This window comes from Gossypium hirsutum, chromosome A10 (assembly GCF_007990345.1).
Source record: "Gossypium hirsutum isolate 1008001.06 chromosome A10, Gossypium_hirsutum_v2.1, whole genome shotgun sequence".
Classification (NCBI taxonomy): Eukaryota; Viridiplantae; Streptophyta; class Magnoliopsida; order Malvales; family Malvaceae; genus Gossypium; species Gossypium hirsutum.
Genome location: NC_053433.1, coordinates 106,528,300 through 106,600,388, shown reverse-complemented (window position 1 = coordinate 106,600,388; position 72,089 = coordinate 106,528,300). Strand labels below are relative to the sequence as shown.

Below are 72,089 nucleotides of genomic sequence, written 5' to 3'. Positions count from 1 at the left end.
ATATCAGTAATATCAAAAGGCAAAAAACAATCAAAACAGAGAGTCAAAAATCCAACAGTCGAAAGGTGATTATCATCGTAAAATTTCTTATTATCATCGTAAAATTTCTTTCTTTTTTATTTACCTATATATACATACAGATTATAACTACATTTTAAAATAATAAAAAAACAAAATTTTTACCCCTTTTTTTCGATTTTCGACCACCGTGTACGGTGGCCGGCGCGGCGGCACCTACGGCGGGCGATGATCAATCCTTTGACCGGAGCCCTCGCCGGCATACAGACCTTCTGCAGAGAGAGGAGAGCTCTCTCTTCCCTTTTTTTTTAAGCACCTGATGCAAATGAGGTTTTTTTGGAAATTTTTAGGCTTTTATAGCCTATCAAAACAACACCGTTTTTGTGCCCAGACCAAGACCAAAAACGACGCCGTTTAGCTACCCTGACCCGAGACCCGACTCCGACCCGCTCAGGATCCGCGTGTTTTTGCTCTTAGGGGTTAATTTCGCTCGCGGTCCTTCCGTTTTTTTATGTGTTTTGCAATCAAGTTTTCGTTGCTTTTAAATTGGCCCTAGAATCTATCGCATTTTGTGATTCGATCCTCCCTTCAGTGACGCCGTTTTAAGGACATGGGAAAATTGCTATTTTGGCCCTCTGTAGTCGCACGCGTATTCGAATAGGCCCCCTTTTTATATTTCCTTTCGAATTGGCCCCAAAACTTTTTTTTTGTTTCAGATTTGGTCCCTTTTTTTTAGATTTAATTTGATTTTTTATATTATTTTTACCCTATTTTTATTTGTAGCAGTATTTGTTATTATATTAACTGTTATTATTATATTCATTAACATATTATTATTATTTTTACTATACTATTATTATTATTATATATATACATATCTTTTTATTATTATTGTTTATATACACATATTTTAAAAAGTTATTACTGTTATCATTATCACTTATATGGTTATTACTATTACTATTAATATACGCTTTATTGCATATGTACGTATATACATTTTTTATAGTTGTAGTATTATTTTAATTACTTCATTTTAATATTACTGTTATATTTACCCTTTTTGCATTTTAATTATCACTATTATCATTGTATATTAGTGTATATCTTCATGTACATATATACATATATATTTTTATATATAGTATTGTTTTTCATTACTTTAATTTAATATTTTTTTTATTATTATACTTGCTTTTTTTTTTGTATTTCTATTATTATTATGTAGTAGTATGTATCTTCACTATATACGTATATATTTATATATTATTATAATTAGTTTTTGACATTATTTTGTTAATACATTCGTAAACCATATATACATCCTTTTAATATATAATACTCCATATTATGCACGTGCATATTAATATTATATCATGTGTATCATTTTTTATCATGTTTTAGTGTATATATATTGTAAATATCATATTATTCATATATTCTATTATGTATATCTTTATAACTATTATGAACTTATTTCACATATGTATCCCGAATATATGTCTTTAATGTTATGTATACTTTTATTTCTATTATTACGTATATATTTTAATACCTTACGTATTATTATCGTTATACTACTATTATTATTATTATTATTATTATTATTATTACTTTCGTCATCATTGTCATTTTTATTTTGCCATACTTCATTTATTTTATTTTTATCTGTTTATTTATTTATTTATTTATTCATGTATTCGATCATCTCATTTACCTTATGCTTGTGTTTTATATCCTCATATTACTAGCTTTGCTCGCATCTTGTTATAATTGTTTATATCATTGTCATTAATCCTGTCGTGCTTATTATTGCGTATCAGCGCCATGATTCTGTTTTATGGTTTACAATAAGTAATATGATATTTTTTCATTCGATACCTTAAAATAATTCCTTCATAAAAATAATATTTCATATTTGGTAATTTGAGATAATCGTGCCCTAACTTACTGGGTTTCGACTTTTCTCATTTAACCTAAATAACGGAATATATTCTTTTTAAATCACAATACGAGTCTTTAAAAAATGCTTATTTTCAGAGATACGAAGTGTGGTGTCCTGACTTATCGGGTATAACATTTTGACACCTCGAAATAAGAGCTTTTGCAAATAAAGGCAATGTTCGGTGTTCGAAAATTCGAGGAAACATGCCCTAACTTACTGGGTTTCGATTTACCTCGTTCACCCGGGCTAACCGAATATCCTTCTAAAAAGAAATCAAAATGCATTAATAGGAGGCGAGCTCACTCTTAAAGTTCGAGATGTCATGTCCTAACTTACTGGGCATGATGTTTTATGAGAAAGCCTTTAACCTTCGAGTTTTTTAGAGAGGGACCGTATTTCAAAGTATTTTAAGTTTTCAATTTTCGAAACTAAGACACTAATTAATCAATTAGGTACCAATTTTTGGGCGTATCGAGGGTGCTAATCCTTCCTCGTGCGTAACCGACTCCCGAACTCATTTTCTGATTTTCGTAGACCAAAACTTATCGTTTTAGTAAATCTTAACTTTTATTAAAATGATTAATTTAAGGTGATCCGATCACACCTCATCAAAAAAGATTGGTGGCGACTCCCGTTTTAATTATCATTTTCAAACCAAAGTCGATTCCCGTTTTACCAAAAAATGGTTACGACACTACTAATTTCCTATGATATACAAAAAGGATTAATAATTTTAAGCTGTTAAACTAATTTCTATCAAATTCTTACATAATTTCTCAAGTTAAAGAATGAAACTTTAATTTAAATCACTGATTGAGAATATGCAAGAGCAGAACTTGGAGTCAAATTGTGTGCTTACATTTATTTGTTTAATAAAAAAATAAATTCTTTTTTTATGTTCTAAATTTAAATTTGAATTTGAATTGAATTTTTTTATTATTATTAAAAATGGGGTAAATTATCCTCATAGCCACTTTAAAATTAGGCCGTTCATATTTTGATCATCCAATTTTTTTTTGGTTAATGTGATCACCGTCATTAAAGAAATTCATCACTCAAAGATTAAATCCATTTTTTCCTTATTCTCTATCTCTTTTCTTATTTTTTTATCTCTTCTCCTTTTCTTCATCTTCTCCCTTCTAATCCAGAAATCCTAATCGCCGCCTCCGTTAAAGATGTCATTGTTGTTTTCACCGAACTACTATCAGCGAGCTCAAAAGTAGAAAGACATCTGAAAATCAATCCATATCACCAACAAGATTAGGAGATCGAAGCACAAAAATTTTAAAGTTTTGAGAGTGACCTTACAACTTTTGAGATTCTTTAGAAATTTAATCCTATAGATCTAAAAAGGAGGCTTTGGATCGACGGTCTAATGTCAAAGAGGACGTCGAACGACGACGGTGAGAAGTGATGTTTGTGGGTAAGAATAATAAATACTTAAATAATAATAGAACAATTCTTTTTATTTTTATATTTTTAAAAATTATATGCATTTTTTAATGGGTAAATTGCACCAACAGTCACTCAACTTTGATGCAGCTGACAAACCAATCACTCTTATTTTAATTCCATCACTCAACTTTCAAAAAATAACAAATTAGTCACTAATGTTATCAAAAAGTAACAATCAGTCACTAACGTTATCAAAAAGTAACAAATCAGTCACCCATTAATATTTTCGGTTACAGGCCTAATGGGACAGGTGACGTGGCCAATTAACTAGCTGACATGGCCAGTTAACTTGCCACGTTAGACGATGCAAAGTTTTAATTCAGCCATTCAACTTTCAAAAAATAACAAAACAGTCACTAACATTATCGAAAAGTGACAAATCAGTCACCCATTAACATCGTTATCAAAAACTTACAAATCAGTCACTCATTAACATTTTTTTGTTATAGGCCTAACAGGACAAGTGACATGGCTAGTAAACTAGCTGGTGTGGCAAGTTAACTTGTCACGTTAGACGAGGTAAGGTTGAGTGACTGTTGTTTTTCGTCCTTCATTTTCCATTTTTTAATAAATTACCCAATATTTTTACTTTTTGCGTAAATGACCCAATATGTTTATACTTCTTCTCCATCCCAACAATCTCGCCATTACCGCCTCCGCCACAACCGTCTTTAGCGTCACCATTGTTGACCTCCAAACCACCACCCTATCCTTTTTTTTTCTTTTTCAACCCCCCAATAGAGGAGCCACCATGGTTGGGATCCGACTATCTTTTTCTGCTGCCCAAAGCCATTAACTCTGAAAAAACCATATCAAAATGGGATTGAAGACAATTTTGGGTCAAACTATCAGTACCCACAACCAAACCAGTGAGGAAAAAATCCTCCAAAGCAACATTCAAGCAATTCAAGAACCAAAACAACCCAGATTTGTCGAGATCTTCATAGGATATGATGATATAAACAAAAGGGGTCATCATTTAAGCTAAACAACACTATCTCCATTGCCAACATTATCAAGTTGCATAAACAAAATTAGAAGCAAAACAAGGGGAACATCCAGACAAACTAAACAATCAATTAAACCTATGATTTTCGTGAAAAAAGGAAGCGGTTCCTCTAAAAGGACAACCAAATGTCGACAAGTGAAAATTTGGGTCGGGTCAGTAATTAGCAAGATGCAAAAGTCGAAATCACACTGGGTATTGTAGCAAAGGAGGATGAAAGATGGATCAGAAGAAGAGCGACGGAGATGGTCGACAACGAAAGTTGTGGTCAAGATGAGGTATACCTAGTCCTTGGAAAGGGATTTGAATCGGGTCACTGACCTAAATGGTAATCTAGAAAGAATATCGAAAAGGGTATTTTGGGGTAATGACAATGAAGAAGCCATAATTCTCAGCTTTTTTCCTGAACAAGAAGAATTCATTCTAGGGTTTTATTTGTTCTTCTTTTTGGGTGTTGGTTTTTTGAAAGTTAGTAGATCTGATTTGTTATTTTTTGAAAGTTGAGTGACTGAATTGAAATCAGAATGATTGTTTTGTCAGCTGCATCAAAGTTGAGCGACTGTTGGTGTAATTTACCCTTTTTTAAATTATGTATATATATTTTACCCTTTTTTTAAATTATGTATATATATTTTTTCTTTACTTTTTATATATTTTTTATATTTTTACAAATTTTAAAGTTTATATTTGAAACAAAATCTAAAAGCTACACAAAAGAAACGCCAGGTGGCATTTTCCATTGGCTAAACAACCATCAGATTTTTTTTAATGACCGTTAAAAAATTAGACCAAAAACTATAATAAAACAACTCTTTAGGTATCAAGTTGGGACAAAAATAAATTTAAATACCAACGTAAGATAATGAGTATACTTCAATAATCAAATTGTGAATTAAACTTTTTTTTAAGAATTTTATATCTTTTTATAGTTTCAAAAAATAATAATTTCAAAATAAATTATTAAATTTTAAAAAAAATCCTCTAAAGCATCAAAATCAACCTTACTAAGATTAAGATAAATAATCCAAAACATGCTTCATAAAACAAAAAATACAAAAATCCAAGTGATTATGAATTTCTTTTGATAATGCCATTAATCCCTCGCATTTAATCTCTAATAATTAACTCTTTTTTTTCAAATGAATATGATAAGCAGAGAATTAGGGGAAGTTTTAGATTCATCAAGTACATTGAGTCTGTTATAAATAGATCATAAATTGGCATCATAAAACTCAGTGAGCATGATTTCAGTTAACCAAACCATTGAGTGATTGACCTTATGTGGAATAAGGCATTCACATAGCATTTCATCTAAACCAATCCTTTGTAAAAGTAAATTCTTGTAATAGAATATAAATAGATTTATCACAGTAAGTAGAAAAAAATTCGTCACAAATCTTTAAAATTTGAATCTATCCTCAAGTATTACAATTATTGATCACCAGAGGTGGTATGGGAGATAGTGCAATTGTCAATTATTAACTCTAGGTTGATTAATTGAAATTTCTTTTTAATTAAAACATCTATTATTGCATTAATTCGATTTATAGATTCCTCTGTTAGGTTTGACTCCAATCTGATAGATTTATGTCGTCCTATTTCTAAGATTGCATGCAGCTCTACTCAATTAGGCAAGATTTACTCTTAAATAGGGTCTATTCCTTCTCTGATTTAAGCACATCAAATATGGATCAATAATTTAGAAATATCAAACCAAGAATTAAGCACACATAATTGAGAACAAGATCCAAGTATTTATTGCGTAAAATAAAAATCAAATGATAGAATCCATCATAGGGTTTATCTCACTAGGTATTTAGAAAATTAGTTCATGCTTGAAAATAAAAACATCTAAAACACAGTATAACCAAAAGAAACAAGGAAACTCATGATAATCTCCTAAGAAATCAACTGGAATCTTCAATTTTGACAGAAATCTGCTTTAGATCAATTTCAATGGTGTTTTTGTTTTCTTGAATATTCTACCACAACTCCCCCTATCTTCTTATTTTTGTCATATATACGTCTTAGAATGCCCAAAAAACCTAAAAATCATGTTTTTGTGTAGTTTAGGGTGCAATCACATGTAAATGGCACGGCCTACCACATGGTCGTGTGGCAACTCATATGGCTCACACGGCTGTGTGTTCAGGCCGTGTGGAAATGGTCAACCTGTATGGCTCTTGTAAGTCGCTCTGATTTTTTTATTTTTGCTTGTTTTTCGCTCCTTTTTCTCCCAAATGCTCTCCTAAGCTCTCCTAAGTATAAAAACATGAATTTAAAGGATTATGAGCATAAAGTTCACTATGTACATCAAATAATCACCCAAAAATGCATTAAGAATGAGACTAAAATATGTTACTTTTAGCACTTTTCAATTCTATTATCATTATATTGATCGGTAGCTATTTCCAACTCTTTAGAACTGAAGAGTTTAGCTTTATCTAGACCACCTTCATTTAAAGGCATCTTTTTTTGAAACAATACAGTAAAAATTCAAGTTGCTCGCTTTAGAACTGAATGCTCGCTTCGAGGTTGTTCTTGCTCAAATTCAAGTTGAAAAACTTGAAGCAATTTCGAAGATCATGAGGGATACACCCACTAAAATTGTTTGATTCCAAGTCAAGTTGTTCTAGTTTTGAAAGAATATATACTTCTTAGAACGCCCGAAAAAATTAAAAGGTCATGTTTTTCGCAGTTTAGGGTGCAATCCCGTGTAAATGACACGGCCTGCCACATGGTCGTGTGGCAGTCCATGTGGCTCCTGTAGGTCACTCCGATTTTCTAGTTTTCGCTCATTTTTCACTCATTTTGCTCCCAAATACTCTCCTAAGTATAAAAACATGAATTTAAAAGATTGTGAGCATAAAATTCACCATTTGCATTGAATAGTCACCCAAAAATGAATTAAAAATTAGGCTAAAACATGTTACTTTTAGCACTTATCAATGTTATTTTTCTCATTATATTTATCTGTAATTATTTCCAACTCTTTGGAACTGAAGAGTTTAGCTTTATCCAGACCACCTTCATTTAAAGACATGCTTTTTGAAACAATAACACCATTTCTTTCAAAGATTTTGTGTTTGAGTTTAATATACTTTCTTCTCTGCAGTATGTTATACAGCTACCATACCCGACAATTAGAAACAAAAGCCCTATACTTAAGCCAATACCCGCATGAGATCCAAATAAATATATGACTTAAATGAGTAGCTCCTAAAATAGTTAATGTTACCATTTAAACTACTATTTGAAATAAAAATTAATTGGACATGTCTCTTGCTATATGATGTTGTGTATCTTATAAAAAAATATTGTTTTTAAAGATGTTGTAATGCTCTGTTTGAGAACTTAGATTTGAAAAGTTGGACTTAAATTTTAAGTATTATGTAAATGCAGACAAAGTAATTCAGATCTAATCTAATTTATATTAGAAAAGATATAAACAAAAAATTATCAAATTCAAAAATATTTTAAAGATTTTGATGAATTATACGATTGCGTAAATAATTATCATCCAGGGAGATGTTGAGAACTTCTAAAAGCGTGCTGCTTAAGAATGCTTTGGGGGTGTTAAAAGTGGTATTACAACGAATGAAAAAGTGGCTGCTAATGTACCAAAAGGGTATGGGATGCTTATGTTTCCGCAGTTGCTTTGACATCCAGGTTTTGCTCGGGCTGCTACTGAAATTGTTTTAAGTGTCACCATAAATGCAACCACAGCAAGCTCCTTAAACATGCAACCAAACCCCGTCACCCCTCTCTCGGCTTATGTAAATATAGAATAACTTACAGGAATAGCATGCATGTACCAAGATTCAATGCCATTTTAATAGACAAGTTGTAGAATACTATAGCCGGCACATGATTCTTTATCGCTGTGTTGACTCATTCATTACCCTTTAAAAACTTTTCATATTTTATTTTTTTCGATTTAAAAACTTTTCTTCGATTTTCATAAAAAAAAGGCTTAAATGAAGCTTACATCAATTTAAATTCACCCTTCGATGGATAAACAACGCATAAATAATTGATTTTATTTCATTTAAAAAGCTACAATTCACTCCGATAACTTGTTTTGCATCGTAGATTTAAGTGGTGTACTTGAATAGGAATAGTCAACTCAGCTCCAAGTCTTCGTCGTTTTACTCTGAAATTTATTATTTCGTTCCTTCATAGGGATAATGTTTGATGGGTAGTGAGAGTATTAAGTCTCGCCATCAATCAATTATTATTATTATTTCAATAAATTATATTAAATATTGATAAGTTTATTTAAATTTTATATGTTAAAAAACTTTTTAAAAATGCGAAAAAAATAAACAAAATACTGTATTAAATTCGCATTCAATTGAACCCTTGCCGTTACTTAAAATAATAAGTTAAACCTATCCATTACAGAATCTATAGTTGTTGACGGATCAATCAAAAGGTAACACACGACAACTTCTAGTCTAATCTATTAATTTTCATAAACAATGATTTAAAATCATAAAATATAAAAAAACATTAAATATTTAAAATTATTAAAATTGACACAAATTAAAATTATAAAAACTTATAAATATTATAAAAATAAAAAAATAACAAATCATAAAAAATTTATAAAATTAATAAAAAAATATTTAAAATTTTATGAAAATCATAAAATATAAAAAATTTATAAATTTATAAAAAAATGATAAAAACCTATAAATACTATAAAAATAATAAAATAATTAAAATTTTGTAAAAACAATAAAAATTCATAAGAACTTATAAATAATATAAAAATTATAAAAAGTCATTTAATTCTCTAAAACCATAATTATACATGACATCACACCAAACTAACTGTTGGACAATAGGAATAGTCATTAGATCGTTGGGGGTTATTTTCATGTTGAAAAAAATATTCTCAAGATTCCATAAATAAAATGATAATTGTTAGACCCTCTTCTTTTTATTGGTAAATTTATTATTATTTTTAAAATTTTTATCTCCAATATTTTTTAAGTACAATACAATAGTTTAAACATTGAAAAGTTGAAAATTATTTGCTAATTATTGTATGATAAAAAGTATTTTTAGTACAGTTAGATACTATCAAATCAATATTTCATTATCCAACTATTAACATATGTTGGTATGAAAATATTATGACCAAAGTTTTTAGAACTGGACTAGTAGTCGAACCGGTCAAGCCATCAGTTCATCAGTTCGACCAGTTTAATTAAAGAAAATATTAAAAAATAATTAAATAAATTAGTTCAACCGCCCAATTCCCTGGCCAACCAGTCTAATAGCTTTCTCCGAACCAATATCTTTGCCAATTTTGATCTAACCAATCTGATCGACTAATCTGGTCCAGTTTAATTTTTTAATAATTTTTTAATAATTTTATATGTTTATATTAATTTTAATATTTTTGAATCATTTTTATGTTTTTATAAGTTTTTAAGAATTTTATATGTTTTTATAAAATTTTAAATATTTTAAATATGTTTTAGTTATTTTATATTTTTTACAATTTATTTCGAGTTTATTAAGTTTTTATTTTATAATATTTATAATTTTTTTATCTTATATAAATTTCTATATTTTTATATTTAGTAATTTTTATAATTTAAATAGTCATTTCTGATTATTTTATTTTTTCAATATTTTTATGAGAAAATATTAAATTAAACCAAAAGTTATTACGTATCACTATCTGATTGGCATGCCAATTTATTTTAACTATCAACAAGGTCAATCATGGGTTCCGTTAATGGCGGGGTTTAATTAATTATTTTAATTAATGGTAAAAATTCAATTGGGTGTGAATTTAATACAAGGATTAATTAATTTTTTTTACATTTTCTTAAGGGTTTTTTTGCATATAAACTTTTATTTGATTATAATTAAAATTAATTAGTTTTTTTATTCTCTCAATTTCTTCCTTTATATCAATATAACAAAAATATTCTAAACTAGGTTTTAAAATTATTATTTTCCAAATTTATTAATTCTCAGTCATCAGATATTATCCCATAAATAATCACTTTATACCTCGAATGTTTAAATATTACATATAATTGCTGAGGAAATAAAAAAAGTAGTAGTTTCATGATTAGTTATTAATCTATAATTTTCAACTTCACTATGAGATGATTTTTTTCCTTACAAATTCCAAATTAAAGTATAAGAAAACATATATTGAAACTTTGAAGTCTTTATTCCCACTTCCATTTTGGCAACCTCTCAACATACATGGAAAAATATGAGTTTGAATTGTATTAAGGGAGAAGCCATCTTTTGTTGTCTTATATACAAAATAAGCCATGGTTTTGATTGTCATAAAACAACCTTGAATAATTGAAGTGATTATGAATTAAGTTACTCTGAAGCTTCCAGGTCATGTGGAATAAAATGCAACTCGTGCCATTATGAATCCACCATTCTTCACGGCATGAGGGTTATTAGAGTGTAAAGGGTAGTTTGGCCCAACACCTTATGTCTTCTTTCCCCAACAAACACTCATTTCATTCTACTACCAATTTTTATTACTTATGTTTTAGTAAAAGTATTATAGAGACCCTTTATAAGGAGATAAATTGTATTTTATGTTATCTACTTAAAAAAATGAGTAATTTAATTCTTATATATTAGATTAAAGAGCAAATTGAGCATTTCTGTTGAAAATTCCATTCACTTGTACTGTTAAAAGTTGACGCGGTTGACGAAATAACTAGACAATGGCATGTGACATGCCATGTGTATATCATGTTGACATACATAGACCAATTTTTAATAGCAAAAATGGATGAAATTTTCAACAAAAACACTAATTTACTCTTTGATATATTTTATAGGGACTAATTTCTCCATTGTTTGAATAAAAAAAATTAAAATGTAATCTAACTCTTAATATAGGGGTCTCTATAATACTTTTACCATCATTTTCTAATGGACTATATGAATAATTATTAAATTCTATTATTTTTTTTAAGAAATACTAATCAGCCACTAAAAGAAACAACCAAAAAAAACACTCAAAATTAAAATTACTAATACTACTGGTCCTTTCAGATAAAACAGAGTGAACTATTGTGACTACCACCGCTATTGGATAACTCCAAATAGAATTTATTTATAGACATATTTTCCCCAATAACACCTAGTAGAACTTATTTGCCAAAAAATCATTACAGACGCAAGTTAAAAAACCAAAATAAGATGGCACAATGAAAATCGGCAGAAAGATAGTGATTATTAACTTTTATATCTAATGAATAGTAATTTATAAATTTATACATGTGATGTCATGTAATTCATTGCACGCCATTATTTATATGCAATTATGCAAGAATGCATATAATTATCATATTATAATGTGCATTCTGGTATACAATTATATAACAATGTATATTATAATTATTTATAATTGATCATCAGGGGTGGTGTGAGAGATAGTGCAGTTGTCAGTGACGGTGGCTTTTATTGAACATTCAATTTCATGAATAAATTAAGGTCAGAGTCATCAGTAGGACAGAAACAAAATAGAAACTTAGAGTGCAACACCCCCTACCCGTATCCATTGCTAGAATAGGGTACGAAGCATTACCGGAGTTTACTGAACATTTTCAGATAATTCTGAGTCATTTATTATTCAGATTTTGAAAATAATCATAACGTCTCTCTATTGGGCCCTCGAAGCCCCAAACATACACTAGAAACTAAATGGAATTAAATCGAGATTATAAAAAAAAATCGCAAAATCTTAAATTTTATTTTCATCTAAGTACTTACCATTTCAATGCTTCTTGTAATTAAACATATTACCATTCAATCAATAGCTTGTCCTTTGTCTAAGTGTCAAGCCACATCATTGTTAGTATACTTGCATATATTTCATATAAATTCAACATTGATATACTTATTTTATCGACATGTCACATTTGAGTTTAATAATTGTCTTTACTTACATAATTTCATTGTATCAACATATCAAAGATAATCATATATGTACATGTCATGAAACATATTAATTCTATTACTGTTTCTTTATAAGTATATATCAATCGTTTCATTATATCAATATTTCATGTTTCATCATTTCCATATATTTTAAGTATATTTATTCCGGTAAAGTTTATATCAAACTTAACATAAATTATATTCCATGTACTTATTCTTATTTTGTTTATCTATCTTCATAATTATTTCATACAACTATTTTGTACATATATTTCCATATGACCAGTTCTTGTAAACATTTCACACAACCATTTCATGTAACCATTCGTCATCTAATACGTATTACCTGAATATCAATTGTTCAATAGATATCATAGCGTCTCCCATCCACGGTCTTATTTATCTTTGACATGATGCCATAGTGTCTTTCAACTATGGTCTTACTCATTTTCTGTCATGTTGCCATGGTATCTTTCAACCATGGTCTTATTCTTTTCATGTCACGTTGCCATGGTATCTTTCAACCATGGTCTTATTCATTTCCCGTCATGTTGCCATGGTATCTTTCAACCATGGTCTTATTCGTTTCATATCACGTTGCCATGGTATCTTTCAACCATGGTCTTACACATTTCATATCAGAGAGCACACTCCCGCGAACCTCATCCTTACAGTGGGATTACCAGTCCAGGCTAAATCCCCTGTAATATAAACTCATAGAGTATTGTCGGGATTACCAGTCCAGGCTAAATTCAGACCCTAATTCGGATTACCCGTTCGGGCTAAATCCATTTTCCACATATTCTTCGGGAGGGCTATATCAGGATAGGATCACCCGTTCGGGCTAGATCCTTTTTATCGTCAATTCCTTTTCAGAGATCCATCGAATTTTCCTTTCATTCAACCGGGATTTCTTCCCATCAAATATGTCAATGTTTCATAAATTTCATATAATGAACATTCAAATCATATTCATATCAAAAACATGCATTTCAAGCATTTAAGAATATAATTCAAGTTACACGAACTTACCTCATTGTTTGTTTGTGTTTATAATTTCATTAATCCGATATCTTTTCTTTTCCACGATCAAGTCTTATATTTGAGTCATCTGGATCTTTATAAATAAATTTGATCATCATTTTCATTCATTTCATATTCTAATGCATGTAATTAATGCTCTAGGAAAAGTTACCATTTTGCCCCTAAACTTTTAATTAATGACGATTTCATCCTTAGGGACATGAAAATAAAATTCTTGCAATTTAATCCTTATTTCCAGCTATTATTCTCATACATATTGATAACAATCCATGAATTCTATAAAATATCAGAATTTTTCCATAATTTCAACACTTTTCAATTTAATCCCTAAAACATGTTTTCCCCCTATCTTGAACTAAATTAATAATTTCATTCAATTTTGTAATTTAAATAATAAAATTAATCCATTTCATGCAATTTGGTCATTTTTTGACATTTTTACAAAATTACCCATAAAATTTTACTTTTATTCAATTTAGTCCTTAAGCCTAAAACATGCAAATTAGTCATGCTTGCTGAATATTCATATATATTTTCCTCCTCCTCCTCTCCATTCCACATCCTTAAATTTATATAATAGGCTTATAAGTAACATTATCAATAATTTCACTATTTACTTATATGTATATTCAAAGCTGTCCATTTGAGTCTTAGTCACTAAATTATTTATTTCTTGAGTTACAGAAGTCCAAATTAAGATCTGTAAATTTTATCTGAAACTGGACTCAGATATATTCTTACCATAAAATTTTCAGAATTTTTGGTTTATCCAATTAGTACAGTTTATTCATTAAAGTCACCCCTTTTCTGCTGTCTGACAGTTCTGACCCTTCTTCACTAAAAATTAATTATCTCCTTATACAGAATTCAAATGATGTTCTAGTTTGTTTCTAATAAAACTAGACTCATTCAGGATTCTATACATATAAATTTAAGCCTCTAATTATTTTTATTCATTTTTTTATGATTTTTCAAAGTCTGAACAGGGGAACCCGAATTCATTCTGACCTTGTCTCACAAAATTCATTATATCTCAAAATTTACAAATCCATTGCTTACAATGTTTCTTCTATGAGAACCTAGACTCAATAAGATTTAATTCCATATTTTGTTAATCTTCTAATTCAATTTCTACAATTTATGGTGATTTTTCAAAGTTAGAATACTGCTGTTGTCTAGAACTGTTTTAGTGCAAGATATTAATTACCATGTTAATAACACCCTTATTTTCTTTCTCTACACTATTTCTCTTCACTTTCTCTTATTTTCTCTTCATTAACATATCAAGAACATAGGACCATATGTAAGGAAACTCTACATTAACATCAATCCCAAGCTTTTTCAATAATATCAAACTTAAAAATATATTGAAATTATGATGTTCTTACCTTGTTCTATTAATTCCAACCTTCATCTTGATTTTCTCTCTCCATCAGCCTCCATTTCTTGAATCCAACTTGATATTTTAACTTCCCATAGCCTCCTTAACATTTTTCTCTCTTGGTAGCTAAGGAAATTTTTTTGATTTTTGGGTGAAAATGGTGAATTTTTGGTAGAAGGACCAAATTGTAAAGAAAAGAAAGTTTCTTTCTTCCTTTTCTCTTCATACGTTGGGTGCATGGGAAAAAGATGATGATTCTTCATCTTTCTTTCCTTATATATACTAAATAAAATAATAATAAAATAATAAAATATCATTTAAAAATTAAATTAAAATATTAATAAACTATTATTTATTTATTTAATCTAAAATATCTCCAACATCATCATTGCTTTCTAGATTTCTCTCTCTTCCAATTGACCATTTTGCCCTTTATTATCTTTTAAAATTCCATCCTTGAGTCATCATTTAATTTGGTAAAATTGCAATTTAGTCCCTCATAGTTCTTCACCTATTCAATTTGGTCCTAATTCATCTATTTTCCTTAGTTTCTAGATCATTCCACTCTTAAAATATTTACACTATTGGTCCTTCAACTTTTTCATATTTACACTTTAACCCCTCAAATTTTAAGTATTCTTGTGCAACAAAACTTTTCTCACTTATACAATTTAGTCCTTTCTTGAATTAATATATCATAATATACTTCTCAATTTTGACATAACTCAAAATTTCCCTTTTTGTCACTTTATTTCCTTATTTTACTATATCAAGGATAATATCTTACTGTAAAAGTTTTCGGGGTATTACATAGAGATCTTGTACTAGGACAGAAACAGAATAGGAACTTAGAGATCTTGTACTAAATTGGATTACAACATAAGTGGATGAACATCTGATTCTGATGTAGAGGTTATGCTGCAATTCGGATAATGTTCTGTTGAGAATGAAGTGAAATCCCAACTCTCAATCGATTTTCTTGCAATGACCTCAGCTTGTTTAAGCTGATGAGTGTGGATGCAGTCACCTTGTCGAGTTCTAAGTCTCTCGATTTCCATGGCCACTTCTTTCATTGTTGGTCTATATCTCCCATCTAAGTTCAAGCATCTTTTCGCAAGCTGAGAAACTGCTACTACTTCATCCTTTTGACTGTCCTTCCCAATTTCAACATCAACAATATCCAGCAAATGGTTTTCTTCCATCGACAACATAAAATACGAGACTAAGCCTCTCTTTTCTTGAGATCCGAATGTCGAGATTGCCTTTTTTCCCGTTAAGAGCTCGACAATAACCACTCCAAAACTATAAACATCACTCTTTTCAGTAAATTGACTTGATTGGAAGTATTCAGGATCTAAATACCCAAAAGTCCCAAGCACTTGAGTCGTCAAGTGAGTTTGATCAATGCTGATTGATCTAGATGTTCCGAAGTCTGATACTTTTGCTCGGAACTTTTCATCTAGTAGTATGTTACTAGACTTGATATCTCGGTGATAAATGGGGATGGATGCAGATGAGTGCAAGTAAGAAATCGCACTCGCAACTTCCGCTGCAATGCGCAATCGTATATCCCACGACCTTGGGTACTCTTCATTTTCGTCATGAATGAGATGGGAAAGGGTTCCATTAGGGATGAACTCATAAACAAGGAGGGGCACTTCGGTCTCCAAGCAACAGCCTAATAACTTGACAATATTTCTGTGATCAATTTGAGAAAGAATGAAGATCTCATTGATAAATTGTTCAAGATACCCTTCGTTTACAGTCTTTGACTTCTTTACTGCAACAATTCTCCCATCAGACAACATTCCTTTATAAACCATGCCTTGACCACCACAACCCAATATTCTGTTCTCATTGTATTGATCAGTAGCTATTTCCAACTCTTTGGAACTGAAGAGTTCAGCTTTATCCAGACGACCTTCATTTGAAGACGTCTTTTTTTGAAACAATAACCCACCATTTCTTTCAAAAAGTTTTTGTTTAATTTTTATGTATTTTCTTTTCTGCAGTATCCTATAAAGCCACCCTACTCCGAAAATTAGAAACAAGAGCCCTATACTTAAGCCGATCCCTGCATGAGATCCAAATAAATATGTCAATGCCACTTATTTGATTAACTCCTAGCATCGTTAATGTTACGATTTAAGCTACCGTTTGAATAAAATTTAGATGGGCATATCTTTTGCCACATGAATCATGATGTTGTATATATTGCATTAATTTCTCAATTTTTGAAAAATGGATGAATAAAATTCTGACTTACACGAAAAACTATCTACAAGTCAGTATTTGATTCTTAGCAAATGATAGAAATGTTCTTCAATCCGAAATGGAAATTACAAACTAAAATATTAATATTAAAATGTATTTAAACATAATATAAAAAAATAAACTACTTTTAATATTTTCAATATTTATTTATATAAATTATATTTTTTAACATATATAAAACTTAAAATAGCTTTCAAGAATATCTAAGATATTATTTTTTATGGTAAAATCATAAAACTAAAATTATTTTTTTTAGTGTGGCTTTTTTCTTCAAAAAAAAATCATCTAATAGTACAACTTTTTGAATTCATGTAATATAAAAACGAATATGCATCATCCTATATTATTTTACTTCAATTAATGCAATTTATGATTTATATAAAAATAATTTCTTTTGAAATTATTTTAGGTAAATTACACCGTTAGTCACTCTAAATAGAGGTCGTTCCAATTTTAATCACTCAATTTTTTTTCTTAAATTGATAACACAAGATAAAAATTGATCAATTGGTCACTCCACCGTTAAATTATAACAGAAGACTAATGGTGCATTTGTATGAAAAAAAATTTGGATGACCAAAATAAGAACAACTCCTATTTAGAGTGACTGGCAAATAGTTTACCCTAATTTTACAGTAATTAATGTGACAATGCACCGTTAGTCTTCCATTACCATTTAATGGTGGAGTGATCTATTTGATCAATTTTTATTTTGAGTTACCAAATTAACAAAAAAAATCTAGGTGACCAAAATAGAAGCAATTCATATTTAGAGTATAATAGGATAGTTTACCCATATAAAAAGATATAGGTTGAAAGTTAAAGAAAATAAAAAATAAATATAACTTGGATAAAGATTACAAGTTTTTTTTACGTAATGAAAATTTTAGCTTATGATATTTACTTATTTTGTCACATTGACCCTAATTTTTCTTTTCACCTCTTTGACCTTTAATCTTTAACCTTATAAATTTAGACGAATTGTTGTACTTTAATATTTAACCTTACAAATTTGGTCAAATTGTTGTTTATTGTGTAAAATAATTGAGTTAAAAATTTAACCATATTGACTTGACAATTCCTACTACAATTCATGTGTATTTCATAAAAATATTTAAAAAATGCCTAAGGTTATTTAACCAAAATTGTTATTTTTTAAAAAAAATCATATTAGTATTGAAATATATAAAAAATGCATAAAGGTTATTTAAAAAAGAAAAAAAATCATTTTCTTTTAAAAACTGTTAAAATTTTAATTATATAATTAATTTTTTATAAGATAATAATTTGACTAAATTTAGAAGGTTAATAACCAAAATGGTGGAAAGAAAAATCAAAACTAAAGTGACAAAAAAGATAGTAAAAAATAGTAATAATTAAATATTAAAAGTGTATACGAATTATACAATATTGTGAGTACATTATTATTTAATTATAATGTGGCTATTATTAATGAAGTAAATAAAAATGTTAAATAAGGTAAATAAAATTTATTTATATCAGCTCTTGATTGAACCCAAAAACAATAACTCTTATCTGACATATAATGAAAGTAACATTTAATTAAGTGTACCAACCTAGAGCAACAACAAGAATGGGAAAATTATCACGGCGCGGCTTGGGACTGCAACCTGTTCCATTTTTCTGACCATCACCCTCAAATCCTTCAGGGCATGAGCAATTATAGCTTCCAAGTGTATTATGACATGTACCACTTTCATTGCAAGGCTTCAGTGTTTCACATTCATTAATATCTACAGTTTTTAAACATTTTAAATAAACAAAGAAAAAAAGAGTACAGTTAGGTAATTTCATCAAAATGAATCTGCAATGGAGAAGAACTTGAAATCTTTACCTTGGCAGCCGATGGAGAGATAAGGGTTACCCTGAAAACCATGATTACACTTGCACAAATATCCAGGGCCACTTTCTGGATCTATACAAGCACTATTTTGCTTGCAAGCATAATTTTTTGGGTCCATTTTAGCTTCTTCACAAGTTTGATTCCCGATTGTCCAATCAAGAATAAGTGGGTATTCCCTTTTGTTGAAATCTAGGTTGGAAAGATCTGATGTAGAGAAGGTGTAGGCTCCATCTTCCACAATAAATACATAGCTGCAAGGATTGAACGTCAACACGCTGGAATGATTCCGAGAGCTACTAAAATCGAAGAAATAAGCCTGCAATCCTCTAGGGATAGCCGTCTGGCAGCAGCCAATGCCAGAGCAAGACCCATTTATCACATCGCTCACATTATTACAAACTGTTAAACATCCGGATGAATAGTTTGAAAGCATGTAAAAACCCCAGAAGTAGGCGATAGTGTCACAACCAATGGCAGTGAACTTGTTTCTGGAGTAAGATATGGAGAATTTTCTATGACCGAAAAAGGGACTCCCCTGTGAAGTGGGCCCTGATGAGTCATAACAGTCATAACCTATGGACTTGTCATATTGAACGCGCAAATGACCATCATCCAGGGAGATGTTGAGAACTTCAATTTCAGTGTCGCTTAAGAATGCTTTTGGGGGGTTAAAAGAGGTGTTACAATTAATGAAGAAGTCGCTGCCGATGTTGCAACCCTTGCGTGTACCAAAAGGGTATGGGATTCCTATGTTTCCGCAGTGGCTTTGGCATCCTGGTTTCGGTTGAGCTGCTACTGAAGTTGCCATAATTGTTACCATAACTGCAAACACAGTAAGCTTCTTAAACATACCACCAAACCCCATCACCCTCTCTTGTTTGTTTTTCCCACTATCTGGGCTATGTAAATATAGAATATCTTACAGGTAGGAATAGGATGAATGTTTGAAGATTCAACGCCATTTTAATAGACAAGTTGTAGCGGGCACATGATTCATTATTACCGTGTTGACTCGCTCCATTGCCTTCAAAAACTTTCCACGTTCTTTTTCGATATAAACACTTTTCTTCGTTGTGCACAAGAATTTATTTTTATTACTATTAGTAGTAATAGTAGTAGTTTTTTAAAAAAATAAAATCTTCACTCAACACAATGTTGCGGATTAAAATTATGCTTTTAGATATTTGTTTGATTGGATTTTATTTTTAAAGAGGACGATTAATTAGGCACTAAAGTTAAATTATGCATTGTCTTTAAAAACTTTCCACATCCTTTTTCAATTTAAAAACTTTTCTTCATTGTTCGTAAAAAGAAAAAGGCTTAAATAAACCTTCCCTCAAGCTAAATTTATGGCTATACTCTCGAAATCATTTTTTTTGAAAAATGGGAATCAACTTTATATTTTGAAAAGAAAATGAAAATTGGGAGTCGCCACCAATCTTTTTTGTTTAGGTGTGAATGGATCACCTAATATTTTGATCGTTTTAATAAAATGTTTTGCTTTACTAAAACAGCGATTTTGGTCTACGAAATTCGAGAAAACATGTTCGAGAGTCGGTTACGTACAAGAAAAGATTAGCACTCTCGTAATGCCCAAAATTGGTACCTAATTGATTAAGTAATGTCTTAATGTCGAAATTTGAAAACTCAAAAAGAATTTAGAATACGATCTCTTTTTATTAATGTTAATTTTGCAAAGATGTTTAGATAAATCGAAGCAGATGTTAAAGACCTTCTCGTCCCGAAGTAATAAAATGTAACATCCAACACATTAGGACACGACGCTTTAAACCCTCGAGAGTAAGCCGATCTTTGGCTTTTCAAAACTCAAGCACTTTAATTTTAAAAGGTTATTCGGTTATTTGAATCAAACGAAAAAATCGAAACCCAGCACATTAGGGCACGATCTCTCGAATTTCCAAATACAGAACATTGCTTTACTTTGAAAGTTTCTTTTTTTTTAAAAAAAATTTTATCAAACGTAAGTTTAAAACGACATGGGCTATTTTGAAGCATAATACAAAGATAACCAATTATATTCAAACATAGTTCATGGAGAATAATACTGCAATAATATATAAAACAACTATACAAGTCAAGAATATATGATAAATAAATGATATGATAATACTAATGTACTATTATAGTCATAGTAATATTAACAAACAAATTAAAATAATAATAATATGAATAGGTAAAGATGAAATAAATAAATAATATTGAGGACAATAATAATAAAGTAATGAATAAATAAATATAAGGGAAAAGGTTTAAAAATATTGGAAGTAAAGAACCAAATTAAAATAAATAATACTTAAAGCACAACTTGTAATAAAACATATATGAAAATAATAGTGATAATAATAATATATTAGATAAAATAATAACAAAAGTAGTAATAAGAATGGTAAAAGAAAATAATAATAATAATAATGAAGGTAATAATAATAATGATAATAAATAATAGTAAAAAGAAAAAAAATTGCCAAATAGCTAATAGAGGACTAAATTGAATTTAAAACAAGTATTCGGGGAAAATCCAAAATAAAGAAAGAAAGAAATGGACCACATCGAATGTGCGAATAACAAGGAGGGATTAAAGGAGAAAATATCCCCACCCTCCCAAACTTATCGTTTTACGCAGGACCAAAAGGAAATCAAAACAAAATTTTAGGGCAAAATTAGAAATAACGAAAGATTTAATTGCAATGTTGTAAAAAAGCGGAAGGGCTGGGATCACAAATATCCCATTAAATAAAAACACGAGGATCCTGCTGGCGGGTCGGGTCAACATGCGGATCTTAGGTGAAACGACGTCGTTTTGGCACTGGTGCTTAAGTCCAAAACGGCGTCGTTTTGGACCCTATATAAATAGGAAAATTCTAAAAAAAACATTTCCCTTTCACTCTTCTCAAAAAGAAAAACTGAGCCCTCTCATTTTTCTCTCTGCAGGGTCCTTGGTCCGGCAAGGATCCGGCCGATCGCCGCTGTGGCCCACCACCAGCGCCGCCATATACAGATAAAATTTTTAATTTTTATATATATATGTATCTATATATATACTGTTTTTTAAAAAAATAAAAAAATAAAGAAAATATGTATGTATATATATTCGAAAGAGGAAAATAAAGAAAGAAATAAACTAAAAAGATGAAAATAAAGACCTTAGCACGATTTTGAACTTTTTTTCTTTCAATCTAATTTGTTGTTTGCTATTTGTGTTTGAATCTGTTTTTGTGATTGTATTCAATGTTTTTTATCTCCCCCAAACAATACATTGTTCATGGCTTTTTATAGCTGATTTTACATTGCTTTGGCTACTGTTTCGCCACTGTTGTTGGTGTGTTTGTCTTTCCTTTGCAGGTAACGGAGTCAACGGTGGCAGAGTTGGTGGTGGCAAACAATTGGTGGAGCAGGTGGCGGCAGAAGCTAGGGTGGCTAGGGTTTTTTTTTTAAAGTATAAGTTGTTAGGCTTGTTTGGGTTAGGGTTTTTTTGTGTTTTGGGCTATTTGGGTTGTTTGGGATTGGGTTAGATTTTAGGGTCTTAGTAGACTTAGGTTGGGTTGAATTTTAGGTTTTGAGGCCCAGGCAGAATTGGGCTTGTACAGCTGCCCCTCTTTGCTCGTTGTCGTGTAATGAGAACAGAACAAAGACTTTTAAGAAAGACCAATTTTGCCGGGTCTTGCCGAGTCTCGACTTGTTTTGGTGCCTCTCTCTTCAAGTAGCCTCATTCTAGTCTACTGCGTCTTGTTGCTTTGATCCACTCAGAGAGATAAGACTTGTAGTTTCAATCTGCTCCAGCAACTTCAGGGAAATAAGGTTTGTTATCTTCGATCTACTCCACTGCAACTTCAGGGAGTTGAGATTCGTAACTTCAACCTGCTCCAATGCAACTTCAGGAAGATAAGGTTTGTAACTTCAACCTACTCCACTGTATCTTCAGGGGGATAAGGTTTATAGCTTTAACTCTGCTCTACTGCAACTTCAGAGAGATAAGATTTGCTATCTTCGATTCGCTCTACTGCAACTTCAGGGAGATAGGATTCATAACTTCAACCTGCTCCACTGTAACTTCAGGGGGATAAGGTTTATAGCTTTAACTCTACTCTACTGCAACTTCAGAGAGATAAGATTTGCTATCTTCGATTCACTCCACTGCAACTTCAAGAAGATAGGACTCGTAACTTCAACCTGCCCCACTGCAACTTCAAGGGGATAAGGTTTGTGATTTGTAGCTTAAATCTGCCCCACTGCAACTTCAGGGAGATAAGATTTGCTATCTTCAGTCTGCTCCACTGCAACTTCAGGGAGATAAGACTTGTAATTTCAACCTGCTCCACTGCAACTTCAGAGAGATAAGATCAGTTATCTTCAGTCTGCTCCTCTACAACTTCAGGGAGATAAGATTCGCTATCTTCAGTCTACTCCACTACAACTTCAGAGAGATAAGACTTGTAATTTCAACCTGCTCCACTGCAACTTCAGGGAGATAAGGTTTGTTTTGATCTGCTCTACTGCAACTTCAGAGAGATAAGATCAGATGTCTTCAGTCTGCTCCTCTACAACTTCAGGGAGATAAGACTCGCTATCTTCAGTCTACTCCACTGCAACTTCAGGGAGATAAGGTTTATGGCTTTAATCTACTCCACTGTAACTTCAGGGAGATAAGATTTGCCGTGGTAGATTTGATCCGACCTACTGCAACTTCAAAGGTATAGGACTCGTCGTTTTAATCTGCTCCACTGCAACTTCAGGAGATAGGATTAGTAGCTTCAATCTATTCCGCTGTAACTTCAAGCAGATAAGATTGGTATCTTCAGTCTACTCCACTGCAACTTTAGGGAGATAAGACTTGTAATTTGTAGCTTCAATCGATCTTGCTACACCGTCCTCTGAGGGACATGACCTGTAGAATCGATTTCTTAAACCTATGCTTATGCCAAATGATTAGGATGTCATGATGAATCAAATGCTCCTAACTAGATGTGTATGAGTGATGTTTGTATAAATGTAAAATGTCATTTTTTAATGCTTAATTTGATATTACTCATTGTTCATTGAGGTTTTATCAATGACGTATTATTCGGTCTTTTTCTTCAGTTGGTAACTCTTGCAGAAAACCCAAAAAATAAACACAATTTGGGGCTATTCTTTCTGACATTTCCAACCTTTGAATTTGGGTTAGTTTTAACTAATTGGTCCCGTTTCAGGTCCTTGTATCATTTAGAAGCATTTCAGAGTAATATGCAGAACTCCTTTTTTGAATATCATTAGTCTATTAATCATCATTTCAATGAAAAACACTTGAAAAAGATTATCGCGATGAACAAGATGGAACTTAAATGAATAAGGTAATCAAGATAGAAAATTTTGCTAAGATACAAAATGAATAAAATGAAAATAAGTGCCCCAGATATCGTAGCATGAGCTTCTCTACACTGAACTTCTTGAGGACCCTTTGAACTTGATATGTGTTTGTTAATGCCCCAAGATGTAGCATCCCTCCTTCTTGTTAATTTAGAGAACACAAGACTACCACATGCCCATCTTCGATCAGAATTTGAATTGCCCATTCCTGGGTTTTCAACTCAAAACCCATTTGGTTTTAAAGCCCCTTTTCGCGGGTTTTCACCTTAACCTCTCTTGTTTTTTAGGTAAAGTGCCTCTTGACCGAATCCAAATTCACGGGATTAGGCAAGCTTTTGCCATCCATCTCAGTCAAGATCAGAGCTCCTCTAGAGAAAGCTTTCTTTACCATATAAGATCCGTCCCAATTTGACATCCATTTTCCTCTAAAGTCCTTTTGTATGGGGAGGATCTTTTTCAAAGCAAGGTCTCCTTAATAGAATTCTCTAGGGCGAACCTTCTTGTTATAAGCCCGCATCATTTGCTTTTGGTACATTTGACCATGGCGAATAACTTTTAGCCTCTTTTCTTCAATTAAGTTCAGCTGATCGTACCGTGGCTGGATCCATTTTGCTTCATCTAACTTTAGTTCTGACAACAGTCGTAGAGAAGGAATTTTAACCTCAATGAGTAGGACCGCCTCCATTCCGTAAATCAAAGAGAAAGGTGTTGCCCTGGTAGAGGTTCTGACTGACGTTCGGTAGGCGTAGAGGGCGAATGGTAATTTCTCATGCCAATCTTTATAAGTCTCAGTCATTTTTCCCACGATCTTCTTGATGTTCTTATTGGCCGCTTCCACCGCACCATTCTTTTTTGGGTGATATGGTGACAAGTTATGGTGTTTGATCTTGAATTGGCTACAGACCTCTGCTATCATGCTATTGTTCAAGTTCAGTGCATTGTTTGATATTATCCTTTCAGGCATCCCATACCGACATATGATCTCTTTCTTTAAGAACTTACTAACTGCCAATTTCGTGACGTTGGTGTAAGAAGTGATCTCTACCAACTTGGTGAAGTAATCGATGACCACAAAGATGAATCGGTGCCCGTTAGATGCTTTCGGCGAGATCGGCCTAATGACATCCATGCCTCACACAGAAAAAGGCCATGGAGAAGTCATGACATGAAGAGGTGAAGGCGGTACATGAATCTTATCCCCATAAATTTGGCATTTATGGCACTTCTTGGCATAGTTGATACAATCCCCCTCTATAGTGGACCAATAATATCCGAATCTCATGATTTGTTTGGCCATTGTAAAACCATTAGCGTGTGTTCCGCAGACACCCTCATGGACCTCTTCCAAGATTTGCTTAGCCTCGACAGTGTCCACACATCGTAAGAACACCTGATCCTTCCTTCTTTTATATAGGATCTCTCCATCTAAGACATAGTCACTGGCTAGCCTTCTCAATGTCCTTTTATCATTCTCCATCACTTGGTCTGGGTATTCACGATTCCTCACATATCGCAATATATCTTGATACCAAGGGTGATCGTCCTCTTCTTCTTCTTCTTCGATGTTGTAACAATGAGCCAGAGTCTCTTAGATACTCATCTGGATAGGCTTCACATCCTCTTGCTTGTTTACTTTGATCATAGAAGCTAAAGTTACCAAGGCGTCAGCCATCTGGTTTTCATCTCGTGGGAGGTAGCAGAAAGTGATTGATAAACCGTAATTTATACATATTTTTATCCCATACTTAACACATTTATGAATGATTTCTCCTTAGATTTGGTGAATTTGATGCTCCTAATCCTTTAATTTCATGTTTCATACTTAGGTAAGCATAGGAGAGTGAAAAGAACAAGAAACAGGTAAAAAACGGAGAAAATGGGTTGATGTGGGAAAACAACACGGCCTGGACTTCCTCACACGAGTAAAACACACGCCCGTGCCACTTTAACAGGCTCGACCACGACCTAAAACAACCTCAGCACGGACGTGTTGATTTTTCAGCCTTGACTACAGCCTGAAGTAATCGCACACGGGCGTGTCCCTGCCGAGCCCTAGCTAATTTCTATTCGAAAAAGGGCAAGTTTGAGGGCTTGGAGGCATTAAAAAGCCTATTTAAACACCCTAGAGGAGGACTAAAGAGGAGACAGAGAGTAGGGAGTAAGAAATTACTCCAAGAAAGTCGATTGATCTATCTCAAAAGCCGGATTCATCATCAAGATTGAAGATCTCTCCTCAATTTCCCTTCAGAAGTTTTGGGTTTTCTTTATGTTTTGTATTCATTATTTTTCTGAGATGTTTTCCTTTTTAGTTATGAACTAAATCCCCTAAATACCTAAGGGGAATTAAACCTAAGATGAATCTTGTTATTATTTTCTGAATTGTATGATAAATATTTAACTTGTTCTTAATTATGTGTTCTTAATTCTTGTTTCGGTATTTCAGGATATTGATTCAAGTTAATGCTCTTATTTGGAGGATGAGTAGTCCCTGTCTATGAGTAACTTTGTCATAATTAAGCGGAGTTGATTGCGCGCCTAGAGATAGGGTGACAAGATTTTGCTGGATTAGGGTGAAACCTAATAAGGGGATCCATAAATCGAGTTAATGCAACCCTAGGGTGTTAATTAGAAAGAGATTTCAATTATTCAATCTAGGGTTAGACGTTATTAGTCTTGAATAGAGATAATAACATAACTTAGGGATTTTTACGGAACAAGTTGAATGAATAAATCGTCCGATTTGGAGCCAAATAACAAGTGAAGTCTAGGTGGATTTTTCCTTAAGTGTTGTCTTAAATCAATCGTTTTTCCAAAAGTAATTCCCTAATTCTATTTTCTGTGATCTCTTAGTTTAGTTAATTAGTTAATTAAAACAAACCCCATTATTCTTAGGCTAGATAATAAAAAGACAGTCATTACTAGTACTTTTAGTTCCTTTGGGTTCGACAATTCGGTCTTCCTAAAGCTATATTGCTGTTCGATAGGTACACTTGCCTACATCGTGATAATAGTTAGTTTCAAGAATGACTAATTATAAATTTATATAACTTATCACTAAAAATCACGATCAGTGATATCGTCAAACTCCTCAATTAACTCCAGAACCAGCCTTTGGTAATTGATCAACTTAGGGTCTCTTGTCTCCCATTCACCTTTAAGCTGATAGATCACTAATGCAGAATCCCCATATACTTCTAGCACCTTGATTTTATGTTCAATGGTCGCACGGATACCCATAATGCATGCTTCGTACTCCACCATGTTATTTGTGCAATCAAAATCAAATTTACTAGTAAAGGGATAATGATATCCATTTGGGGATACCAGAACTGCCCCGATTTTGTTACCCGTAGCATTTGAGGCTCCGTCAAAATTCAGTCTCCAAGGATGATCTTCTTGAGAGTCTTCTTCAATGGTTGCAACATACATTAGATCTTCATTTGGAAAATCAAAGCTCAAAGGCTCATAATCTTCTAGAGCCCTACTGGCCAAAAAATCTGCTATTGTACTTCCTTTTATAGCCTTCTGGTTCACGTAGACTATGTCAAACTCAGAAAGAAAAATTTGCCAACGAGCCATTCTTTCGTTTAAAGCATTTGACTCCATCATGTACTTCAGAGGGTCTAGTTTTGAGATGAGCCAAGTTGTGTGGTACAACATATACTGTCACAGTCTTCGGGTTGTCTAAATCAAATCATAACATAATTTCTCGATCGGTGAATATCTTGTCTCACCTTCAGTGAATTTCTTAGTGAGATAGTGTATCACTTTTTCTTTTCTTCCTGACTCATCATGTTGGCCTAACGCGCATCCAATGGAGTTTTCGAACACTGTTAAATACAGTGTCAGTGGCTTATCTGGGCAAGGTGGCATCAGCACTAGGGCATTAGATAGGTAATGCTTGACCTTATCAAAAGTTCTCTGGCACTCCTTATCCCATACAACCTGGGTTATGTTTCCTAAAGAGACGGAATATCGGGTCACATTTCTTCGTTAGTTGCGAAATGAACCGGGCGATGTAATTTAGTCTTCCTAGGAAACCTCGAACTTCTTTTTGAGTGCGTGGCGAAGGTAATTCTTGTATGGCCTTGACTTTGTCTAGGTCAATCTCAATCCCCTTTTCACTGACTACGAATTCCAACAACTTTCCTGACCTGGCTCCGAAGGCACATTTTGCGGGATTGAGCTTTAGCTAGAACTTTCTTAATCTTAAGAACAATTTCCTCAATACTTGTACATGCTCATTTTCTATTCTGGATTTCGCAATCATATCGTCGACGAAAACTTTAATCTCCTTGTGCATCATATCATGGAACAGAGTTACCATGGCTCTCTAATATGTTGCTCATGTGTTTTTCAGTCCGAATGGCATCACCTTATAACAAAACGTTCCCCACATGGTCACGAATGTAGTCTTTTCCATATCTTCAAGATGCATCTTTATCTGGTTGTATCCAGAGAAGCCATCCATGAAGGAGAAAAGTGAGTAACCTGCCGTGTTATCCACTACTGTATCAATGTGAGGCAACAGGAAATTGTCTTTTGGACTAGCTTTGTTCAAATCCAGATAGTCCACACATATTCGTACTTTCCCATCTTTCTTAGGAGCGGGGACTATATTGGCTACCCATTTTGAGTATTTAACCACTTATAAGAAGCGGGCATCGAATTGCTTCTTGACCTCTTCTTTTATCTTTAACAGAACATCGGGTCTCATCCTTCGGAGTTTCTGTTGAACTGGCTTACACTCTTCCTTTATGAGGAGTCACTGTACCATGATAGCAGTATTCAACCCTGGCATGTCTTGATATGACCATGCAAAAACATCCTTGAATTCTTGTAGTAATTCAATGAGGTCTCGTTTTGTCTCTGCGGCGATACAAGCTCCAATCTTTACCTCTTTTCCCTCTTCTAAGCTCACAATTTCCACTGACTCCTTGTGAGGTAGGATTTGTTTCTCATCTTGTTCTAGCATCCTTAACAAATCGGGAGGTAGGTTACAATTTCGGTCATCTTCAAAGTCCTGAGAATCTTCCGTACACATATCTTGCTCAAAAGGATACTTTGAGTCAGTAGCAGCGTTACTCATATCATTGATATCTGGAGACCTGTTATAAGGATAAAGAAAAGTCCAAAGAAAAAAAGAATCTACGAATATTTATTGGTGGTATGATTATGAATGAAATGGAAAGAGTAAAAGAATATTTGCTCAAGATGATACACAAAGATGCATTTTTATTGAAATAACGATATTGGACAAGAGTTTATTTCATAAAAGAATTCTTATTGCTCCTAGGCCTAGAGTAATAAACATGTTTTGGACATTACTCTGAATTAATTTTAAAAGTTACAAGGATTTCCTCTGCGGTCTAATTGTTCAAAACGCTCCCAAGCACATATAGGCAAATGCCTATTTGATCCTCTTCTCTCGTGTCTTCCTCGGATATGGCGTTAATGCTTAAACTTTCCAATATTTTTTGGCAGACTCTTTCCCTATGAATCTTCCTTCGGACTAAATAGTCCCTCCCGACACGAATGTTCTGGATATGTGAGGAAATGTCATTAGCTCCCATTTAACCTCTTCCCCACTTAAACGCGCTCTTCTCCTTTCTTGTTTCTTCTCTTGCTCCTTTTTCTTTTACTTTGCATTTGGCTTGAATCCTAAGCCAAAGTAGTCTCGTTTGTCCATGAGCATGGGTGTCTTGATCCTTCTTTGTAGGCTTCTTCCAAGCCCCCTCTCAGGCAAAACTCCTTTCCCAACCGTTAGTTGTAAGCCCATCCTCGTAGTCTTGGAGATTTTAGACGTCGGGACCTTATTTCCTTCGATAGCGAAGGTCAAATTTACAAATTCTAATGATCGAAAGGAACATTCTATTGCTTCATCATTTGTCCCCACATATGGCGCATCACTGGTAACGGATGCGATGATATCTTCTTCCGCGTTTATGGTCACCAATCAGCCTTCCGTTATAAATTTGAGCTTTTGATGTAACAATGACAACACTGCCTTCATTGAGTGAATCCATTGCCTCCCCAATAAGCAATTGTAAGAGGGCTTGATATCCATCACTAAGAAATCCACCTCGTACGTGCTTGGACCGATTAAAAGGGGTATTTCAATTCCCCCCATTACTTTCCTTTCGGTGCCGTCAAATGCCCTCACTACATTTTGACATGTCTTCATATGAGAACTATCCACTGGCAACCTATTCAGTGTGGATAGGGGCAGGACGTTTAGTGCCGATCCATTATCAATCAATACCCCCGGCAATGTGTATCCTTTGCAATGGAAGGTGATGTGCAGAGCCTTTGTGGATCCCATACCTCCCGGTGGTATTTCGTCATCATTAAAGAAAATAAAATTATCGGCACTGATGTTGTTGACCAGATGGTCCAGCTTGTTGACAGAGATGTCATCCGCGACATAGGTTTCGTTTAGCACTTTCATTAACGCGCTCTGATGCGTCTTCGAGCTCAAAAGTAAGGCTAGCACTGAGATATGAGCCGGCTGCTTATGTAGCTGTTCTACAACGCTGTATTCGCTGTGCTTTAAGAATTTCAAGAATTCTCTAGCCTCTTTTTCAGTCATTGGCTCGTTAATTGGTGATTCGAGCGTGACCGTCTTCTCTTTCCTTTGCTCAACTATTGGGGCCTTTTCTTTGACAATTTCAGTTCTTGTACTCGCAGGATCATAACGTCTCCCACTGCATGTATAGAAACCTACATCTTGGCTCTCCCTTAAAGTACTAGCCGGATTCTCCTCCCTCAGGATTGTCACGTTGCAGTCATAGTTCTAGGGAACCCTTTTGCTATCCTTGTAGGAAAAGGATATGGATTTTTGAATTATGACTCTCGGCACCATTTGTATTCCTGCTTCATTGTTCCTTGGTCGCGAAATGATCACCACAGGGTGATTAACTCTTTGGACCCCTTCTGTTGCTCCCTCTTTTGAGGTGTAAACCTCTCCTTCTTCTGATCCTTTGATTTCTTCATAAAATTCCATCTCTTTATTATCCATCAGATTTTGCACTATAGACCTGAACTCACTGCACTCTTGGATGTCATGGCCCTCATAGGCTTGAAACTCGTAGTATTTTCTCGCCTCTTTGGGTCTTTCCCCTGAATGTTGTGTGATTAGACCTCCATTGATCATTTGTTTCCAAACCCAACTCAATGGGGTTTTTACTTCTGCCACGTCGGCCTTGATTCTTTTACTCTCACTCTTGACTATCGCGTTTACCCCTTTATTAGCATGATCGGGCAATGAATTTCCTACTACGTTGGGTCCTGATGGGTTGTCAAACTTCACGATACCCATTTTGATAAATTTTTCTACCAACTTTTTAAACACAGTGTCGAGTGCCCCGTTAACCCTGTATGGTACTCACATTGGGCGTTTGTGTCATACCATTTTGGGAACGGGGGTTGCATAAGCTTCAAGTAGAAAGGTGACACCACATGGCCATCGAATAAGCTCTGATACAACTCCCTATATGACATCGGGATAGGCGTGAACTGGACTCTCTCTGTTTTAGGCCTTGGGTTGGAATCTTGTCTTGGAGAGCTTTGATGGCTAGTAGCCACTGCCCTTGGCTGGCTCACAGTGACTGGCTTGGAATAATTCTTATTGTAGACACTCGCGTTGTTTACCTCATTTTCTTTCCTTCTCGGGGCTGATTTCTTGGCACTTTCCCCTATTTCAATCTTTTCACATCTTATCACGTTTTCTATCATTTCTCCAGACATTACTATGTCTGAGAAACTCTTAGTAGTGCTTCCCAGCATGTGGTTGATGAATGAAGCCTTCAGAGTATTGGTAAAGAGCATGGTCGTTTCTTTCTCGAGAAGAGGTGGTTAGACTTGCGCCCCCATCTCTCTCCATCTTTGGGCGTATGCCTGAAGCTCTCATTTTGTTTCTTCTTCATATTTTGTAACGTGATTCGGTCGGGTGCTATGTCTGTCACGTGTTCGTATTACTTCATGAAAGCTTGTGCCAAGTCTTTCCATGAATGGTTTTGAGCACGGCTTAGTTGGTTGTACCATTTGGCCGCAGACCCAACCAAACTATCTTGGAAGCAATGGATCAACAGTTGATCATTGTAAACGTACGCTGCCATCCTTCGACAGAACATGGTAATGTGAGCTTCTGGACAACTAGTTCTATTGTATTTTTCAAAATCTGGGGTCTTGAACTTAGGAGGGAGTACTAAGTCCGGGACCAAACTTAGGTCTTTGGCGTCTATTCCGCAATGGTAATCAGGATTCTCCATTGCTCTGAGTTTTTCTTCCAGCTATCTGTATCGATCCTCCAGTTGTTTTGACAATTTCACTTTTGTTTTCTCCATCTCTGCTACATTATCGAGATCAGGAACAACGGGATTGGTTGGGTTATCCCCAGGATTAGAGCCCGAGCCTGTTTGATAGTTCATAGGTGTTGAGGTATCGATTTGATGTTGTTGATGCCTGATAGTAACGGGTACCCCTCGTGGGTACACTTCTGGTGGTGCCTAGACGTTGATTGGAGTGAAGCCCAGGGGGTAAATAGGATCCTCGTTTTCGTTCGCAGTACTCTTCCCTTTTTCACATTCTCTGACCAGCAATTGCGCCAATTGACTTATCATATTATTTTAGGACTCTTGCATTTGTTCCCTCATATCTTGTTGTATCTTAGCTAATTGCTTTTGCATCTGTGCTTGCAATTGCTCTTGCATGTCCTTTTGCATTTGTTCTAATCTTTCTAACCTCTGATCCATTACTTTAGTTTTGCGACGGGTATTGTAGTGGTATTCGGTTGGTTGACTCTTGTTAGTTTCCAGATTAACTAAAATAATTTGGTTTAATTAGGGTCTTTTCGTGAAATTTAATGCATATGATGAAATGTAATGCAAATGAATGAAATGAATACAAAAAGAGGCGTTGATTCTGATTCAATTTCATTAGAACAACTTTAATATTAGAAAAAATTCTTTACATAAAGTGGATAATTACATATACGACTTTGCCCTAATGCCCAAAGCCTTAACCCCTTAAGAAGCCAAGCTAAGTTTCGACCTCGATCTGATTCTGACTCGTATTTTAAGCTTAATACATCAGCCTGAACTACCAAGGTTTGCAAATGATCGGCTACCTCTCAAACTTGAGCCACAGCTTCGCCCATGACATAATCTTTATCTCTGATCTGATCTTGAAAGCGGTGAAGTTGTTCTTTGCAATATTCATTGTTTGCCTCAAGGAATTCCACTCGAATTTTGCTACCTTGTAGTGCAGTCTCAAGTTCCTCTATTTTCCCTTTCAACTCCTCGATCTTGCTTAGACTGGTCTTCAACTCAATTACGGAGTTACAGCTACGATGCCGATGCAGTGATTTTTCCAATTCGGCCACCCGAGCTCGTAGCCTCTCTTTTTCGCTTTGGCTTTCCAACAAACTATTTTTCAAAGCGTCCTCTCGTACTCGAGCATCTTGAAACTTCTTCTCCCAATGATCGGCTCTAGTCTTTTCTTCTTTAATTTCTTGCCGCCACTGCTATGACGTTTTACCCAAATCGATAGTTCTTATCGACATACGCAGCTTTTTGTAATAAGTTTTCGGACTATCCAAATCTTCCTCGACCTTGTTCTTTCCCTTCCACAATTTCTCGACCTCTAGCTTGTGGATATTGACGTCTAATCGTAACTTCATCTTCTCCTCTTCTAACTGTACTACCGTCTTTCCCAATTCTGAGCTCCTTTTCTCAAAGTCTTACTTGATAATCTCTAACTCGGACGAGACTGCTTGTAAGTACTCCTCTATCGACCGAGCATTTTCTTGCATTGGGATGTTGTCGTTAATTCTTTTAGCCTACAACTAGTCGTACTCGGGGGTCGTCATTGGGCCTGCAGCGAATCCTTTCATCCTATGAGTTTGTTTCCAAGCATTCAATATCTCACGAATTCTCTTCTTATAATTATCTCCCTTGTATGAGAACTCGCACTAAGCTAACCCTTGCGTTTCTGGTATGAACTGCCTTGATCGATACTGTCTCAACACGAGTAGTGGAGCGTATCCAACGGCTTCCCATAAACCAAGTAGAGGGACCCATTCAACATCTTCAGCTTGTAGGCTCTGGAGAATCACTATCCATTTCTCTTCGGAAAGGTCACCCTCCTTGGTGTAGCCACTAATTCCTTCAATGGAGAATAGTTCTCGAAAAAAACTTGATATGAGACCTTTGATCGTGATTTTCTGTAATAAGTTTTATAAATTTATAATTAATCGTTCTTGAAACTAACTATTATCACGATGTAGGTAAGTGTACCTATCGAACAGTAGTATAGCTTTAGCAAGACCGAATTGTCGAACCCAAAGGAACTAAAAGTACTAGTAATGACTGCCTTTTTATTATCTAGCCTAAGAATAAAGGAGTTTGTTTTAATTAACTAATTAACTAAACTAAGAATTCACAGAAAATAAAATTGGGGAATTACTTTTGGGAAAACGATTGAATTAAGACAATACCTAAGGAAAAATCCACCTAGACTTAACTTGTTATTTTGGCTCTGAATCAGACGATTTATTTATTTAACTCGTTCCATAGAGATCCCTAAGTTATGTTATTATCCCTATTCAAGACTAATAACGTCTAACCCTAGATTGAATAATTGAAATTTCTTTCTAATTAACACCCTAGGGTTGCATTAACTCGATCTATGGATCCCTTTATTAGGTTTCACCCTGATCCGGAAAAATCTTGTCACCATATCTCTTGGCGCGCAATCAACTCCGCTTAATTATGACAAAGTCACTATTAGACAGGGACTATTCATCCTGCAACTAAGAGCATTAACTTGAATCAATATCCTGAAATACCGAAACAAGAATTAAGAACACATAATTAAGAACAAGTCAAATATTTATCATACAATTCAGAAAATAATAACAAGATTCGTCTTAGGTTTCATCCCCCTTAGGTATTTAGGGGATTTAGTTCATAACTAAATAGGAAAACATCTCAGAAGAATAAAGAATACAAAACATAAAGAAAACCCAAAACTCCTGAAGGGAAATTGAGGAGAGATATTCAGTCTTGATGATGAATCCGGCTTCTGAAATGGATCAATCGGCTTCCTTGGAGTAATTCCTTGCTCCCTATTCTCTGCCCCCCTTTTAGTCCTCCTCTAGGGTGTTTAAATAGGCTTTATAATGCTTAAGAGCCCTCAAACTTTCCCTTTTCCGAATAGAACTTAACTAAGACTTGGCAGGGACACATCCGTGTGCGATTTACTTTAGGCTGTGGTCGAGGCTGAGAGATCAACACGCCCGTGCTGAGGTTGTTTTAGGCAGTGGTCGAACCTGTTAGAATGGCACGGGCGACTATTCTGCCCGTGTGAGGAAGTCTAGGCTGTGTTGTTTTCCCACATCGGCCCATTTTCTCCATTTTTTGGCCCGTTTCTTGTTCTTTTCGCTCGCCTATGCTCACTTAAGTATAAAACATGAAATTAAAAGATTAGGAGCATCAAATTCACCAAATCTAAGAAGAAATCATTCATAAACGTGTTAAGCATGGGATAAAAATATGTATAAATTACGGTTTATCAAATACCCACACACTTAAGCATTTGCTTGTCCTCAAGCAAAATCCTCAATTCACAATTAAGAATTCCTTTTTCTCAACTTATAATTCCTATCAATAATATCTCAAACTAATTCATAAGTAATCATACATTGAGGATTCAACTAAAAGAACATTAAATTTTCAAACATTCCTAGTTGAGCATTTAATCATAAAAAATATAGGCATCTCTCCTTATCTAAGTAGTTACCATCGATTCGAAATCTCACAGAGTTTAACATCCTCACTAAAGATTCACTCAAATCACTCAAAGTTTTTAAGGATAATGAAATTAGCACTCATCAGTCAATATGAAAAGTTATTAGCATAGGCTTGCATGAAAATCAAATCTCCACCACTATAAATTGAGATGATACTTCAATCAAAAGGTCTTTAGAGGGTTGCAACAAGGCTTGGCTAGAGGGTGTGGTCACAAGCTGAAAGAAAAGGTTAGAATCGAGATTGACTTGAAAAATTACTTAACTAGAAAAATATTTAATCATCACTTGCATACAACAGAGCTTCTTTTCAAAAGATCACTACTATTAATGTGTATACATGTTTTTTTTAAGAACAAGTCAAATAACATAGACTAACTATATAGAATAAGACATAGCTAAGCAATTTATTCAAATCAAATCTTGACAAAAATAGGGATCAAATTAATTGATAGGATTTCAACAATAATGGGCTAAGGGTTAATATTAAGGGTAATACAAGGAATGACTTGTTAGGCTCAAAGGGTTTTACTAGGGATTAGTTGTGAAGGTAGGCTTTTCATGGCATGAGTGGGTTAATCCTAAGTGCCTCTATCATCTTGACATATCAAATGAAATGGTGTGATCTTGACATGCATAATCAAGCAAGTTCTAGAATAACAATTCGACATTGACACACTCAAAGCAATAATAAAAAGTGAGCATGGAAGAACTAATAGATGCTCTTGAAGGCTCAAGATCTCATAAAAATTATGGTTTTTTGATGTTTACACTTGCGGATTTCATTTCAAGATAATACCTAAACTTGGGGAAACAACCTAAAATTTTAAATTTTCAAAAATTAACTTATCATGCTCAATTCTCTAATGTCTTAAATTTTAAATAATCAATGCATGAATGCCTATGTTTTAATCCAAGATATATCAATACAAATCATATATCAATCAAAATTCATCCTAAACATGATATGAGAGATTTACAAGAGAACAAGGTAATATTCAGGGATTTTTCTGATAATGAAATGAATACCCCCCACACTTAAGATGTACATTGCCCTTAATGTACAAGATAAAGTTAGTGGCAAATAATATCATAAGATAGGGAAAGAAATGAAACTTCTTGAGTGTTAAATGAATAAACTCCCTAGTTTGCAGTTATGTAGAGTGGAGGAGGATACTCCAGTGGTGTTAGAGGTTGGGTTCCACAAGTGTTGCGCCAAAAGAATATTATATGTCATGATTGAGCAGGGCATGGCAGTCGTGGAGAACCTTTTCCAATAGAGTTTGGAGTTCCTAAGTAATGGTGAGCTTTGTAGCTCTTTATAACTGTGATAAAACCAGGAACTTTTTAGGGGATATAAGGAAGAATAATTACTCATAAAGAATTAACCGAGATTAAAATTTGTTTATAAAACCTAAATATAAAGTAGTAGCGAAAATAAAATAATATTAAAAGATAAAAATAAAATTAATAAAAACATAAAATAAAAATAAAAATAGATAAAATTAAGTATCATCATCGCCGGATGGTTTGCGAGGTGGTAGTGGCAATGAGATGTGGAAGTGCTAACAAATCTGCTGTAGAGTAGCATCAATGTTATTAAATTGTTGAAAACACTGCTGCTCGAACCAAGTGAGGCACTCATAGATGTCAGCATATGAAGCCGCCGCATGAACTGGACGATGGGAGTGTAGTGACTGAGACGGTGGGTCCTCGTGCTGTAGAGAGACATCATCAGTAATGTCCTCAGGAGCCTCCTCCTCGGTTGATTGGGCAAGACTATATTGAGGAGGGTAGGTTCTTCGGCGCTTTTTAATCATCCTCATGCTTAGCATACTCAAGATGCCTTGTGGAGACATCTGGCCAATGAGGGTAAAGGATGATTCTTGTGCTGCGGTGTTGAGGAGCCCGAAGTGCCAAGCCAGTCAAGTCACATAAGGGCCAATGGATATGACCCTCTTCCGGTGTCACTTTGTCTGATGGCGAATGGCAAGGGCGATGAAATAAGTGAGGTCGAAGACATGCCCGTGCGACATACACCATAAGTAGTAGACGTCATGAGTGGTGATGACGCTGGTGCTCTCTCTCCGTCCTATCAAAGTTTGAGATAAAATAGAATATAGGTACCTTAAGGACGGAGGAGAGCTGATGCCTTGGAGCGACTGGGGTCGTAGGTAGCCGAGCGATGGACAAGGGCGTTCCAGCACTTTGAGGGAAAATAATAGATGCGGTGGTTGAGAGTATCGAGGACGTTCTCCTATTGGAACTCCTCCATGTAATGACCTAGTGCCGAACCAAACTCTAGAATTTTTAACTGGCAGACTAGACCACCAAGGCGAAATTGGACTGTGCAGGGATCATCATGGTTGGTCATTACGGTCTGAAAATGGAATGTTGAGCATAGTTCCATCGTGAGCTCGAGATACGTCAGCTCGACGATCTCAAAGAAGAGATTCCATAGGTCGGTGGTGAGGAGGGCCCGAATCGCATCAGCTAATTGGACTTGTTCTAGTGCAGCCCAGTCGATGCAACAGCCTGCAATTAAAGGTCGGGCCCGGAGTATTTGGAAAAGTTCTTCTTGGGGTCCAATAGGGAACTGCAGGAAAGGGTGACGAATTTTCACGGTAGGACCCGAAAAAGATGACGCTCCCTTCCTTTTCTTCGAAGCGGGGACAACGACTTTCTTTCCTCTTGAAGACGACATGGTATACCTGCAATTAAAATCAGTAATTCGTCTTGATGAGTGGTCAAGGTAAAACGAAAACAAATTTTAAAAAAAAAATCTTAAATAATTTCAGCTACAACTACTAACACTAACAAACTTAACCAAACTAATCAATTTTATGTCATACTTTTTCTAACATTGGCATGGTAGTAGCATGAATAAAAATGGCAAAGACCTTTATGGAATGCAACATATTTTATGGATGAAAAATATCAACACAAAAGGCATGAGTATTTCTATTATCCTAACCATGAATATTTACTTTAAACTAGTCAAATGGGGCAGAGAAATCATGTAATGAGTAAGAACTTCAACATGAAAAGGATGATAACTACTCTAGATAATGAATTTTGAGTGATAGAAAGATGAAAATAACATGCGAAATGCAGATTACTATGATGAATAGCATTAGAAATCTATAAAATAAAAGAGAAAAGAGTAAACAAATGCTAGAAAGAGGGGAATGGAGGTTAAAAATTGAGTTGGAAGCGGCGCACAGGCGTGCCAGGAAGGCCATGTGGACTTGCAGCCACTAGGGTTAAGGATTTTGGGTGAAGAAGACAATGAATAGTGTAGGGTATTTATAGATTTTGGGGCACACGGCTAGGGGACACGCCCGTGTGCCCTAATTTTAGCCCATGTGTTTCGCGTTTTTCCTATTTTTGGTGCGTCTGAAATTCGACCCACGCCTATGTACCTTGGGCATGTTGGTGTACACGGCCGTGTCTGGCTTCGTTTGCTTCTCCCACGCCCATGTATGTATGCCCACGGCCGTGTTAATTCAACAGGTTCGACCATGGGTGTTAAATATGGGCGTGTCGCACGCCCATGCTATTTTCTCAGGTTCTCCCACGGTTCAATGCCACGGGCGTGTCGCACGCCCGTGTTGTTTTGGCAGGATCGCCAACGGCCAGGTCGCACAATTATGGATATTTATCGTAGCCCGTGTTTGGGAAAAAAATTTGCCTTATTTCTGCATGGTCCTAAGCATGCCCGTGTGCTTGGCCGTGTGAGTGTGGTAAGCCTGTATTCAAGAGTTTCGTTAGTAAATTAGGTGTTAAACACTAGAATTTAAAGAAGTTAATACCGTTAGTGCTCAGGTTGCCTCTCGAGAAGTGCTTATTTATAGTCTAAGCTCGACTTACCTCTCCATTGAATGGTCATGGTGGTTCGAGGAGTTTTTACTCCTCATTCCTGTTATCAATCTCATCAAAATAAGGTTTTAGGCGGGTATTGTTTACCTTAAAAGTGCCGAACTTGGGATGACTTACCTCGACTGTACTGAATGGGAAAAAGCTAAGTACCATAAGAGGAATTTCTTTATTTAGTTTGGCAGTGATAATGTGAGGATCTGTGGCATCTAATAAAACTTTATCTCCAACCTTAAGTTGATTTGGTGAGGTATTGAGCTCGTTCTGGCGTAGTTTTGGTTTATCATATGTTCTCGGTTTATGTGTTCGCCATTCATCTAGCTCCTCAATTTGTAGCCTTCGTTCTTCATGAATAGGTCCTCTATTGTTGCTGGAACATGGCTCATGTACTTCCTTCAAACTCATTTCCAGCAAAGTAGGTTGCACTATATTGTCAGTTTTAGTAGAATAGTTGATACAATCACCTTCAATTTTCGATGTGTTGCCAGAATTGCGAGCTTGAAGGGTGATTGTTTTGTCCCCCACACGAAATGTGAGTTCACCTGTGTCAACATCAATAATCGTTCTAGCAGTTGCTAAAAAGGCCTTCCTAAAATCAAAGGAGTGTTGCTATCCTCCTCTATGTCTAGAACAACAAAGTCAACGGGAAATATAAATATATCAATTTTAACTAGCACATCTTCAATAATACCCCTAGGAAATCTGATAGTTTTATCTGCTAATTGAATGTTCATCTTAGTCTGTTTGGGTTTCCCAAAACCTAGTTGCTTAAACATTTTGTAAGGCATGACGTTAATGCTAGCCCCTAAATCAGCTAATGCATTATTAACATCTAAACTACCAATTAAGCAAGAAATTGTAAAACTCCCTAGATCTTTTAATTTGTTGGGTAGCTTATTCTGTAGAATAGCTGAGTAAACTGCGTTTAGCTCCATATGCGATGCCTTGTCCAACTTCCGCTTATTTGCTAAAAGCTCCTTTAAAAATTTCATTGCGTTCGGCATCTACGATAAAACTTCAATAAATGGTAAGTTAATATTTAATTTTTTTAAGAGTTTAAGGAATTTACCAAATCATTTATCTAAGCGGTCTTTCCTTGTCGCTTTGGGATCTAGCACACGAGGTTTATATTCTGCACTTACCGTTTTGTTTTCATTGTGACCTACCTCACCTTTAACTACCACAATTTCTTCCCTCGATTCTGGTTTAGGCTCAACTGATTCTTCTTCACATTGAACATTAATCGCGTTGAGCTGTTTTCTTGGGTTAGGTTCAGTATTGCTTGGCAAACTACCTTGTGGTCATTCGAAAATTAGTTTGGATAGTTGGCCTAACTGAGTTTCGAGCCCTTGGATCGACACTTATTGATTTTTAAGTGCTGTTTTGGTATTCTGGAAACGAGTTTCTGACACTGAGATAAATTTGGATAGCATCTCCTCAAGGTTCAGCTTTTTCTCTTGTTGGTAAGGTGGTTGTTGGAAGCCTGAGGGTGGTGGTGGTCTCTGATTTCCTTGACCTCCCTATGAGAAGTTTTGTGATTTCTCCAACCTGCGTTATAAGTATTGCTATAAGGATTATTTTGAGATCGAGGATTATTACCAATGTAATTTAGTTGCTCGTTCTCCATGTTGTGGCCATAGGGTTGATACTCTGAATTGCTTGATCCACCTCCACTTGCTTCACATTGCATTACTGGATGAACCTGTGTAGAACCAAGTAAACCATCAATCTTTTTATTTAAAAGTTCTACATGATTTGACAGCATAGTAACTGAATCGACGTTATAAACACTTGCTATTATGGTTGGCTTAGTCCTCATGACTTGCCAATGATAGTTATTCAATGACATCTCCTCAATAAATTCGTAAACCTCTTCAGGTGTTTTGTTGTTGATGGTTCCACCAGCTGCTGCGTCAATCGTCTGTCTTGTCGAGGGATTCACACCATTGTAGAATGTTTGAACTTGCAACCATAGAGGTAACCCATGGTGAGGGCACCTTCGCAATAGGTCCTTGTATCTCTCCCACGCATCATAAAGGGCTTCCAAATCCATCTGCACAAAGGAAGAGATATCATTACGTAATTTGGCCATCTTAGCCGGCGGAAAAGACTTTAATAAAAACTTTTCGGTTATTTGTTCCCAAGTAGTGATTTACCCTCGTGGTAACGAGTTCAAACACTGTTTAGCTTTGTTTCTTAATGAAAAAGGGAATAACCAAAGACGAATAGCATCAACAAAAACGCCATTAATTTTAAAAGTGTCACAGAATTCCAGAAAATTTTCCAAGTGCGTGTTGGAATCCTCATCCTGCAAACCATCAAACTAAACAAATTACTGTATCATTTGAATCGTGTTAGGTTTTAGTTCAAAATTATTTGCAACAATAGCAGGCCTAACTATACTTGACTCAGTTCTTGTTAATGTAGGTTTAGCATATTCATACATAGTACGAGGAGCAGGATTCTGATTTGCTAGATTAGCGGGTATCGCAGGAGGTAGCTGATTTTCCTGATTTTCAGCCATCTCCTCGGTTGTAGTTGATATATCATCCTCTTGCTCTTCCTCTGTGTATCTTAGGCTTCACCTTATCTCTCGTCAGTTTCTATGAGCGGTGCGATCGATTTCTTCGTTAAAAAGTAGTGGTCCCGACGGGTTCCTTCTAATCATAAACTATAAGAACCTGCCGGAAGAAAGGAAAAGAAAATTTAGTAAATAAAAATAAAAACAAAAACAAAATTAAATTACAGTAAGAGTAAATGGCTAAAGTAATAAAAATTGAGTGTTCTTAATATTTTAGTTCCCCGGCAACGGCGCCAAAAACTTGATCGTGATTTTCCGTGGTAAGTTTTATAAATTTATAATTAATCGTTCTTGAAACTAACTATTATCACGATGTAGGCAAGTGTACCTATCGAACAATAGTTTAGCTTTAGCAAGACCGGATTGTCGAACCCAAAGGAACTAAAAGTACTAGTAATGACTGTCTTTTTATTATCTAGCCTAAGAATAAAGGAGTTTGTTTTAATTAACTAATTAACTAAACTAAGAATTCACAGAAAATAGAATTGGGGAATTACTTTTGGGAAAACGATTGAATTAAGACAATATCTAAGGAAAAATCCACCTAGACTTCACTTGTTATTTTGGCTCCGAATCGAACGATTTATTCATTTAACTCGTTCCGTAGAGATCCCTAAATTATGTTATTATCCCTATTCAAGACTAATAACGTCTAACCCTAGATTGAATAATTGAAATTTCTTTCTAATTAACACCCTAGGGTTGCATTAACTCGATCTATGGATCCCCTTATTAGGTTTCACCCTGATCCAGAAAAATCTTGTCACCCTATCTCTAGGCGCGCAATCAACTCCGCTTAATTATGACAAAGTCACTCTTAGACAGGGACTATTCATCCTCCAACTAAGAGCATTAACTTGAATCAATATCCTGAAATACCGAAACAAGAATTAAGAACACATAATTAAGAACAAGTCAAATATTTATCATACAATTCAGAAAATAATAACAAGATTCGTCTTAGGTTTCATCCCCCTTAGGTATTTAGGGGATTTAGTTCATAACTAAATAGGAAAACATATTAGAAGAATAAAGAATACAAAACATAAAGAAAACTCAAAACTCCTAAAGGGAAATTGAGGAGAGATATTCAGTCTTGATGATGAATCCAGCTTCTGATATGGATCAATCGGCTTCTTTGGAGTAATTCCTTGCTCCCTATTCTCCGTCCCCCTTTTAGTCCTCCTCTAGGGTGTTTAATTAGGCTTTATAATGCCTAAGAGCCCTCAAACTTGCCCTTTTCTGAATAGAACATAACTAGGGATCGGCAGGGACATGCTCTTATGCGATTTACTTCAGGCTGTGGTCGAGGCTGAGAGATCAACACACCCGTGCTGAGGTTATTTTAGGCCGTGGTCAAGCTTGTTAGAATGGCACGGGCATGTGTTCCGCCCGTGTAAGGAAGTCCAGGCCGTATTTTCTCCATTTTGGGCCCATTTCTTGTTCTTTTCGCTCTCCTATGCTGACCTAAGTATAAAACATGAAATTAAAGGATTAGAAGCATCAAATTCACCAAATCTAAGGAGAAATCATTCATAAACGTGTTAAGCATGGGATAAAAATATGTATAAATTACGTTTATCAACCTTCTCCACCCTCCAAAAGTGGCTATGGAACCACGATAGCAGAAGTTACGCACATCCTATAAATCTGCCTTCACTCGCTCTCCGGCAAGCATTCAATGATCTATACATTTCGGCCAAGATCGCAGGGACAAGGGTGACTCCTTTATCAAATTGAACAAACAGGTTTGAAACTGCTCCATCCACGTATCCTAATGCCTTGGGAAAGGCGATCAAATCGTAGATGCTCAAAGTGAAAACATCAACCCTCTTCTTCATATCCGGATGTGCTAGAATTAGGTCTCTTAAGTTCTTCCAAGGAATACAACTTCTGTCTCCCTTTTGCTTAATCCGGGCTGTAACCCACTGCTCGCTCATCCCCGTGATATTCATCAGTCTCTTTACAAAGGGCGGGATGTTAGCAGCTCTAGAATAGGCCTTGTCAACTTTAACCTTTGGGCAGCGAAGTAAGGCCATATACTTTTCCACAGTAGTTACAAAATCAACTCTTTTAAAAGTGAAACAGCTGTAGGCGGGGTTCTAAAATTGGGCGAGAGCTCGGAATAAGCGTTTGTCTATCTTCACCTCGAGTAAATAGGGCAAGTCTCCGTAATTATGATAAAATAACTGCTTGATCTCGTCGTTCCAACCGTTCCATATCTCTTTTAATTCTTGTAGGTCATTCTGAGTCACACTGATGTGAGTAAAATCCCACAATTCCAACTCGTACCCCTCAGTCAAACTATCACATTTTTCTTGCTGTGTCATCTCGGAAACCCTTTTTATATGCTAAGCTTTTTTATTTAGTAACCGAACGTGAATCAACACCTTCTTATAATGTAATGCCATGCAATAATAACAAAACACAACAAGTCAGTATACCAAAAAAAAAAGAACTCAAAGCAGACAGGAAATAATCAAGCACCTATTCGGGTAACCGCTAAGGTTTGGCGTGGCTCTATCTAGGGTGGGCTCCTATAGGTCACTACATGTGGTTTGGTTCTAAAGACAAGGTACCTGAACCAGCAAATTCCTTGATCTTCACCCATTATAGGCTCATATAGACCAAGTTCAGTTCAGGGGAATACATTTCCCTATAGCTATACGGAGATAAAGATCTCACGAAGACATAGGTACGGATGTATCCCGAAAGTGATCCACCATCCTATGCAAAGGTGAAAACCTTACAAAGGACTGGTTTCTCACTCCCACTTAAAGGGTAAGACCGAGCGGTCATGCAATGCGATATGCAAAACTATTTAAAGACTCGACCAACACAGTAGGTATTATGACATAAACCACAAAGATAGTAGATGAAATGCAATGAAAGGATCGTATATTAAATCGAATTTTCAATTTTCGATGAAAAGACATAAATTAATCAATTTACGGCTTGACTCTCTTATTGTCTCTAGTGGAGTAGTCAAGCTGTCGAAACCATTTTTTATGAAAAACGGGAATCGACTTTATATTTTGAAAAGAAAATGAAAATTGGGAGTCGCCACCAATCCTTTTTGTTTAGGTGTGAATGGATCACCTAATATTTTGATTGTTTTAATAAAATGTTCTGTTTTACTAAAACATTGATTTTGGTCTACGAAATTCGAGAAAACGAGTTCAAGAGTCGATTACATACAAGAAAGGATTAGCACCCTCGTAATGCCCAAAATTGGTACCTAATTGATTAATTAATGTCTTAATGTTGAAATTTGAAAACTCGAAAAGAATTTAGAATACGATCCCTCTTTTTTATTAATGTTAATTTTGCAAAGATGTTTAGATAAATCGAAGCAGATGTTAAAGACCTTCTCGTCCCGAAGTAATAAAATGTCATATCCAACACGTTAGGACACGACGCTTTAAACCCTCAAGAATAAGCCGGTCTTTGGATTTTCAAAACTCAAGCACTTTAATTTTAAAAGGTTATTCGGTTATTTGGATCAAACGAAAAAATCGAAACCCAGCACGTTAGGGCACGATTTCTCGAATTTCCAAATACAGAACATTGCCTTACTTTGAAAATTTCCTTTTTTCTTAAAAATTTTATCAAACGTAAGTTTAAAACGACATGAGCTATTTTGAAGCATAATACAAAGATAACCAATTATATTTAAACATAGTTCATGGGGAAAAATAATGCAATAATATAAAACAACTATACAAGTCAAGAATATATGATAAATAAATTATATGATAATACTAATGTACTATTATAGTCATAGTAATATTAACAAACAAATTACAATAATAATAATATGAATAGGTAAAGATGAAATAAATAAATAATATTGAGGATAATAATAATAAAGTAATGAATAAATAAATATAAGGGAAAAGGTTTAAAAATATTGGAAGTAAAGAACTAAATTAAAATAAATAATACTTAAAGCACAACTTGTAATAAAACATATATGAAAATAATAATAATATGACAATAATAATAATAATAATAGTAATAGTAATAATAAATAATTAATGATAATAAAAATAATAGTAAAGAAAATAAAGATAAGATTAATAATGATACTAACTAATATAAGTAATAATAGTAAAATAATAATAATAATGGTAATAATATATTAGATAAAATAATAACAAAAGTAGTAATAAGAATGGTAAAAGAAAATAATAATAATAATAATGAAGGTAATAATAATAATGATAATAAATAATAGTAAAAAGAAAAAAAATGCCAAATAGCTAAAAGAGGACTAAATTGAATTTAAAACAAATATTCGGGGAAAATTCAAAATAAAGAAAGAAAGAAATGGACCACATCGAATGTGCGAATAACAAGGTGGGATTAAAGGAGAAAATATCCCCACCCTCCCAAACTCATCGTTTTACGCAGGACCAAAAGGAAATCAAAAAAAAAATTTAGGGCAAAATTAGAAATAACGAAAGATTTAATTGCAATGTTGTAAAAAAGCGAAAGGGCTGGGATCACAAATATCCCATTAAATAAAAACATGAGGATCCTACTAGCGGGTCGGGTCAACATGCGGATCCTAGGTGAAACGACGTCGTTTTGGCACTGGTGCTTAAGTCCAAAACGGCGTTGTTTTGGACCCTATATAAATAGGAAAATTCTAAAAAAAACATTTCCCTTTCACTCTTCTCAAAAAAAAAACTGAGCCCTCTCATTTTTCTCTCTGCAGGGTCCTTGGTCCGGCAAGGAGTTTGGCCGATCACTGCCGTCGCCCGCCGCCTGCGCCGTCGTATATGGCAGCCAAAAAGGTAAAATTTTTAATTTTTTTTATATATATGTATCTATATATATACTGTTTTTTAAAAAAATAAAGAAAATATGTATGTATGTATATTCAAAGGAGGAAAATAAAGAAAGAAATAAACTAAAAAGATGAAAATAAAGACCTTAGCACGATTTTGAACTTTTTTCTTTCAATCTACTTTGTTGTTTGCTATTTATATGTTTGAATCTGTTTTTGTGATTGTATTCAATTTTTTTTCTCCCCCAAACAATACATTGTTATGGCTTTTTATAGCCGATTTTACATTGCTTTGGCTACTGTTTTGCCACTGTTGTTGGCGTGTTTGTCTTTCCTTTGCAGGTAACAGAGTCAACGGTGGCAGAGTTGGTGGTGACAAACAATTGGTGGAGCAGGTGGCGGCAGAAGCTAGGGTGGCTAGGGTTTTTTTTGAAAAGTTTAAGTTGTTGGGCTTGTTTAGGTTAGGTGTTTTTTGTTTTGGGCTATTTGGGCTGTTTGGGATTGGGTTAGGTTTTAGGGTCTTAGTAAATTTAGGTTGGATTGAATTTTGGGTTTTGAGGCCTAGGCAAAATTGGGCTTGTACATAAATAATTCTTAAATAATTGTTTTCGTATTAATAATCACTCAATTAAATTATTTTTCATCATTCAACTATGAAATAGTTAAAAAATATTATTCAATTATTCAATTGTCTTTTTTATCATCAGTTGGATAATAATAACAACTTTTAAAATCACATAATAGCAACTTTAATTGTCAATATTTATACCTTATGTCAATTTAATTTTAATTCTAAAAAAATCAACACTTAACATTTACATAATGTGTAATTTTTCTTTGTGACCTTTTCACCTAAAACGCTAAAAAAATAAATTATCAACTAAATTTAATTGAAAATATAGAAAAAAAAATAGAAACACCCAAAAATTCAAGATAATAATTTTCATATTTTTTTATTCTTTTAAAATTAACCCTTAATGTCACAAAAAAAATACAAATAAACCCCAAACAACACAATATATAAATGATGATGATTATATTTTTTTAGACTCAATATTAAATTGACATAATTTATAAATGTTATGGGTTAAAATTGTTAAAAACTACCACTATAACCTGTTGGTAATAAAAAAATTAAATAATTGAAAAATTATTTTAGATATTTTTTTATAATTGGATGATTAAAAAGTTTAATAATAATTAAATATTAGTATTTTTAATAAACTTTTTCCTTTTCAAAAACCTACAATTCAACCCCCCCGGCCTTCAATGTGGAAAATCTCTTGACCACCGATGACTTTTTGTGTCCACCTAACGTTTACTTTTCAAAAATAAAAATAAAAGCGAGTTTTTTTTTTAATTGCTTCTTGATTTGGAAGGGATTATTTCTTAAAAATACTTTATTATTAAGTAGATGAACATTAAGATTAAGATAAGTTTGATTTATTTATGACTTTAATATTTATTAGAAGTATAGTTTGATTTCATTTATAATTCTTATATCTATAAATATAATTTTTTGTTGAGTATTTTAGAGTGTGTGTGCCCTTCAAAAGAGTTAAATTGTGTGTTTATATGATATGATTACTGTTCATGGACGTGACATCGTAGGTAGGTCCCCATGCATGCCAACATGTACCCTACTCTAGGGTTAACACGTGTTTTTTAGATATGGGTTCACCTACATGGTGGTGCAAACCCACATCGTGCAATTTTATAAAAGGACGCAAATACCTCACCTGCGAACTCAAAGTGCAAACCACGTAGACTACAAGTTAGAACCCAATCAAGTAACCAAGTAGTGGGTCAGTAATAGCGAGTACCATAGCAATTTGTCTCCTACCTAATTCAAAAAAGGGTTACAAATGGACTTTTTTGAGAACTTGACTTCGCCAGGTGAGAGGTTATTGAAGGAGAAGCTTATCGCGTAAGCTTTTTACTTTAGAGTGTTACATACACTTTACCACGTGTTGGGGAGTGGTACAGCTGTATACAACTGATTGTGCCTTCATTCTTGGATACACAAATCGTTAAAGTGCAAAACACTTTTAAAAGAAAGTTACCTGAACCCTAAAAATCAAACCGTTTGAATTTGAAATTTTTTAGAAGGAGTTATTGTTGAGAAAATAATCGTGTTTCAAAGGTAATTTTCTAGAAATTTCCCAATTGCTTTTGTGGTTTTTTTAGATTTATTCAAGTACGATGGTTAGGGCGAGAGAAAGTGGTTGTCTTATTTAGAGTGTTCTTTCACAACATCGTGAAGTAAATGCTCCTGTGAAGGCAAAAGCTTATGTTTGTACCACCAAAGAGGAATAAATAGTCGTGTTTTGGCTACTTGGGGAATTCAAATACCCAATTTCACCTATGACTTTTCAATCGTGAAAGGTTGGACCAATTAAGCGACACCACTAATGGGAGTTTTCTACTTCCCTTACACATGTTAGAAGTGGGTTTCTATTTACCATTCAATCCCTTATTATGCCATTTTCTCGGCGAATACAAGATAGCCCCGAGATAGCTATCTAGCTTCTCGCGGTGGGTCGTAATGGCCTATTTTATAAAATGTAGTCGACGAGAGGAAATACCATTGATCGTCATTTTCTAGAATCTGTATAAACTGAAAGCGTGCAATCGAGGAGGTTTGGTGGGCTTGTTTTATTTTCCTCCTTGCGATGGGGTGGAGTCAACTATCTCCAATTAGTCCTTAAACATTCACCTACATACAGGTCAAGTGCAAGTTTGAAACTGACTTTCATTTTCTAATTGAATGGTCGACACCCTAGTAAAAGCGTATGTTTTTGAAAATAAGAGATTATATCTAAAGTAGGGTGGGGTTAATATTATAGACTCCGCAAAGGTCACATTCTAGATTTGGAGGAAGTGTCAACTGTTAGAATTGTGTTCCAGCACTATTTCTTAAATCTGAGTCTCAATGGGTGGCGACCAATTGATGATAACAATGGTGTAAACACTGTAACTGTGTTGCTTGCACAATTTGTTTGGCCACATAGAGCCATTGATGATTTAGGGTTTATTCTATTAGGAAAGAAAGATGAGTCTAAGAATTATTTTTATAGCTTTTCTAAACCTGCAGGGGATCAAGAAAGTTGTGCTAACCCTCTTACAATAAATGTTGGTACTGATAATAGACTTGTTGGTGATGCAAGCACAATTCGCGTTGTTAAAGAGAATTCAGGAGAATCCACGAGTTTATCTAGGGAGATTGACGAATACATGGACATTTGATCCTTTATGCAAAATATACAAGGTAATCCCTCTAATATTTCTGCTAGGGAAGGAAGTGCAAGTAGTGGAAAGAAATAGAAAACTATTGTTGGAGCTACCAATATTGTTTTAAGTAGCGAAGATGAAGGTAGCCTTGTAAGAGAGCTTCGTCGAAAGAAAGGGAAAGATCACGCTGTAATATCTAGTGATTTGGCATCACGCTGCAATAACTAGTGATTTGGCCAATATTGTTACAGTTTCTGCTTTGATTCCTTCTCCTCCTAGTTCTTTTCATGGATTTCTATATCCACCAAGACCACCTACAGACGATACTTTTGGTTCGATTATTGATCATGGTCTCGTAGAGGTTCAATGAGATTTATGTCTACTAGTGGTGAGACATAGATGTTGTTCCCATGGTGTAAGCACCTAAGTATGCAGAAATTTTCGTATTGCCCTGTTAAGGTAAACAAGTGGTGGAGAGATTCCTTACCCCAAGAAGTGAAGGAACATGTTTGTCCTTCTGCATCATTTCGCTCTATGAAGAAACCATCATTAAAAGATCTAATATCATCTCTTCAAGTGGCTATAGCCAAGATAACATGGGAGCTCTAGAGAGGGCCTGTGAGTTACATAAACAGCTAGATAAGAAAAATAGGAAACTGGTAGAGTAAAATAAAAGGTTAGAAGATCTCTTCCCTCAGGCTGAAAAAGACATTGAGAAATGACATGGAGAGATTGTAGATGAGCAAGCTGATAAGATTGTTTTAGAGGTGACCATGAAAAGCATGGATGATAATACTTTAAAATGGCATACTTTTATGAGTTAATTACATATATATTTTGGGTACGATCCTATTGATTTGGGTTGTTTATGGTTTTTTTATCTTATAAGAACTAAATCGAAGGCAAAAGGAAATTTAGGGGCAAAAAGCATGAATTTAAAAACAAAATCGGTCAATATGCGAAATAGGGAAGAAGTGGTGTAACAGCCTGATTTAGGGGCAAAACGGAATAGTGGTTTTGAAACCACGAATCCGAGATTTAAAAAAATTTAAATTGTTATTATAATTATTTTGAGGTTTATGATATGATTGCATGATTGTGTGAAAATTTCGTGATGAAATTCTATGCATAAAGTGCTTAAGTTGAGATTAGGGACGAAATCGAATAATTTGCAAAACTTGCATTCTAGAAGTTTTTAGTATGAAATTGCTTTGGAATATTAATAAGGAGGCCTTAAATAGCAATTTGACCAATTTCTAAGTCTATGGACAAAATTGGACATGGATGGAATTTTTGGAAAGTTTAGTAGTAAGGGCATTTTGGTCATTTAGTTATTAAAATGAATTAAAAACAAAATTAAAAGCCAATTTTTGTCCATCTTCTTCATTAGGCCGAAATTTCAAGGGTTCTCCATAGCTAGGGTTTGTTTCAAGCTTTCAAGCTCAATAATCAAGAAAGGCGTGGAATCGATCTCGAACGGGAGAAGGAAAAGGTTTTGGACTAAATTGCAAAATTTCCATATTTTGCACCGGGGTAAGTTTGCATGTAAATAATACATTAACTTCATTTACATTTTTATATTTTAGCCTATTATATATGTAATTTAGCCGATTTTGAAGCATAAATTGACTATTGGAAAAATGGAAATAAGTAATAGAGAGAGAAATCCCAGTTGTACATTCGGAAAGATTAAATAATATAGATGGAGCGTGGCTAAGTCACATGTATGGTGCCGAGTGCATATCATGTGTACAAGAAAGCTACGCGATACTATGTAGTAGTTAGGTCACATGTGTGATACGGGAAGTATCCCATGTAGACAAGAGAGCTACGGGAGAGATAAATGTAGCTAGGTCGCATGTGTGATTCCAAGTGAAGGACACCATGTAGACAAGAGAGCTACGAGATAAAATGGCTAAGTCACATGGGTGATACTAAGTGTTCACCATGTGTACAAGAGAGTCGAATTATATGAAATATGATGGTAGAGCTGTGTGCTGAAACCATCAAGTATCGGGAATTGATCCGAATTGTTCAACGGGATGGCTTTATGGTGACATTGTAATCATGGACCTATACTTGTGATGTATGAAATGTGGTGAAAATGAATTGTGATATGCATGTTAAAATGAGATTAATATAAAGAAAGTGTGAAAGAGTGAATTAGCAATAATACTGTTTTGGACAGACGCAGTGACGTGAATTTGAAAAATCACCAAAAATAATTGAAATTTAATTAGAGGCTGAATGAGATATTAATTTAAATATTAATGAGTCTATTTTCATGTAAAAGAAACATAGTAAGTAAAGAAATCTTATATTTTGAGAAATTTATATTTTAGTGAGACCTATTCAGAATGACTAAATGATTCCCTGTGCAGATTTTAAAAATTCACCATAAATTGTAAAAACATTATTAAGAGTCATATATTACATTCATGGATTCCTTATTGAGTCTATTTTTAAGGGAAACAAACTTCATGGTCGTTGGAATTATTTACATGGAGAAATTTGGTTCGTAGTGCACAGAGGTCAGGGTAGTTGAACCCTGAAACAGGGGAGACTTTAACTAATAAACTGTACTAATTTGCTTGACCAAAAATTCTAGAAAAAAATTAGTAAGTAGATACATGAGTCTAGTTTCAAGGAAAATTTACGGAATTGGATTTCGAGTTTTTCAACTCAAGTTATGATTTATTTAGTGAATATGACGCAGGAGAGATAGCTTGACCAAAGTGGAGTAAATAGTGAAATTTAAAGTAGATACACTTGAGTTATTATGTAATCATATTAAATTATTTATTCATTATTTATATACTTGCTTACTAAGCTATAAGCTTACTTTCTTTTCTCTCTTTTGTCTTATAGTGTCGTCCAGCTTGCACAGGAGTCAAGGATCGTTGAAGATCTGCCTACACTATCAATATTTTTGGGTATTTGAACTAAACATTTTGAATTATGGCATGTATAGTAGGCTTAGTTATTTTGTTACGTGTCATAATTGCCTAGGCTTAAAATATTGGCTACAGTATCTGATCGAGTATTTTGTACAAAGCCATTGAAGTTGGCTAATATTGTTAAAGGCATATGTTATAATGTTTCATGATCCAATTGGATGCCATATTTTTGTCTCGGTTTTATTTAATGGTATGTGTTATGTTCTGGTAATACCTCGTACACTGTTTCAGTGTGGAATGCGTGTATGGGGCGTTACAAGTGGTGACGAAAATACAAAGTGTGGAAGACCATTTTGGAGAAAACGGTTCGGCCTAATCGAAAGGAATGGAGTTTTTGAGTAAATGACGCACTGTGAGCCTATCAGAAGGCATATAAGGGACTAATTGGTATTACCCCATATCGGCTTGTTTTTTGGCAAGGCTTGTCACCTTCTAGTAGAATTGGAACATAAGGCTTACTGAGCTGTACGACAATGTAATATGGAATTGGAACCTGCGAGAAGAGCTAGGAAATTAGACATCCAAGAATTGGAGGAAATTCGTAATGATGCCTATGAGAATGCTCATATCTATAAGGATAAAACAAAATTGTTCTATGACAAGAAAATTTCTCGGAAGCATTTCTCAGTAGGACAAAAAGTGTTATTTTATAACTCCGTGTTAAAATTGTTCCCCAATAAGCTTTGATCTCGATGGTTAGGACCTTTTATTGTAACTAAATTATTCACACATAGTGCAGTTGAAATAGAAAGTGAAAAGTCGGGAAAACGGTTCATAGTTAATGGTCAAAGTTTGAAGCCATTTTATTAGAATTTTCAAGCTCATACGATTGAAAAATTCAACTGGAACAACCATAATACTAGTCGGACCATCTAGCTAACGACGTTATACAAGTGCTTGATGGGAGGCAACCTAATTTTATTTATATTTTTTCTTTTTATTATTTTATATTTTATATTTTATTTTATTTTATATTTTTCTATTTTATTTTCTTACATGTTAATAAATTCTATTCTCTCTTCTTAGGTCTAGGAGAATCAAGGAAACGAAAAATTAAATTTGAAAACGAGTGGCGAAAAAGTAACGAAAATGACATCGGGAGTGTTCTAAACCCTTTCTTTTTCATCATATTCGTTTCTATTATTTTGCACATTGAGGGCAATGTGTTTTAAGTAAAGGGAGACATTCCTCATTATTTTTGATGTTTTATCTATCATTTTTACTGTTGTGTTTACTATTGCTACTTTCTTGTGCTTGTTTTTTTCCACATTTATTTTTTTAGTATCTCCTGCCCCTTTTCATGCCCAAGATTTTGACTAGGACTTACCCACTGTTTGACCCGCGAGCATGATTCTTGTCTACTGAGTTAATTACGATCCTCCTATATTGATTTCATCTCCACTGTTTTATTTCTATTAGGCTAAAATAGTTATGATTAATGAAGTTAACCTTATCTTGCTTATAGTAAAATCGATTAAGTCTAAATGCAAAGAGGGCATTTAATACGAATGTATGTTAAATTTATTTTCATGACTGTTAGGTAGTTGCCAAAACTTGTTTTTGACACTTGATTGTTTTTCCTAGTCTTCCAAAATTAAAATTATGTTCATTAAAAAAAATCTGATGATTCTGTGGTTATGACCGTAGCTTAAAACGTGACTGATTGAGTAACTGGGGTAGGGTGATTGGGTTATCATCCTACTTCGCATAAAAAGGTTGTGTGACATGTTAGGTAAATCTCCGCTAACCGGAATTATGGATAAAAATAAAAAAAATAAATTAGGAGTGTGTTGGGATGAGTAATCGGGATGGGGTGCTTGGGTTCTCATTCCACTTTATGTTAAAAGGGTCAATACATTCTTAAGCAAAAAAAAAATCAACAAAATAAAATGAAGAAAAAAAGAAGAAGAGAATTAAATTTGGGGACTAAGGGTGAAACAAATAGGGTGCCTTGGTAAGTTTAGTAAATTACCTAACTTTCATGAAATAATCCAAGTCGATTTAATTTTTGTGTGTTTAAGTTGGAGTACTTTTCAGTTTTACTTAAAGCAAACTCAAGGTTCTCTTTATTTTCATATGCATTATGCCTAATTTTTATAAAACTTTCTAGTGATACTTCTTTCATGGTAAAATCTAAATTATATAGTGGAATAGGAACCATACGTGAGGGCAAACATGGGCTAAGTAGGGGGAATATGATAATACTCTAAAATGACATACTTTTATGAGTTAATTACATATATATTTTGGGTACGATCCTACTTATTTGGGTTATTTATGGTTTTTTTTTAATTTTGTAGGAACTAAATTGAAAGAAAAAAGGAAATTTAGAGGCAAAAAGCATGAATTTAAAGACAAAACGGGTCAACATGCGAAATAAAGAAGAAATGGTACTGAAAATACAAAGTGTGGAAGACTCCGGGCAAAATTTCAAAGAAGAGATTTATGGACATAAAAATTTGTTTAAATTTGAATTCTATTTTTAGGATTATTGTTAGAATTATTATTATATTGCTTAAATTTAATTTCAAATTATATCTCTTAAATATTATCATCTAGAGTTTAAATAGGAACCAACTAGGGTTTTTCATGTACTGACTCATCACTTCTATAAAAAAACTCATTCCCTCTAAGACTCTTAGCCTTTTGTTTCTTTTCCTTTCAGATAAAATTTTGTTTCGTTAAACTTGTGTTTTTATTCCCAAAAGACATGAGTAACTAAACTCGTCTAGCCAAAGGTTATCAAGATTCCTAAAGAAAAGAGTTCATAAGGCTCAGAACCCGCACTTAACCCTTCTCAACGAGTATTCATCATTTCTCTACATTACGGGACTGATGCTTCTGTCCATGTCCTTCTAAAAGTAATAATTTCATCTTGTGCAAAGGTGGCTGCTTTGTATGTCTTTGATGGACTGACTTGTCATAATTGTCACAGGATAAGCTTGAAAGTATGGTCGCAAATTGCGAGCTACCACTATTAAGGCAAAAATAAGTTTTTTCTCTCTTTGAGTATCTTTGTTTGCCAGTCTGCAACACTTTGCTAACATAATACACTAGAAATTGGCAAACCCTCTCTGTCCTTATCAAAATTGTTGCCACTGTTTCCTCAAAGGCTGCCAGATAAAGATAAAGAGTCTCCCTCACTCGATGTGACATTAAAAGCGGTGGAGATGTGATATACAATTTGAGCTTTTCAAAAGCAGCTTGGCATTCCTCTGTCCAACTAAAAGAAGTTCTTAAGGCTTTAAAGAAAGTTAAGCACGTATTTTTCATTCTGAAAACAAATCTGTTGAGTGCGATCACCCTCCATATTAGACATTGAATGTCAGTCTTTGGGGGAGGCATATCTAGAATGGTCTAAATTTTCTCAGGGTTCGCCTATATGTCTATTTCTAAAACCAGGAAGCCTAAGAATTTCTCTACTCTCACACCAAAAGCACACTTCATTGGATTTAACTTCATGTTATAGGCTTGTAGAACAACAAAAACTTCAGACAAATCCTCAATATGCCCTTTCAAAGTAGAACTCTGAACCAACATAGACCTCAACACTGCTACCAATCTACTCTCTGAAAATCTTATTAACCAACCTCTGATAGGTTGCGCCTATGTTCTTCAACCCAAAAGGTATAACTCGATAATAGAACAATCTCTCTTCCGTGATAAAGGTCATTTTATCCTGATCTTCTGAAGTAATGGAAATTTAGTTATAACCTGAGAATGCATCCATAAAACTCATGAATTTATGGCCTGAGGATGCATCTACCAGTTTGTTGGCGAGGGAAAAGGAAAACTACCCTTCGAGCAAGCCTTGTTAAGACTAGTAAAATCAATGCACATTCTCTATTTTCCATTGGCCTTCTTCACCATCATAACATTTGATACCCAATCCAGGTACACCACTTCCCTAATAAATCCCGCTGAAAGCAAATTTCCTACTTCTTGCCTAATGGCCTCCACAACCTGTAGAGCAAACCTTCTTTTTTTTTGTTTGACTGGCTTGACCTCGGGGGACGCGTTTAACCGATGAACAATCACTTGAGGATCCACACCAGGCATGTCTGCAACTGACCATGCAAAGATGTCTGAATTCTCACTCAAGCACCGACCTAAGTCCTTTTTTTCTTCTTCTACTAACTTTGATGAGGTCTTCACCAATTTATCCGTGTTATCATAAAACAACTGTAAAGTTTTTCTAACTTCTATTGCTTCTAGCTTGTGTATTTTCTTCTTACTTCTGATATCCAAACTATCCAAATCTAAAACCTGATTAGCCATTTCTACTTGTTGCGAACTCTGACCCTACGGTACCTACTCAGATGTTTGCTTAACTAACAACATATGACACTGTCTGGTTGTTTGTTGGTTAGACTTCATAAAACCTATCCCTATCCTAATAGGGAACTTAATTTTCATGCAAAAAATTATTATCATCATTTTAGCCATTCTCATATTCGAACGCCTAAAGATGTCATTGTAAGCTATTAAATTGTCACCACAAAGAACTGAACATACTATATAGTGGTATGGTCACCATCTCCTAAGGTAACATGCAGGGTAATTCACTCCTTTAATTCGATTGGATGGTTCACAAAACCATACAAAGGGCTTAATTTCTTCAAAGCTTGTTCCTTTAGCCCCATATTCTGATATGCGTCCTAAGTCAACACCTCTACAGCACTTTCACTGTCAACCAAAATTCTCTTCACTTAAAATCCTATTATAGTTGTTGACACGACCATTGGATAATTTCATTCCTCACCACATATCAAATTATCATCCTCATCATTAAGTTCTAACTTCCTCTTTTCTTGTTGGCGCAGCCTCTTCGGTGAATTGACCGACATCACACTTCTAAGATGAGCCTTTTTTCGTGTCAAAGGTCATCCACTCTTCATTTGTACCAATTATCACATGTATTATGCCTCTAGCCTTTTATTTTCCTTTATCAGCACCCCACGAAATCTAACCCGATGGCGAAGCATCATTGGCCACAAAATCTTTTAGCTCGCTATTTCTAGCTACTTCCTCTATAGCATCTTTTAAAAAGAAACAATCTTTGGTCTTGTGTCCCCTGTTATTTAGAAAATTACATCTATCTCTCGAGTTGGCTCTTGATTAGTTGTGTCGTATAGGTGGAGGGCTTGGTAAAATACCCAAATTCTTGATCTGACTAAAAATATAGGTATGCGAAGCATTTAAGGGAGTATAAGCTTCAAATTTCCATGAGGAACGTACATTCTTGTTTGCTTAGCCTGAGGCCTGTAAACTGCTCTTGGTGATTCATTTTACGAATAATTCCTCTATTGTCCCCCACCTTGTACAAGCAAAATCTGAGAAGGAGGACCCCGCTAGCTACACACACCCTAGCGATCCCTAAATTGTCTGTTATCCCTCTGAAAAGTGTTACGAGCAACCCTTTTAATTTCTTTTACTTTAGCAAACTTATGTGCCCTCTCATACAAGTCTACCAAACTTTGTTACCTATTATCAGTAAATGAATATTGCATGTGCTCATTTTTTACTCCCATGATAAAGACATCAATGACCCACTAGTCTTCCAAGTTCTTTGTGTTTAATGTGGCTACATGGAACCATTTGACATAGTTTTGCAAAGATTCTCCATCCCTCTATTTCACTGACATCAAACCCATATGAGTGCTCATTATTGTCCTGTGGGCTCAAAATCTTCCCAAAAACATCTGACTTAACTGCGAGAAGCTTTGAGTGGAGCCAAGCGGTAAAGATAGATACCAATCTTTCGCACTTTCTCTAAGAGTTATCGAGAAAAATTTATAGTTTGCTGCATCAGAAGCCCCTGGCATATTCATATAATTATTATACTGCATAAGATGTGCTCGAGGATCTCTTCTACCTTCGAACATTTTTTTTAGGACCTTAAACTCAGTTGGTAGGCTTACAATTGCTACCTTAGGAGATAAGGAGTTGTTAGAACAAAACAACCCGTCTATGCCTTGCACATTAGGGTGCAATGCTCGTACAACTCTTTACAAAGCATCCATCTCATTTTGCCATGGCTTTGCATGTGCCTCCACATCCTCCTCTTGTAAATGTGTGACATGGTCTTCAAGATAAGAGTGGTCAAAGTGTACCCTTCTTCTCAGTTCTTCATTCTACCTTAGCAATTCCTACTGAAACAATTTTTATTGTTCAAACCTGGCACTTTGTTGAGTCATCTACTCCTTCATCAACTTCAGTTGCTCTTGGAAACCAAATAGTTGCTGTGACAATACTCCCTGTTCAGAGGGGAATGCCGATCCCTGACCTGTGGGAGCATTGAGATCAAAAGAGTTGGAAGCACATGCTTGGCCTGAGTTGCCCAGATTATCTGGTCGGCCAGCAAACCAACCAGCAAAGCTATTTAGGAAGTTCTTGTTGAGGTGATTCATTTTAGTTTTCTGGTTTTCTGAAGCTCAGAAGTGTTTCCACGCTTACAACACCAAACTATTGAGTATTTTAGAGTGTGTGTCCTTCAAAAGGGTTAACCTGTGTATTTATATGATATGGTTGTTGTTCATGGACTTGATGTTGTAGGTAGGTCCCTATGCATGCCAACACATACCCTACTCTAGGGTTAGCACGTGTTTTGTAGATGTGAGTTCGCCTACATGGTATTGCGAACCCACATCATGTAGTCGACAAAAGGATACGAACACCTCACGTGCAAACTCAAAGTGCGAACCACGTAGACTATGGATCAGAACCCAATCAGGTAACTGGGTAGCGAGTCGGTAATCGTGAGTACCATAACAACTTTAGAAAAGTATTGTAAATACCCCTAATAAAAATACTTTTTTTTTCATTTCTTGTTATCTTTTACTCTTTTATTTTCTTATTATTTACTTTCTTTATAATTTATTTCATATCACGTTATAACATGATTTTAAAAATAAAATATGGAAAAAAAATCCTAACGCCCTATTACCCTTTCAATTAAGTGTTCAATTGGCTTAAACCAGCCCCGTTTGACCCTTTCAAAGTTCCAAAATACAGCATGTTTTATACTTTTCCTAAAAAGGCTAGGAATATTCTTTTGAAGGGAACATACTACGACTGTTTATTAGTAATGTTTTCCAGATTTTTCTAGTAGACTATGAATAATTATTAAGTTTTATTTTTATTTTTGGAAGAAATAAACTTTCTATGGTAATCATAACTGTTTAGTGAATGAGAGATAGATACACACAGTTCAATTGGTAATATCAGAAAACTATTAAAAATGTCCCATCGTAATCAACCACTAAATCAATAGACCTTATCTAAAATTTCTTGAAGAGAAAATTAAAAGAAACAATTAAGAAAAACACTCAAAACTAAAATTACTAATACTATCGGCCCTTTTAGAAAAAAACGGAGTGAACTATTGTAACCACCGGTAATACTTAGCGGAACTTGTTTGCCAGAAAAATCACCACAAAAGCAGTTAAAAAGCCAATAGAAAAAGGAAAACAAAAAGATGTCATCATTAAAATTTATATTTAATGAATAGTAATTTATATATTTATATATTTAAAATGAATTATGTGATTCCACGTAATTTATTGCACGCTATTTTTTATATACAATTATGCAAGAATGCATATACGTGTGATATTATAATGTGCATTTTTTTATTAATGATATGTAATCCAAATCTTTAATGTGTAATTAATTTTATGATAGATATAATTGGCATTATATAATTATTGTAGATTATTAATGATATGCATCCATATAAACAATTATGTTATTATAATATACATTTTTATATTAATGATATGTAAGCTTAAATCCTAAACATGTAACTAACTTTATAATAGATTATACTATATACAATTAGCATTATATAATTAAGGTAGATTATTGTTAATTATTAATAAATTTTATTTAAAATTAATTTTGTTTGATTTTATATTACTTTGCGGATCCATATTAATATTTTTGCAAATTAGATATCCAATATATGATTGAAAATGTTAAATTCAGATTTTTTTAGAAAATTGTCATGAAATTTTTATTTTATTCGAAAATTATTGTGTTTAATTTGTTTGAATTTAATATATTTTTATGTTTTTGAAATATACTAAATGCATCAAAAAAATAGTCATAAAATAATTTGAATCATCATTTTATACATACACAAAAGACTCTTCAGCATTAGTGATACACAAAATTAAGTCCAAGACTAAAGCAATAGATGTTAGATTGGTCTAATCTCCTCTGAAACTACTCAGAAACTAAAACTATTAATACTACTTACGGGTGAGCAAAATCCATTTCGATTCGAAAAACTCGATACAAATTTAAATTTTAAATTAAATAGTTCGAGTTATTTGAGTTAATCAAGTTAATCAGATCAAAAAAATTAAATTTTTTTGTTTAACTTGAATATGAATCACACAATTCGAGTTATCTGAAAATCCGAATAAGAAAAGGCAAAACTACGTCATTTTGATAAATGTTTACCTTTTCTAAAATTAAAAGTCAAAACCATTAAGTTAAAAGGCAAAACTACGTCGTTTTGATAAATGTTTACTCATTAAGTTAAAAAGTCAAAATCATTATATTTATTTATATAGTTAAATAATCTTGTACTTCGTCTACTAGTTAAATAATCGGTCCATGTAAACATAACATTAAATATAAATAATAGGATTTGTTAACTCAACTTACTGGACTCGATCGAATACTCACCCCTAATACTACCAACCCTTTCAGATAAAACAGAGCAAGACTATTGTTACCCACATTACTTTTAGAGAAAGCAAAACAAGCTTTCATCAAGAACACCTAACTGAATTTGTCTACTAAAAAACCACCACAAAAGCGGTTAAAAAGTCAACTGAAAAAGAATAACAAAAAAAATGTTGATGTGGCATAATATAATTCATCATTGGTTTTTTTTCTTAAAAGGTGTTAAAATCTAAAGTGACCCGTTTATTTACATGTAAAATATTTTTCGTAAAATATTTTATGGTGTTTGTTTGGTGGAAAATGACTTACCAAAGGAAATCATTCTCCAAAAAAAGGGTAAAATCAAGGCTATTTTTAAGGAAACTGTCTTTCCTAAAATATTTTTCAAACTGATAAGGCTCTGTTCACTGTCTTCACTATCTAAGAAACAAAAAGGGGAAGCTCTCTTTCACTGTCGAGGAAAACATTCCTTTATATTCTAATTTTATTTTTTTTACGATTTAGTCCTTGAAATCCAAATTTTTACTAGCTACAATTTAATTCCTCAACAACATATTTTCTTATTCTACAGTTCAGTCCTAAACCTTGTTTTGTACAATTTTGCAAAACACTCCCTTTTCTAAAATTTTTAGATTTTATAACTTAGTCCTTATAACTAAAATTGTCAAAATTTCCAAAAATTAGTCCTTGATTTTTTAACAGTTAAACTTTCATATTCTATTTTTCAAAATTGTAAATTCTCAAATAATGTAAATTAGTCCTAAAACTCAAGTTTTGAAATCTTTACAATTTAACTCCTATAGTTTCAAACTTTACTGTTTTATGCTCAACTTTCTAAATTTTCATATTTCATAATCATATAATTTATTTACTACATCAATGTTTCAAATTTCACTACTCAAACAGTTAGAAATTGAAAATTTACAAATTTTACAATTTGATCCTTACTTCAATTTTTATCAAATTAAATCATTTTTCAACTTATTCATCCAAATAATATTCAAAATAAATATTTACCACTTTCAAATTAATTAAACATAAATCTATATCTACAAAATTTATATTCCCTAATGTACAAAATTAACAATTAAGCTTAATTGAGTAAATTAAGGTTAATTAAGACTAAAACATGATTAATTAAAATATAAATAATTTTCATGGAATAAACTTAATTAAACAATGGAAAGATAATAAAATCTCAAATCTATATTTGTTTCATTGAAAACAACTTTTATGAAATATTTTCAGAAAATCTGCCAAACAACAGAAAATATTTTACACAAATTCATCCAAACACTAGAAAATATTAGCTTTTCTAAAAAAAGTAGGTCATTTTTCAGAAATTATTTTCAGTGAAACATCTCCGTTTGTTTCATTGAAAATGATTTCTGAAAAATGACTTATAATATTTTTAATAATTTTATATATTTTTAAAAATAAAAATAAAATTTATTAGCAATATAGTAATATTAAGCTTGATTTAAGTTAACTTTTATATAAAAATAAAACTACTAATAGAGAAGTTCTTTTTCAAAAAATGACTTACCCTTTTCAAGAGGGGAAGTCATTTTACCCAAAAAAAAAAGGTTTTTTTTCTGTTGACTAAAATGTTTTCTGTGAAACAAACACAAAAAAAATGTAGAAAATATTTTTCATAAATCATTTTGCGTAAAACAAACACACCATTAGGTACAGTAACATTTTTAAGCATTATTTTATCTCTCGAGGTATTGAACCAGAAATGGCATTTGGATTAAGCATGACACTAAATAACTTGGTCAAGTTTCCTATGGAAGGAGGGATGATGCCACTGAGATTATTTTTCGAGAACTGGATTGTGAAAAGTGATTTAAGCCCTCCAATTTCATTGGGAATAGAACTAGAAAGATTATTTTCATACAAAAAAAAGAAGCACCAAGTTACTTAAGTTTCCTATAGATGTCGGTGTAGGACCAGTTAAGCTGTTTCCTGACAAGTCCAACATATAAGTGACCTCAACGTTCCAACTTGTTTAGGTATAAAACTATTGAGTCGGTTGCTATTAAGGTCAAGGCTGTATAAATTATGCAATCTTCTTATAGAGGTAGGGATTGGACCACTTAGATAGTTACCGTAGAAATAGATAATAGAAATTGTACTCAGATTTCCTATTTATTGTGGAATAGGACCACTAATCTTATTTCTTAGTAAGGAGATCGATTGAAGACTTCTCAACAAGCAAATTTCATATGGGGTATGTGTAAAGATAGAACATCAGTAATGACAATGTATCGCAAAGAAAAGAGAAATAAAAATAAAGAATACACAAATTTTACGTGGAAACCCTTTTGGGAAAAAAAGCCACAGGCAGAGGAGAAAAAATTCACTATGTCGAATTCGAATGATTTCACAATAGGAGTTTCAACCACATCTATTTATAGGTTGAAAAAACCTAATTCTAATCAATGTCAAATATATTATGCTAATAAATGCTAAATATATTATACTAATAATTACTAAATCTTATAGAAAGAAAATATATTTTGTTTAACTTGACTTGCAAGCAATCTCTTAGAATTTGGGTTACACAACTCTAACAATCTCCACCTTGAAACTAATTCTCAACGAACAAGTTCTTCATCGCGAACTCTCAACGAACAAGTTCTCCACCTCTTCTACAAAACCCCTTAAGAGTTTAACTTCAACAATGAACACCAACCAAGTTTAAGCAACACTCAAACTTGGTTATAGGAAGTGACTTAGTCATCATATCTGCAAGATTTTCATGAGTACTAATTTTGCTCACAACAATATCACCACGAGCAATAAATCATAAACAAAATGATATCAAACATCAATGTGTTTTGTTCTCTCATGAAACATTTGATCTTTTGTAAGAAAAATGGAACTTTGACTGTCATAAAATACTGTACTGATTTGAAGGTCTCCTTTGAGTTCACTAAAGAGTCTCTTCAACCAAATAGCTTCTTTACAAGCCTCAGTAATCACCATGTACTCAGCTTCATTGGTAGACAAAGTGACTGCAGTTTGCAAAGTGGCTTTCCAACTGATTGCACAACCTTCGATTGTAAAGACATAACCTGTAAGAGATCTTCTTCTATCAAGGTCCCTAGCAAAATTAGCATCAACATACCTAATGACTCCATCTCTAGTTCTTCCAAACTGTAAGCAAACATCAGTAGTACCTCATAAGCATATTAAAATCCATTGAACTACTTTGCAATGTTCTTTACTGTGATTTGCCATGTATCTGCTAACTGCATTAACTGCATATGATAAATCTGAATGTGAACAAACCATAGCATACATGAGAGATCCCACTGCACTAGAGTATGAAACATGTGGCATGTACTCAATCTCATCATCTGATTATGGAGACAAAGTCAATAAAAGTCTGAAATGGACTACTAAAGGAGTACTAACAGGCTTAGTATTCTGCATATTGAACCTGCAAAGAACTTTCTCAATGTACCCCTTTTGACTTAGGTACAATTTACTTACTTTTCTATCTCTTAGAATCTCCATACCAAGTATCTTTTTTACTGGTCCCAAATCTTTCATCTCAAATTCTTCGCTTAATTGGGTTTTGACCTTTCTTATCTCTCATTTATCTTTCGCTGCTATCAACATGTCATCAACATAAAGGAGTAGATACACAAAAGAACCATCACTTTTTTTCTTAAAGTAAACACAACTATCAAAGCTACTTCTTTTGAAATCATGAGAAGTTATAAAGGAATCAAACCTCTTGTACCACTGTCTTGGTGACTATTTCAAACCGTACAGGGACTTTTTCAGCAAGCAAACATAGTCCTCTTTTTCTAAGACTGTAAAACCCTCTAGTTGTTGCATGTAAATATCTTCCTCAAGTTCTCCATATAGAAATACAGTTTTTACATCTAACTGCTCAAACTCTAAATTATGCATGGCCACAATACCAAGCAAAATTCGAATCAAACTATGCTTCACAACTGGGGAGAACATATCTGTGAAGTCCACTCCTGGAATTTGACTGTAACCCTTTGCAACAAGCCTTGCTTTATATCTGAGTTCTTCAACTCCTAGAGTCCTTTCTTTCTTTTTAAACACCCATTTACAATGAACAACAATTTTACCTTTAGGAAGTTTCACATGATCCCATTTTCTATTTTTGTGGAGTGATTCCATCTCCTCTTGCATAGCAAACATCCACTTTTCTGAGTCTTCACAGTTAACTGCCTCAAAATAATTCGATGGCTCTTAGTTTGCATTTATATCTTCAGCCACATTTAAAGCATAAGCAACTAGACTAGCTTCGGTGTACTTCTTTGGAGGTTTAATTTCTCTTCTAGTTCTGTTTTTAGCGATAGAGTATTGTAATGAAGAAGCAACTCTATTCTGAATTTTTGTACTGGCTTAAGAAGTCGACTCTATTGTAGATTCTGGATTAATCTGATGCTCCACCTGCTTTTGATTTTCTTTATTGGAAGAGTCTTTAAGAGATAAGTTAGGTAGCATAGCAGTTTCATTAAAAACATCTCTGCTAATCACAACTTTTCTATTTTTAGGACATCATAACTTATACCTTTTTACACCAGCTTAATAACCAAGAAAACCACATTTAATGGATCTCGGTTCCAATTTTCCATTATCAACATGAACATACGCAGGACACCCAAAGATCTTTAAATCAGAATAGTCAATAGGATTACCAGACTATACCTCTTGTGGAGTCTTTTTCTCAATGGCAACGGATGGAGATCGATTGATTAAAAAATATACAGTAGAGGCTGCTTCAGCCCAAAACGACTTTGATAAGTTGGCATTGACAACATACATTGAACCTTCTTCATGATCGTTTTGTTCATTTGTTCTGCAACACCATTTTGCTGTAGAGTATGATGAATTGTCAAGTGTCTCACAATCCCTTTTGACTTGCACAGTTTATTAAACTCATCATAACAGAACTCTAAGCCATTGTCTGTGCGGAGGTATTTTATTTGTTTTCTCATTTATCTTTCAATTATAGTTTTTCAAGACTTAAATACGGAAAACACATCACTTTTCTGCTTCAGGAAGAACGCCTAAACTTTTCTGGAAAAATCATCAATAAAAGTTAGCATATAATTAGCTCCATCTCTCAAAGGCACTCTTGATGGCCCTCACAGATCAGAATGAATATACTCCAATATTCCCTTCGTGTTATGGATTTCTCTGGTGAATCGAACTCTCTTTTGCTTCCCAAAAATGCAGTGCTCACAGAACTTTAGTTTGTAAATTCCTTACCCATCAAGAAGTCCTCTTTTGCTCAATTCTGCCATGCCATTCTCACTCATATACCCTAGACGCATATGCCAAAGTTTAGTAATATCATCATTTGACAAGGAAGAGGAAGCGACAACTGCACCACCAGTAACAGTAGAACCTTGCAAAATATATAACTTGGCAGTCTTTCTCTGCCCTTTCATCACAATGAGGGAACCTTTGGAAATCTTCAAAACCCCACTTTCAGCTGTGTATTTGTACCCTTTTGAATCAAGAGTACTCAATGAAATTAAATTTCTCTTTAATTTTGGAACATGTCGTACGTCACTAAGTGTTTTGACAACTCTATCAAACATCTTAACTTTAATTGTTCCAACACCTGTGATTTTACGTGAAACATTATTTCCCATCAAAACAACACCTTTGAACACTATTTCATAAGTTGTAAACCAATCCTGATTGGGACTCATGTGGAAGGTGCAGCCCGAATCAAGGATCCACTTATTGCTTACTTTAGAATTGTTGACAAAAGTGACTAGAAGTTCACCACCGCTGTAGTCTTCTACAACATCAGCTTCACTGGAATTTTCTGGTTATTTTCTCTTTTGACTCGCAGCCTCCCTTTTAATCTTGTTCTGTAGCTTATAGCACTCAGATTTAATGTGCCCTTTCTTCTTGCAGAAGTTACAAGTTTTACCTCTGTTTGAAGACTTTAATCTACCTTTAGATTTACCACGAGGATTTCATTCTTGTGTCCTTCCACGATTATCATCAGCATTCTGATCTTGTCTCCTACGAGCAATGAGACCCTCTCCCTGAGAGTCGATTTTAACCACAAGATGCTTCATCTTATCATACAAAGTTAAAGAATCATAAACCTCATCAACTGTGAGAGACTCACGGCTATATAAAATCGTGTCTCTAAAGGTTGAATAAGACGGGGGCAACGAACAAAGTAGAATCAACCCTAGATCTTTCTTATCATACTCAACCTCTATGGCCTCCAAGTTTGAGAGAATTTCTTTAAACATTGTTAAGTGTTCGTGCACAGACGCATCTTCCTCCAAACGATGAACATAAAGACGTTGTTTCATATGCAGCTTGCGTGTTAGATTTTTTGACATACATATTTGTTCCAGCCTCTTCTATAATCCAGCGGCGGTCTTCTCCTTCATCGCATCTTGTAAAATTTCGTTAGACAAATGCAGATGTAACTGTGTTAACGCATTTCGATCTTTACGTTTCTTTTCTTCCTCCGTCAATGTCGAAGGCATCTTATCTACCCCTAGTAGGGCTTCCTCTAAGTCCATCTGTGCAAGAACTGCCTGTATCTTTATTTGCCACAACACGAATCTGGTGTTGCTATCTAATAGCAGAATTTCATACTTCAAAGACGCCATTATCGAGATTGAGATGAACAACCCGAAAGCTCTTAATACCAATTTGTAAAAATAAAACGTCGGTAATGACAATGCATCTCAAAGAAAAGAGAAATAAAAATAAAGAACACAGATTTTACGTGGAAACCTTTTCGAGAAAAAAAACCACGGGTAAAGGAGAAGAAAATTCGAATTCGAATGATTTCACAAGAAGAGTTTCAACCACATCTATTTATAGGTTGAAAAAGCCTAATTCTAATCAATGTCAAATATATTATACTAATAAATGCTAAATATATTATACTAATAAATACTAAATCTTCTAGAAAGAAAATATATTTTGTTTAACTTGACTTGCAAGCAATCTCTTAGAATTTGGGTCATACAACTCTAACAATATGTCTTGAGAAGTAATTGTATGAGAGGTCAAGGAAGATGAGTTTGAAAAGGTTTCCAATATGCAAAGGAATGGGCCAGTTGTTTCGATGGTGAAGCCTAACCAAGTTAGGCAAGGAAATGAAGTAGAGGTTGAGATGGTGAAGTGTACCTCTCAATCTCAAATCATACTCTGCAAGGCTTAGATTGGTGACACTTCCGGCATTATTCTTTTAGATTTTTTAAAAATGAATATCTAGATTGAATTACTCTATATGAAAACAGAGGTTGAAACATTGAAAATGAAAACATGACGAGAGTGGAGTGGTGTCTGTATTCCCACTTCCATTTTGATCGCAATCTCTCAACATTAATCAATTTGGTTGTTACATGGAAAAATATGAGTTTGAATGGTATTAAGAAAGAAGCCATCTTTGTTTTTTTATTGTCGAAATCATTTTTATTTTGAAAAAATGGGAATCAACTTTTTAAAACGATGTATGGAGTCCCCACCAATCTTTTTTGGTTTAGGTGTGATCGAATCACCTAATAAATCATTTTATTAAAATATGAATTTTGGCCTACGAAAAATCAATAAACGAGTTCGGGAGCCGGTTACATACGAGGAAGGACACGATATTTTAAGCCTCCAAAAAATTGAGATCACCTCATGATTTCCAAAACACGCGAGACAACTCAAGTTGGATTTTAAGATTCACTCGTTCCAAAGGAATAAAATAACACATCCAGCATGTTAGGACACGATATTTTTAAGCCTTCAAAAACTGAGATCATCTCATGATTTCCAAAACATGCAAAACAACTCAAGTTGGATTTTAAGATTCACTCGTTCCAAAGGAATAGAATACCACATCCAGCATGTTAGGACACGATATTTTAAGCCTCCAAAAACTGAAACCACCTCATGATTTCCAAAACACGCGACGAAAAATTTTTAAAAGGGTATTCGGTTATTTAGTCCAACGATGAATCGAAACGCAGCACGTTAGGGCACGATTCCTCAAATTTCAAAACATGAAACATTGCCTTAATTTGTGAAAAAATAAGCGATTACAAAAACCGAGTCAAAATATACTTGCTTGATTTGTTTGAAATAAAGGATAAGTGAATATGGGAATTATAGTCATAATGCAACAATAAGAAATAAAAACATAATTATATGTATAAAACAATAAAATATGGAAGAAAAAAAACTCATAATACACAAGACCCTATGAAAACTAGAAACCATCGCAAAACAATTCAAAAACCCATATGAAAAATATACAAAGGAATAACACATGTTAAAATTCGACATAACTTATGTACACAAAAACTGATAATATATAAACAATTATTAATATATATAATATGCAGGAAGAAATGCGAAATAAATAATATATAACATAATAACAAGTAAAACAAATTGATTTGACTAATGATACGTATATGAAATGGAAAAAAATATAAATAATGCATATACAAAGATACTAAAGTATTTAAAATATAAAAAATATAATTTAAAATAAGATCCCTAAGAGAAAACCAAATTATACATAAATAAATTTAAAAGAAAAAAATATATACATATATATAATAAATTTAAAAGAAAATATTTACATAAAATAATATGAAAACAATAGTGTACATAGAATAGAGCTAATTTTATCAGAAATTATATATATGTATAATAGTAATATATAAAGGTATTTTAACTAAATATTATACAAGAATTTTAAAACAACACCACATAAAATAGAATTTTACAATAATATTTTTATAATTTAAACAAATAAAAACAAAGTAGAAAATTATTTAGGTAACCTAAAAAGTATATTAAAATAAATTTTTAAAAGTTGCAGTGCCAAATAAATTTAAGAAATAATGTATTATACATGGAAAAAAACTCAATTGAAATAAAATCAAACTAAAAGGGACAATTAATAAATAAAATAAACTAGGACCCAAATGTAGCGCGTGCAAATTCGCAAGGACGGAAAAAACTAATAAACCATGCCCCAAAACGATTCATTTCAGCGCGTACTGAAGTGAGTAGACGCGCAAGTTCCTGGGACAATTTAAAAAACAAGGAAAGTATAAACAGGTTTTAATTACAAGTCAGCGCAAGAGGGAGGGACCAAATGCGCAAATTAACCATTTAAAGAGAATATGTGCATAGACCAAGTCAAAACACATTCTGTTCCTTCCCCCAATGCTATTTTATTTTATTACTAAAATTTAAAACCTGTTTTAAAATCTTTTTTCTTTGCTTAAAAAAAACACTTTTAACTTTGTTTTTTAAAGAAAAACCCTAGAACTTAAAAACTTTCCCCTTCTCCCCTTGTTGCCAGCCGAAAGGCTAATAACCAATCCTTCAACCGTCGCCGAGGCCGATTGCGACGATCAGAGCAGGGCCTTCCAGTGGTGCGAGCGCGTCGTAACTCCGGGGAGTTTTCCTGTTTCCCTTATATTTGGTATTTTACGGATTTGAATGAAAATAGGAAAAAGGTAAAAGAACAGAAAAAAAAGGAAAATGATGAATAACCACCTTTGAAGTGTTTCTTGGCTGCTCTTTACTCTCTTTTTGTGTATTTTGTATTCCAAAAATCGTAAAAAAACAAATGAATAATCGTGGCCTTTTATAGCCATTTTTACAACGGTTTCTTTGCCTCTTTACTCACGTCGTAGGTATGGTTAACGTGGTTTGTGAGTGCGTTGATGGCCGTGGGTGGAGAACATGGGCACATGATGGCTGAAGGGAAACAGTTTCTCTTTGCTGAAAAGTTTTGTGGGCTAGGGTTTTTGTTTTATTTAGGTTTATTATTATTTTTACTTTTATATGTGTATGGGTTGTAATTG

General features: G+C 33.9%; 2 protein-coding genes, 1 long non-coding RNA gene and 1 other non-coding gene across 4 annotated transcripts in view; 2 read left to right on the top strand and 2 right to left on the bottom strand.

The window, feature by feature from the left end:
* Positions 1-15,503: 15,503 nt before the first annotated feature.
* On the bottom strand, positions 15,504-19,912 carry LOC107896377 (wall-associated receptor kinase 5). Its single transcript, XM_016821540.2, has 3 exons — positions 18,920-19,912; positions 18,642-18,818; positions 15,504-16,864 (listed from the first exon to the last, which is right to left on the bottom strand). Exons 1-3 carry the CDS (start codon positions 19,791-19,793, stop codon positions 15,663-15,665), a joined length of 2,253 nt encoding a protein of 750 aa, XP_016677029.1. The 5' UTR covers positions 19,794-19,912; the 3' UTR covers positions 15,504-15,662.
* A 10,339-nt stretch (positions 19,913-30,251) lies between these two features.
* LOC107895429 (uncharacterized) lies at positions 30,252-31,613 on the bottom strand. The gene is made up of 2 exons (XM_016820712.1): positions 31,155-31,613; positions 30,252-31,088 (listed from the first exon to the last, which is right to left on the bottom strand). The coding sequence occupies exons 1-2, from the start codon at positions 31,611-31,613 to the stop codon at positions 30,252-30,254; spliced, it is 1,296 nt and encodes a 431-aa protein (XP_016676201.1).
* Positions 31,614-41,956: 10,343 nt separating this feature from the next.
* Positions 41,957-42,063, top strand: LOC121209100 (small nucleolar RNA R71). The gene has a single exon (XR_005904217.1). It is a non-coding gene; the product is annotated as a small nucleolar RNA R71 (small nucleolar RNA).
* Positions 42,064-71,112: 29,049 nt separating this feature from the next.
* The window catches only part of LOC107896378 (uncharacterized), a 1,236-nt gene continuing 259 nt past the window's right edge, over positions 71,113-72,089 (top strand). Inside the window, exons 1-2 of the long non-coding RNA XR_001683723.2 lie at positions 71,113-71,738; positions 71,919-72,089. The exon at positions 71,919-72,089 is cut by the window's right edge and continues 259 nt beyond it. This is a non-coding gene — a long non-coding RNA (uncharacterized lncRNA). The remainder of the gene's footprint in view (positions 71,739-71,918) is intronic.

Bases quoted from the DNA above. Each gene is read 5' to 3' on its own strand.
- LOC107896377 (XM_016821540.2), bottom strand. From the start codon at position 19,793: ATGGGGTTTGGTGGTATGTTTAAGAAGCTTACTGTGTTTGCAGTTATG. The intron at 18,819-18,919 runs GTAAAGATTTCA...TAAAAACTGTAG, and splicing joins TCTCTCCATCGGCTGCCAAG to ATATTAATGAATGTGAAACA. The intron at 16,865-18,641 runs GTTGGTACACTT...GATCTCATGCAG, and splicing joins CATTCTTGTTGTTGCTCTAG to GGATCGGCTTAAGTATAGGG.
- LOC107895429 (XM_016820712.1), bottom strand. From the start codon at position 31,613: ATGGGTATCGTGAAGTTTGACAACCCATCAGGACCCAACGTAGTAGGA. The intron at 31,089-31,154 runs GTGCCGAGAGTC...AGGGTTCCCTAG, and splicing joins ATGAAGCAGGAATACAAATG to AACTATGACTGCAACGTGAC.